At 44.0% G+C, this 60,948-nt stretch overlaps 2 protein-coding genes across 4 annotated transcripts; one reads left to right on the top strand and one right to left on the bottom strand.

Moving 5' to 3' along the window:
• The first annotated feature begins 871 nt into the window (after positions 1-871).
• LOC142502408 (ras and Rab interactor 3-like) lies at positions 872-32,259 on the top strand. Of its 3 annotated transcripts, XM_075613347.1 has the most exons (8): positions 895-964; positions 1,082-1,103; positions 1,593-1,902; positions 2,456-2,759; positions 19,346-20,209; positions 24,624-24,938; positions 29,908-30,036; positions 30,250-32,259. In XM_075613347.1, exons 4-8 carry the CDS (start codon positions 2,495-2,497, stop codon positions 30,447-30,449), a joined length of 1,773 nt encoding a protein of 590 aa, XP_075469462.1. In that variant the 5' UTR covers positions 895-964; positions 1,082-1,103; positions 1,593-1,902; positions 2,456-2,494; the 3' UTR covers positions 30,450-32,259. The 3 variants fall into 3 exon arrangements, with proteins under 3 accessions (XP_075469460.1, XP_075469461.1, XP_075469462.1); XM_075613346.1 differs by lacking the exon at positions 1,593-1,902 and having other exon boundaries at positions 883-964; XM_075613345.1 differs by lacking the exons at positions 1,082-1,103; positions 1,593-1,902 and having other exon boundaries at positions 872-964.
• Positions 30,179-43,299, bottom strand: LOC142502409 (putative G-protein coupled receptor 139). The gene is made up of 2 exons (XM_075613348.1): positions 42,247-43,299; positions 30,179-34,532 (listed from the first exon to the last, which is right to left on the bottom strand). Exons 1-2 carry the CDS (start codon positions 42,368-42,370, stop codon positions 33,577-33,579), a joined length of 1,080 nt encoding a protein of 359 aa, XP_075469463.1. The 5' UTR covers positions 42,371-43,299; the 3' UTR covers positions 30,179-33,576.
• Between the last annotated feature and the right edge of the window lie 17,649 nt (positions 43,300-60,948).

Raw genomic sequence — 60,948 nt, 5'->3', positions numbered from 1 at the left:
TGCAGTTTAATTATTCATTATATTTTGTTTCTGCTCAAGGTTCTGGCCCCATTTTCCCTATCAAAACCACTGCTGATGTGTTTAGGATTGTAACTGAGTTAATATATGAAAAAAAGGCTCTTGCGACCACAGCTCAACCTCACAAAATGTAACAAAGGAAATGAGACGGTGTAACAGCAGTTTGTAAATTCCAGTAATACTGTATGTTCACTTACGTCTGCTACTGTATACTCCACGCCTCCCCTGCAGGTCTCACTTTTAACACTAAAAGGTAAGACTTTACAGATTATTTGCAAACCATTGAGCTATTTCAAACCTACAGCAAGAAATAAAAACAGCAGCAAATGTATCAAAGCGATACAAAAATGACATTGTTTCCTACTGGATTTTCTTCCTTCAGTAACTCTGTTGCTGTGTTTTGCACCCATTTTTCATCTGGGAGATTTTGTGATGTTATTTAGCAATGTCCTGTAGAACCTTCAAAACTATTACTACCCTGCAGGAAAACAGAACCCGATGCCTCAAAGACATTATATAGGATTTATTTTTCATATCAGTTTTCTAGCACCGAGTTACAGAACAAAAAGAGGCCCAAAATGCCTACCGGAAACAACCCTTTATATCAATAATAGGGTGCATTTGGGATATGTTATAGTTTACAGGTCCTGTAACATTGGGGAAACATGAAAGCAGAACTAATGCAAAAAATGCACACGGTTTACCTAGAAAGATAATCACAAAATTACCAGCCAGAGGTGTCGTGGAGCGAGACACTCCTATGGCTGTGAGGTTTTTGCGGAGGAAGTAAGAAAGAAAGGAGGGGGGGGGGGATGGACCTATAAAACTGACCCCTTCCTGTGAAAGGTTTTTAGGAAGTCTCTCTCTAGATTGTCAGCACGCAATGTTCTACGTCTGTAATGTATTTCTCTCTCGGCTTCAACATTTGAGGGGACGGAGATAGAGAGTAAGTCTTAACGTTTTCATACCAAAAATTTCCAGGTTAAAAAAGAAACAGCATCAAAGTTAATGACCTCTTTTCTTATCCACGCCTCATAAATCTTGTGCTGCTCTTTTTTCATAGATTTTGTAGCTGTGAGATTGTGGTATGTATATATGTCTTTATTTATATTGTGCCATTAATGTATATAGCGCTTTACAGCAGTAATACATGTGACAATCATATAAATAACAAATAATACAAACAACACATAATGGGGAGAAGTGCTTCAGACATAAAAGTGACATTTAGGAAAAGGAGTCCCTGCTCTGAAGAGCTTACAATCTAATTGATTGGTAGGAAGAATGTACAGAGACAGGAGGAGGGTGTTCTGGTAAGTGCGTCTGCAAGGGGCCAAGGTTTATGTATGAGGTGTAAATTATCAGCCATGGAGCTACTCATATGTTTCGTTAAGCTGGTGTGTTTTAAGGTGGGTCTTAAAGGTTGGTGGCGAGTTATTGGAAAGGTGGGAGTGGGAGTTGAAGGGAGGCTTGGGTAGAAAACAGCACCATATTTATCTAAGACAAAAACTTCAATACTGTTGCTCTCTATGGGACTGTTTTTTTCTGATAAATCATATGTATTTTTTTTGCAGTTGTCAGGTTTTGAGAAGAAGCCCATACTGCGTCTTCAAATGTCAATGTCTTTAACTGTTTCTGTCGTTTCTTATAATTCATATTATTGCCATATACATGTATAACCACTCCATAAAACTATTTCTATTGCCCACTATAACTTCTACTTGTACTCTATTGTAACGCACACTATAACTCCTCCTACTGCTCTATATAACTTCTCCTATTGCTCCTTATAACCGCTCCCTAAAGCTCCTGCTATTTCTTCATATATTCCGTTACCTCTCCTGCAGCAAAGGACGTGGATACATTGAAGCTAAGAGACTCAAGGTGAAAATACCTTGTTTTGAAAACTGTACTCCACATTAAGGGATTTATACTGTAAACCAAAGTCTCCTGACAGCAGACTTGGGACAAAAGTATTACTAAAAACAAAGCAATTTGGTGGTTTTTTTAAAAATAAGTTTGGATCCAGGAAACTTTGGTAAATGGTCCAGGAGATCCTTCTATATTCTCTTTTAAAGTCTGGCTACACCGCAACTAGAGAAAACTGTAATCCTCCTGTTTTCATGTCAAATCATATTATGTGTTTAATATATTAAAGTCAACTACTCTTAAAATAAATAATAAAAAGTAAATACCCATAAAATAATCATATTAATTGATCCCATGTAATTGACTTCATGGTTTTCCTCAGTGTTCTGCTACACTACAGTATGTTTAGTGTTGTAGCGTTCTGTGTCTACATGTATGTGCTGTCCAACTTTCCCCTCCTATGATGTCATTAATGAGCCTGCCTGTGACACGAACCATTTGTTGACAGCATATCTTTTGAAAAGGCATTTTTGGAACAAGAAGAGTACTTAACATTGTCTTCATTTAGTTTCAGAGTGTAGGACCTACAGAATTCTCCCTATAAACGATGAAACTAGACATGTCACCAAGCAATAAGCAGCAGTTCTGTTCTATTCGAGTGACCTCGATGAATGGGGCTCTTTGTGTCATCAACCCTCTCTATCTGCATGAACATGGCGATAACTGGCTTACCAACATTTCACCTCATCAGGAGGAGAGGAGGAAAAGTGTACCGTGGTGTAAAGATCAAAGCATAGAAAACAAAGACTGGAGTGTGAAGAAGACATTGGAGCATAGACATAAGCCTGAGAAGATCAACCCTGATATTGAAGGTAAATGGGATTTTAATGGGGGGGTAATCGCGCCAGAAATCAATCTTAAAATGAAAATGTCATATGAAAGTGGGACCGATTGTGAGCACTGGAAACAGAAAATAGACAGGAAGGTGCTTACCTCTAAATACAACAGCTGCACCAAGTGGTGGAACTTCAACAATAGAAATGTAGCCCTCAGACCCCATCCCCCCCGTCGCAGATCAGACCCCCTAGGGTGTACGAAGGTCTGGCTACATATGTCAAGGTGGTGCATACCTGCTGGCAACAGGAGGGCCTGAGTATCCCGCGATGGTGTGGGGGAGGACAGGACCAGGTTTCTGGGTTACATGCCTTCATCTGATCTCAGTGGTGCAACGCCTCCATCTCTGTGAAGCCCCAGGGATATGGGGTGGAACCCTTACAGAGAATTCCCACACAGGGATGAGAGATTCCAGTCTCAGTCAGTCTCTTATAAAAGTAGCAGCAGCTCTCTTTATTGTCAGCAGCACACAGCAGAAGCAGCAATCAAAGCAACATGCTGGTATCAGGTAGAGGGTCTTCTCTCCCTCCAGACTGCACACCCTCAGGATGGTCTCTGGGTACTCACTGTGTCCCTGCCTCCACCCTAAGTCGCGGGCGCTCAGGGTGGGGCTAGCTCTTCCCTCACCCCCTAGGCAGGGTGAGAGGCACTGGTCCACCTATTGCTAACTAGGCCCTACTCCACAGGCACCTAGCTAGCTCACACGCTGTGCTGGCAGTACATCCAGACACAGACTCTAACACACACCAACTCCAACTCCCTGTCACTGATAGGAACTGGCAACTAAATTGATACAGCCCTGCCCATCATGATGTCAGCAGACCCCTCCCCTGTGTCTCTTGCCTTCCACACAGGGTCAGGTGGTCTACCTTCACCACTCAAAGCAGGGCTTGATGTGGGGAAAACCCATGTTAACTACTGACAGCCTGCCCTTAGCAGGACTTATACCAGTAGGAGGATAGACATATAGCCCTATTTCTTACCAGGGCTACAGAAATAAAATGTGAATACAAAAAAAGATGTGCATCAACACATAAACAATATGTATAAAAAACTGTCAACCACTCAACCTTCGAAAGAAACAGCTGGGTTCCTCAATAGATACGGATGCACAAGGATGAGAGAGCAGTAGACATCAGTATATGAAAAAATGAAAAACATACAATACCAACATAAAACAGTATCATTATTGGAAGTGTTGAAGGTAGAATACATATATAAACAGATATGCTCACCTGGCAGTACATAAATTGCGTGGCAAATGTAGTAGCAGGTAACAATGTAAATCTTACAGAGGAAAACAGAGAAGGGACTAATTGCACAGCATATAATAACAAAGAAAAGACAAGGCGCACACATAGTGAAATACAGTTTAAAAAGTTAATTTTACTAGAAGATAATAAGTTCTGCGAGCATCAAAGTGTATAAAATCAAGCATTTGATAAGTGGGGTTACCACACAGGGGGACAGCTGGACTTGTCAGGCTTCATCCACTTTCAGGAGAGGGACCGGAGACCCACGATAATCAGACCAGGTAGGGGGGCCCTCTGGATCCGTGGAGGGCACTCACTCCGTTCCTGGATGCTGAGGTGTTAAATCCGCAGTGTGGATATGCACACAGGTCCCAAGAACAAGTGCAGTCGTCTCTGCTATTGCCTTCCACTGCTACACGCCGACAGCACGCCGTTGAGCCTCGCGGGACGCCCGCTGATGACGTCACTGATTGCTCTTTCAGTGCAGAGCCCAGGGCAATGTCTACAGTGTCCACAGTATTAGCGCAAAGCGCCGCACGGCATCCAGGGAGGCACAGAATGAATCAGGCAGGGATGATTGACACAAGGGACAGGGAGGGGGGGATAAAAGATGATAAACTAAAAAATATATAGTTAAGAAATGAGCTGAAACACACTCCAACGCGTTTCGTAACACACAGTTACTTCTTCAGGGTTTAAATGCAACTGGGGAAGTGTACATTTTTATACATCAAGCACCCAATCAGAAATAAGGTATCATATTGCTGCACCAATCAATAGAGGTACAGCTAAAAGCTCATTAAAGATACATGCATATACAGTGTTAATTAAAAGAAACAGAACCTTTACACAATATAAAATACAATATAATAAAACAATAATAAGTAAATACATTAAGCGACTGAGTTTCTGAAATAGAAAAGCTACAATTAGACACATACAGGTGTAAAATCAATAGTAAACAAAGATATAGTCAGATGCTTAAAGAATCAATACAAAGACCAGATGTCTATATCCTCGTTTAACCCCTAAGGGGCCAACGAACCCATTTTATAAATCCAAAAGGTTTCTAGGTAGGAGAGGCTTTTGATTCTATCACCTCCCCTTCTCTCCTTAGAAACCACTTTGATACCTTTAAACGTAAGGTTCGAGGGATCTTTGTTATGACATACTGCACAGTGGCGGGAAAGGCTTTGTTTTTCATACCCGATTTTAATATTTCTGATATGCTCCTGTATACAGATCTTTAAGAATCTTTTCGTGCGACCAATATATTGAAGGCCGCACTCGCAATTAACCAAATAAACAACATGAGTTGAATTGCAATTTATAAAGGAATCAATGGCAAAGCTCTCACCGGTAACGAACGATTTAAATGTTTTCCTCTCAGAGTGTAAGTGCTTACAAACTGAGCAGTTACAACACTGGAAGTTACCAACCGGTCTCTCTCTAATCCATGTAACAGGGGCAGGTCTAGTATGGTTATTACCCACATCGCTGGGTGCCAATGAGTTTTTGAGGTTTTTGGCCCTCCTATATATACATTTTGGGGCAATAGGAAGACGATCACCCAAATATGGGTCATTACATAGAATTAAATACATTACATACATTAAATCGTTCGTTACCGGTGAGAGCTTTGCCATTGATTCCTTTAGAATCCTTTAGTAGAGTGGTAGAGTGGTAGACAAAATCTATGTCCCCCCCCCCCATGGTGCCAGAAGGGATACCCATACATCCGGAAACAGAGGATCCGGTCGAAGGGGACCCCCTAGACACCGTGGTTGGTCTAATTATAGACGACAAGATAATCGCCAAAACTATCAAAATAGATCTAAAGATAGGAAAGAGGAACATAGATATGCTGACCATGCCTCAAATTATACACAGAATAACCATGACAAAGGTAGAGACCACAAACAAAAGTCCCAATCCTCCTCCATTAAGTCGGGTTCAAGAAGAGAAGAGAATAACTCTAAAGAACTATACAGCAATAAACCCACTAGTGATTCCCCGTCTAGCTCCCGTTTTTTAGAATTACTGAGGGGCAGATTCTCCCCGACTCGAGAGAAAAAGGAAAAGAGACAGGAAGTAATAGACAGTCCCGTGGGGAGAACGAAAACAAAAGGCTCATTACCAGACGAGGAACGAGAGCAGGATCCAGGGTCAAAGAGAAGGGACTCAAGTTTAGACCTAGGATCCCTTTAGATAAAGGAATTTTTAATTTATCCACAGTGATTCTTACAGAAGACCAAAAAACTGTATTGAAAAAGGGTTTGAAATTTTCCATGTCCAGTGGCCCTAATGGCTTCCAACTCTACATGGACCTTCACAAATTTGTGAGGAATTTGACCCTTAAAAGACATTTTGTTAAGAATGTAAGCGAAGCTCCACCGTTAATGAACGATGAAGAATGTATAATAGAGACTATAGATCCGACTATGGATAATTCAGAATGCAGGCACACTCCATTCAAAAGGAGGTCTAAATTTTACCCTGCCCAATCCAAGGGGCTCCATATCGATACGTTTTTTTTTTTTTTTTCAACTTATTCTTTATTTGTTTTTTTTGTTTGGTTAAGAAAAGTGGGGAGTGGGATACAAAACACAAAAAGGGGAACATGTTACTTGCGAATCACATACAGTTGTATCAAGTGAATAACACATTCAATGGGGAGACAATAATGACATCACTGTTATTACAGCGTTTAAAGTATTGAATACAGAAAATTAACTCAAAAGACTTAAAAGGGGAAAAAGAAAAAGAAGGAAATGTCATTGCTTTTAGAATATTCATTTCTTTTCTTTTGTTGTCATACCAGCTTAACCTCCATGCATTTGTAGAGTATCCGAAACTGGATACTGGATACCCTCCAGGCTCTCCTCTGCATTTTATACAATTACGATTCCTATCACACCAGGGTTGTCTCAATAGTGAAGCTCTTGTTATTATTGTTATGTATTTTTCTTTATTTAATTTCCCTAGCTAGTGTGTTTTTTCCTCACCTATTTTTTTATTTTCAGGACTGGAGAGTAGCCCTCGGAAGATATCTATTTCCTATATAGATTCTCCACGGTTCCCAGACGTCTATGTATTTCTGTATTGTGTCGTTTTGTATCCCCGTCAGTTTTTCCATAAGACAGATCCTCCATAATCTCGCTTTTACAGCGTGTATGGCCGGCTGCTGTTCCTGTTTCCAGTCTTTGGCTATTTCGCATCTGGCAGCTGTTTATATGTGTGTCAGGAGTTTGTCGTCAGTTTTTTCTATGTTTTCAATTGGTCTGCATAGCAGTACTTTCCAGGGGTCTAGGGGGAAGTCATACCCAAGAATTGTCTGCGCCATATCATGTGTGGCCCTCCATAGCTTTGTAACCTTCGGGCACGTCCACCACATATGTATAAACGATCCCTGCTGGCCACACCCCCTTGTACACACTGGGGACATGTTTCTAAAAAATTTGGACAATCGTAGTGGGGTGTAGTACCATTGGTGGAGCATTTTATATGCATTTTCTTTTATTAATACACATGTGGAGCTCTTTGCTATTCCTTCAAATATGTTATCCCACTGCTCTTGATCTAGTTCTCCCAGCTCTTATTCCCACCTCGCCCTCCATTTGGGCTTTATCTCCAATTCCTGATTACCTTCTGCAAGTATGCTGTAAACTTTAGAGATTAGGCCCTTTTTGTCCTCCCCCATGAGGCACAAATCCTCAAATATTGTGAAGTCGCTATACGGACCTGTCTTCTGTATGTGATCCCTCAATTGAAGATACCTAAAAAAGGCAGAATCAGGGAGGCCATAGTCTCTCTTTACTACTTCAAACGTCTTAATAGCGTTGTTTGCCCAAAGATCTTTTACCCTTATGATATCTGCCTTGCACCAGTCTTTAAACGCTGTTGGTTCCGTGCCCGGGGTAAAGCTAATATTGTCAAATAGTGGGGTCATCTGAGATTTGTAGGTGGATAGCCCATGTTTAAGTTTCAATGAATCCCACATGGCTAGCGAGTGTGTGATATATTCCAGGGGCACCATCAGTGCTGGTCTTTCTTTCTTTGTTAACCACAGTATCATGTCTATGGATGACCCAGATATCACATCGGACTCAATTTCCACCCACTATTTCTTCTGTTTATGTGCATGCCAGTGAACCAGTTGGCTTATATGCGCCGCTTGATAATATTGCCACAAGTGTGGCAGAGCTAGCCCTCCTGACTGTTTGGATCTATATAATGTGGGCAGCTTTATTCTCGCTTTTTTGCTATTCCATATGAATTTTGTGATAGCTTTCTGCAGCTCATGCATGTCCCTGGCTCTGACCTGTACTGGAAGGGTGTGGAAAAGGTACAATATTCTTGGCAATAAGTTCATTTTGATGGCATTTATTCTACCCAACCATGATATATGATATCTGGACCATTCTTCTAATTCTTTTTTCAGAGTTTTTATTAGTGATGGGTAGTTGGTCTCATATATAGTGTCGGGTGTGTTAGTCAACCATATTCCCAAGTACTTTATGGCCTGTGTCTTCCACGCGAAATCAAAGTTTATTTTTATTAGCTTTATTTGTTCCTGAGGGAGATTTATATTTAGGGCTTCGGATTTTTCGTTGTTTATTTTAAACCCCGATAGTTTCTGGAACTCTGACAAGTTACTAAATAAGTTTGGGAGTGAGGTGAAGGGTTTTGAAATGGTTAGCAATATGTCATCGGCGAACAATGCTAGTTTGTATTCTTTTTGTTTGACCTTAATCCCCCCGATATCTGGGTTCGCCCTGATTTGGGCTGCTAACGGTTCTATCGCCAATGCGAACAATAGGGGTGACAAGGGGCAGCCTTGTCTTGTGCCATTCCTTATGTTGATTTTCTCAGTCTGCATATTAATATAGGATACTTTAGCTGTGGGTTCTCCATATAGTGATGTAACAGCATTCAAAAATTTGCCTTTTACCCCAAATGCTCGAAGTGTCTCAAACATATATCCCCAATCAATATGATCAAAAGCCTTTTCGGCATCTAGAGATAGTAGCATCGAAGGCGTTTTATTGTGTTTGGCTATCTGGATTAAGTCAATCGTTCTTCGTGTATTATCCCTGGCCTGACGACCTCGTATGAATCCAGCCTGATCTGCGTCTATCAGTTGCGGAAGATACGTATTCAATCTTGTGGCTAGTATTTTGGAATATATTTTGAGATCGTTATTGATCAAGGATATCGGTCTGTAGCTTTTGCATTGGGTGAGGTCTTTTCCCTCTTTATGTATTAATATTATTTTTGATTCCAGCATCGTTTGAGGAAACTGCTCTCCCTCAAGAGTTTTGTTAAATATCTTTAGTAATTGGGGAACTAATATGTGGGCTAATTTTTTATAGTAAATATTGGATAGACCATCTGGTTCCGGGGCCTTGGAGTTCTTCAACCCCGTTATTGTTTCTAATACCTCTGTCGACGTAATTGGCTGGGATAGTGTTGTTATATCCTGTTCTGTGAGTTTAGGCAAATTTATTTTTCAGAGAAATGCTCTCTGTTTTTTCTTGGTGGTGTTCCCTTTATCTACTTTATCTCCATTGTATAGCTCTTTGTAATATGTGGTGAATTTATTGGCTATTGTCTGTGGATTTGTTGTGCATACCCCATCTTTTCTTCTAATGCTATGTATTCTAGATTGCATTCTATCCTTCCTCAGTCTTGTGGCCAGCATTGTGTCAGCCTTATTGGCCTTCTCGTAGAATTTTTGTTTTGTCCAAGCTATGGCCTTTTCTGCTTTATCAGTAAGTAGTAGATTTAGTTTCCCTCTGAGGTCCCGCTATTCAGTCTCCATGGCTATGCTATGATTTACTTTATGTGCCTCCTCTAGGGTCTTTATCTTTTCTTGCAGGCTTGTTGCTTGTTTCTGTCTCTCCTCTTTCTATGTGATGCGATGCTGATAAGTTTTCCTCTCACCACAGCCTTATGGGCCTCCCAAAGGATATAGGGTGAGTTCACGCTACCTTCGTTTATGTGGAAGTAGTTGGAAGCCTCGTCACTGATCTCAACTATGACTTCTGGCATCTTTAATAGAGACTCGTTTAGTCTCCATGTCCCTTTACTTGTTTTTTTGTGTATGTCGTCAATGTGCACTTCAACGGACCATGATCTGACCAAGTAATAGGGTGTATTGTAGCCTTTGTAATTTTTGAGATCAGTAAGGAGTCTACAAATATGTAGTCTATCCTTGTGTATACTTTGTGGGGGGCTGAGTAGAAAGAGAAGTCCCTTTTCTGCGGATTCATCTCCTTCCATGCATCCCTTAAATCAAACTCTTTAAGTCCCTCTCTTAGGGTTTTTCTCTCCCCCTTTCGGGCAGCCATTGTCTTAGCTAGGGCAGGTTTAGATCTGTCTTGTTTTTCATTTAAGGCTATATTAAAATCTCCCGCCATGACCAGGCGTCCCCGGGAGGTTGTGCCCAGCAGTCGAAACAATTTTGTGAAAAATATTCTCTTATTTTCATTTGGTGCGTACACATTAACTAGGGTTATTTGTGTATCTTCTATGCTCCCCGTGATTATTAGGTATCGTCCTTCTGGGTCCCTTCTTACCCTGTCTACCTTAAATGGAGAGTTCCTTGCTAGGAGTATGGCCACCCCTCTTTTCTTTTCGTCCTTTGCCGAAGCTGTGTAGATCTGGGGATATAGTTTGTCCCAATAGGTGGGGGTGGAGCCAGCAGTGAAGTGCGTTTCTTGTAGGAATATTATGTCCCCTGATAGTCTTTTATATTCTGTCGTGGCTACTGCTGCGGCCGAGTTTATTCGAGCATTTGCCCGTTCTCGGCCGCAGCAGTAACCTGGCGCGCGCCGGAGGGTGCCGGGCGCGCGCCGAAGCAGCGGAGGAGCGCCCTCCGATCGGGGCGCTCTCCCTCCCGCTGCCGGGTCCGCCGGGTCCCCCGGAACCCCCTGCCGCCGTCCCCCACATCGCGGGACACCAGGGCTCCCTTGGGGAGCCCTGGACGTGCGTGCAGGGGGCGCAGGCACCCGATGACGCGTGACCGCGCATCGGTGATGCGCGGCACGCTGAGGGAGTGCGGCTAGCACGCCGGGGCATCCCCTGGCTTGCGGTGCTAGCCGTGCTCGGATAAAACGTGTCGGTAGTGTAGCTTCCTTTTTACTACATTGTTCAATCCCTTGGTGTTATGCGATATTAGTGTTAGTGTCATTTGTTTTTACCTGGGTGTGAGGTCTTCTTCTCTAGTGGCTTCGTTTTCTGGTTTCCCTTGAGGGTCGGCCTGGAGGGTATCCCTGCACCTCGTACAGTAATGACAACATTCAAACATGTAAACATCAAAAATAAAACAACATATATAGGATAATCCAGGTGACTAACATAGCCTGGATTTGTGTGTTCACTGGACGTGAACGAACTTTCTCTGCGATTGCGCAGTAGCGCTAATCCCACACCCATAACCTTGGGTGTGTACGGGCCGTACTGCGGCCCCAGGCGGCGGGCCCGCTCAACAAATCAACTTTTTTTTTTATCAGTTAACATTTCTATCCCGTTTTGTTTATTCTTTATTTAGTATAGTAGACTTTCCTAGCCAAGTGTGTACCTCTATACTATTGTGACTAGCTTTAGATAGAGAAAGCATGATTCAACAGCCGGGATCATACATTTCCCCTATCTTGTCTACATCTCCTCCCTCATACATTTTTTCTGTTTCATTTATTTATTTTTGCATAACTACATGTATTCTGCGTACTGTCACCAGTACTTCTACTTCTACCTTACGGATTACCCGCTCAGCCATGGGGGAGGGAATGATGTTGGTCCTTTCTTATTTCTTATCTGGATCTATATAACACATCTCAGTCTATCATTTGGACATAGGTCCTTATGTCGGGATTTACGGGTCTTCTCCACTTTAGCAGGTTTTGCATAGACCTAAAATTTAAGATTTCTGGGGTTCCTTTGGATTTCTTCTATGTGGAGTGGCTCCTCTGCCCACTTCTTTCCATACGGGTCTGACGGGAGGCGGCCTGTGTTCTTCGCTGGACATGGAGTCTGGTGGTTGCAATCCCAGTCTTTCTAGGAAGTCCACTCCCTCCTCTGGATCCCTCATGTAAGCTTGCATTCCATTCCTGGTGGCAATGAGGCGGAATGGGAACCCCACTTGTATCGAATTTTGTTGTCTCTCAGGACTTTTGTGATATGTCTCAGAGCCATCCTCTTCAACAGCGTTGATGGGGCTAGGTCGTTGTACACGTCTATCGTCACATCTCCCCATTTCAGCCCTCCTTTTTCCCGTGCCAGGTTAAAGATCGCCTCTTTAGTTTTAAAGTAGTGCATCCTCACCACTAGATCTCGAGCTCTATCTCCGGCTTGTGGTCGCGGTCTGAGAGCTCTATGCACCCTGTCCAGGATCAGTAATGCTGGGGGCGTTTCCGAGAGAAGGGTCTGTAGCCATTCAGTTGTTGCTCTCTCCAGATCTGTGACCGTCTCTGGAATGTTTTTGAACCTGAGGTTGTTCCTTCTTGCCCTATTTTCTTGATCCTCCTGTTTTTCCTCCACGGCAGCCATTCTGGCTCTTAGGGCCAGGATCTCTGTATCCATAGTGGTCTGGTTGTTAATGGTTTCATCCACTTTATGTTCCAGCGTATCTGTGCGTTCTCCTATAGAGCTGACCTCTGTTCTGAGGTCTTTGAGAGCGCTTTGGAGCTCTTGGTGGAGTAAGGTTTTTAGGCTTGCATATAAGTTCTCAATGTCTTTTTTGGTTGATGTTTGTTCACATACCTCAGGTTCATGTTCAGTGTCTGACTGAGTGGGAGATGGCGCTCTGCTGTCTGCCCTGCCCGCTTTACTTTTCTCTTTTGTCTTGAAGAAGTCTTGCGGAGTTGTTTTTTTTGGAGCCATTCTGGGGCGTACTATATCCAACGCCTCCAGTCTATGCGTTTCCTACTTCTTTTGATTTGTTAGATGCTTTGGTATGTCCGCCGCCTCATGGAGCCCGCTTCAGGCGGCCATTGTGGGCTGCGCTACGTGCGCACCACCGAGGAACATTTTAGTGTTAGTTACACTTATTTTGGTAGTTCTCACTTACGTTGCTCAGGGACGTACCCCACCGGCTATAGCCGTGCAGGTGGGATTTAGTTATTAGCTTTGGTTTCTTTATCTGTCGGTTTTTCTTTATTTTTTAAGCGTAGGTAGCCATGCATTGGGGGGCTCCAACATCAAGGGAGGCTTTTCTGCACAGTGGTTGTATATTTTTTTATTTTTTATTGTGAAGATTAGGGATGGGGAGAGAGTGTGTTGGAAAACAACTCAGAGCCCTGTTTTTCAGTTTTTCAGTGGTTGCATATGCTTGTGTGTTACCCAGGCTGGTTGGTTTTTGTGTTCTAGTGTTTTTTATTTATTTATGTGCCTGGGGGGAGATATACCTTTAAATCAAACCTGCGGTGGCCATCTTGGATTTCGCCGACACGCAGGCTGGAACGCATAGATCCAGGCAGCTCCGAAGGCAGCACAGGGAGGCAGGGGGGAACAGCGGGAAGGCGCGCTGGGCGGATTATCTGCCGGCCGGGAGAGGTGAGTGCTGCGTGCAGCTACAGCGCCATGGCAGCCATGTTAGTTTGCCTCCAGTCGCACCCGAGCCCCCCGCCACCACCGCAGGCCCCACCGATAGCCTCAGTCCCCAGCAGGGACGCCCGAAGGTGGGGGGGGGGCGCAGGACCACGGAGCAGGACCACGGAGCAGGAAGGCGCGCTCTGACGGACCGCTAGCCGGGGGAAGGTATGCCCGGTACTCGGCTCTCTCTCCCTCACAGAGCAATGGCAGCCATTTTAGAAGCCATGTCCCGCTGATAGTCTGCTGGCTACTCCCTCACTTCTGCCTCCAGTGTGCGCAGGGGGCGTTAGGCTCAGGCGGGGGACAGGCTCCAGCACTCGTGAGGAAGGGCGATCAGGCCCAGGGGGACCGAGGCTCAGGTGTGGGTACAGCTCACAGCACCCGTGAGACCCCTAGGTGGAAGGGCGCCGAGTGACAGGGGTGTGCAGCGCTCGGGAATAGGGAGACAGACTTGGCAGTTGACAGCTCTTCTACAACCGAGAGACCCGTGGGAGGAAGGGTGTCCAGGAAGAGAGATTTTCCTAATTTGGGTTGACAGGAGTGGGAGGCAGACCAGGTTCCAATTTAATTGTTGAAGGGGGGTCGGGGGGGGGGACAGATCCACGAGTCAACTCGTCTGTTTATTCTCCTGGGCCTCAGGAGGAGAGGGGCAGAATCCAACTCACGTTTTTTCAGCTCTGTTCTTATACCCTTCTTCGCTGTGATAAAGTCAGATATGTTGTACTTGGCATCTGTGTGTGGATGTCTGATTTTATGGTTTAATTGAGTGCCTGTTTATCCGTATGATGCTGCAAGGCCTCGTGTCTCTTCGGCCTACAGTAGGTCTACATGCAGCCACACCATCTAGGCCCCATAAGTGGGTAATTTCCTCAAATATAGTCCGATTTGTATTAATCTCAGTTTGTAGTGATCCTCAGCTCTACCACACTCTATATCTGTGTCTTTTTTGGTAATTAGAGCAGCGATGCCCTGTGATGGATAAAGCTTGTGGTTTTGCTATCCAGGAGCTTAAGCACTACACGTCCATCTTGCCTGAGCTCCAAGCCACGCCCCCTCGATACGTTTTTTAATATGGTAAATAACGATTTTACTAAATTGGTGAAAACACATAAACCGGGTGATATTAAACATAATATAAGTATCCAGGAAAATCTAGCTCTTCAGTGTCTAAAAGATAATCAAGATCTTATCATTAGACAGGCGGATAAGGGGGGCGGTGTTGTCCTCCAGAATCGTAAAGAATACGAGCTGGAGGCTCACCGCCTCCTTTATGACGCCTCTTTTTATAGGTTACTTAAAAAAGATCCAACCTGTGAATTTACCACTCTTTTGAAAGAACTATTGAGTGAAGCAATGACTAAAACTGTGATTACACAGGCCGAGTTTGATTTCCTGTTTACTGCATCCCCCAGAATCCCAATTTTTTATCATTTGCCCAAGATCCATAAATCCATTACTAATGCACCTGGCCGTCCCATAATTTGGGGAATTGATTCCCTTACTGCGAATCTTTCGCAGTATGTGGATTTTTTCTTACAGGTTTATGTAAGCCTTTTGCCCTCGTACTTAAAAGATACATCTTCTGTCATACAGACCTTCCAGGATTTTGAGTGGAAGAGCACCTATAAATGGATTTTCTGTGATATGCAGGCGCTCTACACTCATATTCTCCATGACAAGGGACTTAAAGCAGTTACATTTTTCCTGGAAGCAGACACTACCATACATTGCCTCAATACTGAATTTATTTTAAAATCCATTGAATTCATCCTGACCCACAATTATTTATGTTTCTCAAGGAGTTTTTCTTGCAGGTTTGCGGAACTGCAATGGGCACAAGGTTCTCCCCCAGTTTCGCAAACCTGTATATGGGTCAGTGGGAGTGGCAAAGCATTTGGAACAACAACCCCTTCAGACACCATATCATCATTTGGCGTCGCTATATCGACGGCATTCTCTGTGTCTGGGAGGGGGATGATGTGTCCATTTGCTCTTTCCTCACCTACTTGAACACCAATGATAAGAATTTGGTGTTCACACATGTGTCAGATTCCACGAGTATTAACTTTCTGGATTTAAAACTGACTGCATTGGACAATGGGAATGTATCCACTAAGGTTTTCTTTAAAGAAATTGATGCTAACAACCTGCTAATGGCAACTAGCAATCATAAAAAATCGTGGATCACGAATATTCCCAGAGGACAATTCATCAGAATTAAACGTAATTGTAGTGGGGAGCAAGACTTCGAGGAGCAAGACTTCGAGGAGCAAGACTTCGAGGAGCAATCCAAACTATTATTCAACAAATTCCTTGAAAGAGGGTATTCTAGTGTGAGCCTATGTAGAGATCTTGATTTAGTACGTGGTATGGACAGACAAACAATGCTGGTTCCTAAAAGTAAGGTACAAAGTAATGATCAACATTCAGCATCCGCTGCACACCCTGTGCCTATTTGTGAGTGCTCACAGCACTACCCGCTGTGGCAATGCCAAACCTGCACTCTCACACGCCTAAGGGTCCCTGTCTCGGGCCGTCCCTTACTAATTACCCCCTACCTAACAGGGATTTGGGGCCTGCCTGGGACTTGGGGAAACCTTACCTGGTGCAGGAGCCACTCGCTCCGTGCACCCTTCCTTCCCCTTCCTCCTCCTCAGCCTGACTGCCTGTCGCAAAGCCCGCGAACTCTATCTATTCTCCCGGGCTGAGAATCCTCCAGCCCTATTGGCCGCTATGAGGCACCTGGTGCCTGTCTCCCTATGCCTCCTGGGAGTTGTAGTTCCCAGGAGGCTGCTACAGCATTGGGGCCGCGTGCTCGCTTCTCCTGCGCATGCGCAAACGCCTGATGGCCGCCGCAACCTCACTCTCCCCTGTCCTGCCCTCGCGCGACTTCTCCCTAGCCGCCGAGTCCCCCCTGCGCATGCTCACGCAATGTGTCATGGCGGCCCCCGCTAGCCGGGTGCGCTGCCTGACCTCCAGGGATGCCGAGCGCTCCCTGCACTGGCCCCCACCCTCGCGAAGTGCCGGCGGGTCCTTCGCTGCCTCCGGCGGCACCCGCGACCACTCGGCACACGCGGAGGGGGGTCATTGAGTCAGCAACAACCTCGGGGTTACATGAAGTTGGTGCTCGATAAATAAATCAGAAAAAGAAAATATCAATAATTAGGATAGTTTAGGATAGTATCACCTATTAATGTAGATCTTCGGATTTTGCAAATTTATACCATATGCTTTTTTAACTGATGCCTGAAATGATCTCTCTTTGTACCATTGTACTTTGTTATGTTGAATTTGTAAACCAGTTTTGCACCATCTCTTTCACTTATTTATTTAGTGTGTTTGTATTAGCCAATAGACACAGGCCTATAGCTATATTAATGTGGGTAGATGCAGACATGAAATTACTCCTGACGAAGCTGGAGCACAGAAGGAAAGAGAAACTGTACATAATACCGCGCTCCTCCCTATAGAAGTTTGCTGTTGGTAAAAAGATAGGCCTTACTGTACATATAGAAAAACAAAAAGAACGATTCCTGCACTCCTACCAATTAGGCTAAAATAAAATAATAATCTCATGAAAAGGGTTATTTTGTTAAACCCTTTGGCCATGGACTGGTGAAAAAATGCGTGAAAGCCCTGAATGTTTATTTAACCCCTTCAGGGCTTTCACACATTTTTTCACCAGTCCATGGGACAACTATTAAATATATTTAGTGTAGGTACTTGCATACGGTTATGCCTTGTCGTGGCATGCAGGCTTATAAATGCTTTGGCCAAAGGGTTTAACAAAATAACCCTTTTTCATGAGATTATTATTTTATTTTAGCCTAATTGGTAGGAGTGCAGGAATCGTTCTTTTACAGAAGGAAAGAGAGGCTGACCAGACTGGGAGAAGTATCGAGGGAACCGTGCTGAAAGCTGATTTTTTATTCTGGGCGGCCTCATACGGAGGCAACACACGCCAGAAAGCCTGCTACCACCTACACTTCGGTTCAGTGTCGGAGAGGAGAGAGTTCTCTAAAGAAACTGTAATGCGTAGCTCACCACAAACGAGGCGCGACCGCAGGGCTGAGGTAGGGATTGGTACAGAATGCTGACCACAACCGAGAGGGCGCGTCTAGAGTGTAGGATAGTCTTGCAGGCCGGATCAGGGTAATAGAAGACAGCGTAAACGAGGTACTTGCCGGGTCTAGGAGTATAGAGTAGCAGATCGTTGGGGTACGTAGCCGGAGTCAGGATTGGAGAGCGTAGAGTTGTCGAAGAGCCAAAGCCATGGTCAGTGCAGGAGAAAGCAGCATCGTCGTATTCAAAGCCAAAGGTCAGCGCAGGAGAGTATCACAAGGTAAGTTCCAGGCAGCCAGGTACAGGCAGACAGGCACAGAGTAGTGAGTAAAAGCGTCACACAAACAGGAGTGATGCTCGGCAATGACTGAGAGTTCTGAGAACATATTTAAAGGACCTCCCACCAATGGGAGGCAACCAGGAAGTGGGGCTGCGGTTCCGCATAGGCTGCTTGATCATGCAGGTGTGTCCTATTGCACAGCCAATTGCGACCGCATTAGAGTGAAAGTTCGTGCCGCACGCAACCCGTGCAACACGTAGGCGACCTGGTCAAGTGTCGTCATCTCGTGCCACGACACCTGCACTAGTACGGGGACCAGAGGCAGGGCCCGCGGGAACAGAGGCAGAACGAGGATCACAACCGCGCCGCATAGTCCTGATGTCAGGACGGGGGCGGGACCAAGGGGCGGAGACCGCAGACCGACGGGGAGACCGTGCACCGCGCGCCAAGGCCGGAGGAACAGGAACATGCCCTGCGCCCAGAGACAGAAGAGGCCGACGGGGCCCGCGCAGTACCCGCGCGCCGCGTGTAAGTACCACCGCTAGGTTGCCACTCTTGAGTGCCATGGGGATCAGATGGGCGAGTAAGGGGATAAGGGGGCAGAAGCACCAGAACGGCGAATCCTCACAAACTGTTATATGTCCTGAATGACAGCACGCTTGTAAGTCTTCATTCAGGGGGTTCTGCTTTTATATTAAATTTATATATTATATTTATATATTATATTATATTAAAAGTATTGTATGCTGTGCAATTAGTCCCTTCTCTGTTTTCCTCTGTAAGATTTACATTGTTACCTGCTACTACATTTGCCACGCAATTTATGTGCTTTGACATACTCACTGCCAGGTGAGTATATCTGTTTACTGTATATATGTATTCTACCTTCAACACTTCCAACAACGATACTGTTTCATGTTTTTCATATACCAATTGTAAGCACTACCCAAAATGTATTTGCAAACCTGCAGACTTTTAGATAATTATACTTGTAAGTATTGACTGATTGTGGCTGCTATTTGCTTTCCCAGATTCCCCTGGTTTTCATGCCCTTACTTCTTGGATCAAATTAGGGTAACTTACTGTAATACGACTGATATTAAAAGCTTAACCTAGATCTATTCGCCATGCTATTCTATTTGGGATTTTTAAGGAGCATTTTCTTGCACTTAGAAGAGTTTGAGGAGGAGGCAACTGTTTTTTACCACCTTTTAAGGGGTCAGACCAAACTGATCCATTGACTGTGACGTTTAATGTATTAATAGCAAAGGGGTTCAATATGACAGTAAAGTTATTAAGGTAATATAGTGTAAGGTAAAGTATTAATGTCAGCTGAAGTGTTCTTAACCTCTGTTGTAACTTGTCACCTTCACAGATATGGAAGTAAATCATCTTAATGAGACAGAAAGGCAACTAGATGGACTGACTAGATGTGAAAGACTGGAAATAGATAAATACCACAAGGTCCCGCTACATCAGGAGGAGACCCCAAGAAGAAGCCAAAGAAGTAATGTGGAGGTAATCTCTAGAGGGTTTAATAAAGTTAAGGAGCACTCAGACACCCAGGGAGAAATCATTGATATCTCAAGGAAATCTAAAGTGGAGATACTGAGAAGATCCAAGAGAGAGACTGGAGTGAGATCAAAAGAATCACAAGAGGGAAACAAGGAGGTACAAGAAAGTCATGCGCGTGATAATGAGATGTTAGATCAGCCAAATGAGAAGAGACAGTCCCTATTTCCACACAGAGTATCTTGGATAGAGGTTGAACACTTAGCGGAGTGGACCCTAAAGAAATCAAACTCAGAAACCTCTCTAATCTCCTCTGACAGCTTTCTCCTCCCTCCTCTTCTGGAGTTGGACTCAGTGTCCAACAGCAGCGTCGAGGAAGAAGGGGACTGCCACTCATTGATCCAGAAGAGGAAGCACTCTCACGGGCTCGGAAACAAGGTCCGTCATAGCCTTCAGACTGTCAGCAGCATGCTAACAGGGCTCGTCTCCCCAGAGAAATATCTCGGGAACAGGATCCAGCAGCTTGCAGAAGACCCAGCCTCTTATATTGGTGGTACTATTCAACCCTTCATTTGCCACATGTTGAATGGGTCTGGCAACCACCAGTCAAGCATTGAGATGCTGCAGAGCATACGTAAACAACTCACCAATCTTAAGATCCATCTGCTCAAGAGCAATGAGGTCTGCGAAATTCTGCAGCACCATGAAATAGATGACTTCAAAATAGGTATGGAAGATGAAGACAGACAAACTAAACCTAACCCTAACACATTAACCCCAACACTGAGACACTAACTTTAGCACCAACACATTGACCCCAACCCTAACCTAACATTGAGACACCAGTCCTTACATACTAACCATAACCCTGACATTCTAACCTTAAGCCTGACAACCTAACCCTAACCATGACACACTAATGCTAACTTTGATACACTAACCCTAAACACTAACACGTTAACTGTACCACTAACACAGTGTTATAAGACTTATAAAGAGCAGTTATATTGAGCAATACAGTAGGAAGTGTTTGTAATGAGTGCTCACCACAAACAGGACAGGACCGCGAGGCTAAGGTGGGGATAGTAATATACACCGATCTACAACCGCGTAACCATGTCCGGAGTGCAGAGTGGTGGTCATGTAGCCGGGTCAGGGTAGGAGAGGTCAGAATGGTTGTGATACTCGCCGTGGTCTGGGGTTGGAGAAGTTGGATGATCGTTGTGCGTAGCCGGGGGTCCAGGAGTAGAGAAGGTGGGAGTCCAAATACAAGCCGAGGTCAGGGGTCAGAGAAGGCAGCGGCCCGGGTACAAGCTGAGGTCAAAGGAAACATGTGCGAGGGGCATCACCCAATGTGTCACGGGATACATCACGGGGGCGGGACCAAGGACCAATCCTCACAGTATTATAGGGAGTTCTTCATAGATTCAATTATATTGTACACAGCTTTTGAATGCTCATTAGTTGTACTCTTGAAAAAGAAACCATGAAGTTTTGAAGCTCTGTAAACTATCTAATCTCTGAATCATTTAATCAATGAAGAACTTCAATGCTGGTCTGCTAAAAGAACAAAAGAAAAAGGCAAACACAAAGTGCTAAACCTAATAAACAGTGAAATACTAAAATTGAAATTAAATGATCGCAATTATCTGTGGGACCAGTCTACCTGTTTTGAGGCAGGAAACCTACTGTATGTGGGAATGGCAGCATGGGGACCTTGAAAGGTTCTTCTCCCAAAACAAAAGTACATAACAATATTAAAGTCCTCTTTGGCACGAAAAAACCTCTTGGATATGGAATAGTCAGAACAATCCTTGAGTTTGATAGATCTTTGAGCTGATTCCAGCAAGATGTTGATTAATGGTACTGTCCAACTGTTGACTTTATGCTGAAATGTAGGGAAAAGCCCACCTGTGGAGTTGTGCACTGGGCTTGTCTATAAGTGGTATTATCCACTATGTTCAGTCAAATGTAGCTCCATGATGCCCCATAAATGAAAGAGACGTGAATAGTATAAAAACTTTAACAAATTTAATAAGCATTTCCAACCAAATGCAAACTTATAATTTGGCTGTTTGGTAGGTGCCTTTATAATATGCCGTCTGCAGCTTGCACAGACTCTGGCGGTCAGCGTCGGCATCTCCAGCTGGAGTAGGAAGACTGTCTAGTGTCGTGGCTGCACGGGAGACACAGCGTCCCTCCTTGATGATGTCACTGGTTATCCTCGACCACAGCCTCTGTCTGCACTCTGCTACGTCAGTTAGCTCCACCCAACACATTTCGAGAACACCCATAGTCACTTCCTCATGGTTATTGGCTGCTCTCTTTGTGGTTCAGGTTTAAATAGTCTGCTTAAGTACAATATCACTTAACTATTTAAAGGCCAGAACGATTTGTGGGCGGAAATACAATTGACCTGGACTGGCGTACTGCACTAAGCAAGAGACAGCGTTCCTACTCCAGCTGGAAACCCCGACGCTGACCGCCAGAGCCTGTGCAAGCGGCGGACAGCATTTTATAAAGGCACCTCTTTATACTCTTTATGCCTCTTTCATTTATGGGGCTTCATGGAGCTACAATTGAGTGAACAGCAGTTAATACCACTTAAAGACGAGCCCTGTACATAACTCCGCAGATGGAATTTCCCCTACATTTCAGCATAAAGTCAACACCATCACAATACCATTAATCAACATCTTCTTGGAATCAGCTCAAATGTTTTTCAAACTCAAGGAATGTTCTAAGGAATATAAGACTGCCTGGCGCTTACCCAGAGGATATTACAGCACCACCTGCTGGTGGTAGAGTATAAGATGCAGGAATCAAAACCCAATGGTACAATAAAAAACTTGGTGCACTAAAACATAAAGTGCCAGTGGGAAATAAATAAATTAATAACCGCAATGGGTTGAAAATCAATAGAGATAATGACCACTCAACCTCACTGAAGAAAAAGCCAAGCTCCTCTCAGGATACAGGTACGTGGGGAAAGAGGGAGTGTGTCATGGACAGGTGAGTCACTGATTGCCAGCAGCTTCTTGGTGCTTCTCTGCAGCTCCACTCGTAGCCGTAGGGTAGAGTGAGGGGAGGGGGGGGGGGAAGAGAAAAAGAGGGGGGACTAATGGTGCAGTATGCTAAAAACAAACTTTAATACACCACACACAAATAAAAATGTCCCCCCTGAGTGGGTACTCACAATCTGGTACTGACACTCAGGGCACATAAAGGTTTCTTTGATACAGCATCTGCTGCCTGGTGTGAGTCCACAATGCCTGCGTCCTCCGTCTGTGGTCCCCGAAAGCGGGCGCTGGGGTTGTCACATGGCTGACTGCACGCGCCTGACATAACTAATGTCCGGTTTGGAGAGTCCTCCTTCCTCCTTCTCCACTCAACGCATTTTGCAAGTTGGGGTCTTACTTCTTCAGGAGTGTCATACACTCCTGACGAAGCAAGACCCCAACTTGCGAAATGCGTTGAGTGGAGGAGGACTCTCCAAACCGGACATTAGTGACGTCAGGCGCGTGCAGTCAGCCATGTGACAACCCCAACGGCCGCTTAAGGGGACCACAGATGGAGGACGCAGGCATTGTGGACTCACACCAGGCAGCAGATGCTGTATCAAAGAAACCTTTATGTGCCCTGAGTGTCAGTACCAGATTGTGAGTACCCACTCAGGGGGGACCTTTTTATTTGTGTGTGGTGTACTAAAGTTTGTTTTTAACATACTGCACCATTAGTCCCCCCTCTTTTCTCTTCCTCCCCTCCCTCTACCCTACCAACGGCTATGAGTGGTGCTGCTGAGATTGGACACCACCAAGAAGCTGCTGGCAACCAGTGACTCACCTGTCCACGACACACTCTCTCAAGGAATGTTCTGACTGTTCTTATCCAATATGTTTTTTTTTTATGCCACGGAGGACTTTAATATGGTCTGTTAAAAGGTCTCACGACATACATCAAATCTGCTTTTCTCCAGGACCAATATGCTACCGAGAATATTTTTTCACAAAACCAGTGTGCAGAACATGGGTTTTTGCAGGCAAAGCCCCACTTTCTACTTCCCCCTTATCTTAATTGGCTCTAACAAGGACAGGTTTGACTAAAGGTTGAGTACACACTTGATTGACAAGTGTGCCCCCCCTCCCCCACAATATTCTGATGACCTGCTTAAAAGAAAATTCTTCCTATTTCCAAATAAACAAAAACAGCCAGCAACTTTGCCAAACAGCATAAAGCAACAGTAACTTTGCTTTAAGTCGGGTTACATTTGTTTAAGGTAGATGTTAGTTTTTATAAAATACAATTGATTATGCCTTTAATTTATGCATGGGGGTAAAATCTTTCCCAGCAAGGGTGAGACTGTTTCACATCAGATGTTATAGGGACCCGAGTGGGTTAGACTTGCTATGCAGTACTGTACTTATAATAATAGATGTTAGTTCCCAGAATGAATGTGTTTCTGTGGTTTTCCAATGCAATTTGGGGCTTCCGCTCACAGTGATGTCACCTTCCTGATCGTGTGTTGTGGTCACACAATTTTAGAATATATTTCTTCTCTGCACACACACAGTACTGGCAGTGACCTTATCCTGCAGCTTCATTTCCTATAAGCCGTAGCAATGCTAGCAGGCTCGGTCTAAAAGGTTCTGCCTACGCAAATACAAGATAGAAGGGTAACGTTGAGAGACACAGAATTTGCTGTATCTCATGTGAGCATCTTAAAACTCCTTCCTATTGTCATTGCTCGAATTGCAAGCTGACAAATATGGCGCAAAACTTGGAGCAAAGAAGTGTATACATTGACGTGAAGAGACACAAGATGCAATTCGCGTAAATCACCCCCATTGAATCAATAAGAGTTTAGCTGCTCATATGAACAAGTCTGGTTTTATGGAAGTAGAGTCAGCAACCCATGTAGGGGCACAGCAAGGATGTCAACCTCAAATGGTTATAATTGGTGATATTTCACCAAAAAGTAGAATTTTAATAGAAAAGTGCCACTTTGTATTTACAGTCTTTGGGATGCTGATGCTAAAAACTGGCCCCAAATAATTAAGACTCAATGATGAGATGACAGATCTGGGACATAGGCTTTTTGCCTTAACTGGTCTAAATATTTTACCCACCTTTGCTCTCCTCAGCTGCCATCATCGAGACTTCTCTGTACAAGTGTGTGTTGAAGCCTCTCCGAGATATTATTCACTCCCAGTTACTCAACATTCACAGCAAGGATGGGTCCCTGGCCAAGCTACTAGCCAACCAGCAGAAGATGAAGGCCAAGAGCCTGTCCGAACCGGAGCTACGTGCAGGGTTGCCAGGGTCCAGCACCATGGAGAAGATCCAACAGAAGTTCTCAATTATGCATGTGGCCTACTCCCCAGAGAAGATGATCAGACTCTTGCTGAAGGTCTGCAAACTCATATATGAGTCAATGGAGGCCTCTAGTGAAAAAAAAGGTACTTCATTCTCGTCTGCAACTATATATATATATATATATATATATATATATATATATATATATATATATATATATATATATATATGTATATATATATATAGCGCAATCCTAAATAGCTATAAAAAATCAGGATAATTTATTAAGGGCAAAAAAAGCTTGGTTGCTGGACAAACAGGTAAAAACAAACAGTATAAGCAATAAATCACAGTGAATGAAAACAAAAAAGGATAAAAGAATGGAGGAAAAAATATAAATCAAAAAAATGTGTCCAAAATATGTCCAATAGATCTATTGTGAAGGAGTAGCACTGTAGATGATATAACACTTAAATGCATAGCAATGAATGTAGCAACAAATGGGGAGTAGGAGGACCTTGGTGTAGATCAATGTGGATAAACAAAGTAGCAGTAACAGGCTGATAGATGTGTCCTGTATAGTGGATTCCAGATGTAAAGGATAAAGGCAGAGGGGGGTAAATGAACGGTCTCACCAGGTAGTGTATCTGCGATGGACCCCAGGGGGTCTCCGCTTCCCTCCGTCAACTGCGGCAGTAATTTCAAGATGGAGATGATCACGTGACGCTGATCCGGGTATCACTAGAGACACAGTCCTGCCTCCTGTATACCCCCCCTCCCGACAGCCAAATTTCTTCAATCAGAGAGGTAATGTGGCAAGTAGAGTGATCACTGATGTAACCACTAGATGCCAGACTCAACATGAACTGCAGCCTTCCACTTTGTTTCTCTGGTGTATGTTTGACTACTGTTCTCCACTCCTCACTCCTCACTCGTTGCTCGGCCCTCCTCCCACAATCAGCTTTTGGAGACAGTGACGTAACCTACGCGTTTCGTCAGCTGTTGCACTGACTTCTTCAAGGGTGTGACCTAAGGAGTTGGGAATGAGCCTTTATAGGGCTAGTTAAAACCTGATAGGTTAATTGAGAGGGAGACACACATATATATATATATATATATATATATATATATATATATATATATATATATATATACAGTGGTTGACAAATCACCAAAAAATCTATTCGCCACACAAAAAAATCTACTCGCCACCTAGTACCAAACGTGTGCTGCTTGGGCCAATATTTACTCGCCCGGGGGTTAAATCCACTCGCCCGGGGCGAGCAAATGTATAGGTTTGTCGAACACTGTATATATATATATATATATATATATATATATATATACACACATAGATACATACATACATATATATATATATATACATATATACACATATATATACATATATACACATATATATATATATATATATATATATATATATATATATATATATATATATATATATATATATATATATATATATATATATATATATATAATACTGAGTTAAGTTATGGTGAGTAAAAAAAGTGACAAAAACCCTCCACAGCAAAGCAAATATGCAAATGTAAATACAACTGTATGCTCATCTGCATGTCTTAGGCAGGGTTGCAGACCTGCATAAGACATGCAGATGAGCATACAGTTGTATTTACATTTATATATATATATATATATATATATATATATATATATATATACAGTGGTTGACAAATCACCAAAAAATCTACTCGCCACACAAAAAAATCTACTCGCCACCTAGTACCAAACGTGTGCTGCTTGGGCCAATATTTACTCGCCCGGGGGTTAAATCCACTCGCCCGGGACGAGCAAATGTATAGGTTTGTCGAACACTGTATATATATATATATATATATATATCCATATAATTTCAACAGAAGTATAATATAAAGATAACCAATATAAAATACTGGAAATAAACAAAAATAAACTACAAGAAACTTAATATTATTTAAACTATAACCAATATTATATTAAAATAATCTAAATTTGAACCAATATCAAAATATAAATATACTGTATGTATTAAATAAAAAAAAAATATTACATTTGAAAATAACAAAAATAATAAAAATATATATATGTAGATATAGAAAAAACATATATAAAAATAATTGATTATAATTTAAAAATAAAAACACAAATTATTTGTTTTTTAAACTAAATTACGTTCCCTACCCACTTTAGGGTTTACCAAACCATCAGGCTACACATGTAAGTGTTATATCATCTACAGTGCTACTCCTTCACAATAGATCTATTGGAAATATTTTGGACACATTTTTTGGATTTATATTTTTTCCTCCATTCTTTTATCCTTTTTTGTTTTCATTCACTGTGATTTATTGCTTATACGGTGTTTGTTTTTACCTGTTTGTCCAGCAACCAAACTTTTTTTTGCCTTAATAAATTATCCTGATGTTTTATAGCTATTTAGGATTGCGCTTTTTTTCCCAAATTTTCTAGGATAGGCATATCCTCATTAGAGCTGCATCTTAGTGGCCTATTTCCCGTTAATCAGTACCTGAGATTATATTAATTGATCACATATATTTTAATCTCTTTGTGCTAGCCCTAGCGCTGATTTGTTTTTGTTTTCATATATATTTATATATATATATATATATATATATATATATATATATATATATACCATAATACTGAGTTAAGTTATGGTGAGTAAAAAAAGTGACAAAACCCCTCCACAGGAAAGCAAATATGCAAATACAACTGTATGCTCATCTGCATGTCTTAGGCAGGTCTGCAACCCCACCTTTCACCATTATCACCCAGCATACAGCACTTCCACTGCAGCAAGGGATTCTGGGAAATGACATGCAAATGAGCACACAGGGCACTGCGTGCTCATTTGAATGTCATTTCCCAGAATCCCTTGCTGCAGTGGAAGTGCTGTATGCTGGGTGATAATGGTGAAAGGTGGGGTTGCAGACCTGCCTAAGACATGCAGATGAGCATACAGTTGTATTTGCATATATATATATATATACAGTATATATATATATATATATATATAACAATCATTAAGGTTGTGTAATACGAGCTTGAGACAAAAGGTGGCACTGTGTGCTCATTTGCATGTAATTTCCCAGGATCCCTTGCTGCAGTGGAAACGCTGTGTGCTGGGCAATAATGGGGAAAGACAGGGTTGCAGACCTGTCTAAGACATGCAAATTAACACAGTAATATTTACAGTTGCTATATATATATATATATATATATATATATATATATATATATATATATATGAAAAGGGGGAAGAGAGAGCGCACACCCATAGCGTTAAAAAGTAAATTTAATGAGGGGAAGGGAAGGAGGGGGTAAAAATCGCACTTACAAAGGTACAATAAAATCAAGCATATCGTGATATATAATCACCACCATCCGGTTAATCTCTGCAGCATCTTGGGGTAATTCCTATCTTGCAGTACCAGGATAAACGTCCCAATCAATGTCCAGGGTAAGTGATCTCCTAAAGACCTGTATTGGAGTCCTGGAAAGTAGCTCCGAGAATGGCAAGCCTCTGCAGCAATCGCGCGGATCAGTCAGTCCCAGCGCGCGGTGATGACGTCAGTGTCCATGCGTCTGACGTAATGACGCTCCCTCATTACGTCAGACGCATGGACACTGACGTCATCACCGCGCGCTGGGACTGACTGATCCGCGCGATTGCTGCAGAGGCTTGCCATTCTCGGAGCTACTTTCCAGGACTCCAATACAGGTCTTTAGGAGATCACTTACCCTGGACATTGATTGGGACGTTTATCCTGGTACTGCAAGATAGGAATTACCCCAAGATGCTGCAGAGATTAACCGGATGGTGGTGATTATATATCACGATATGCTTGATTTTATTGTACCTTTGTAAGTGCGATTTTTACCCCCTCCTTCCCTTCCCCTCATTAAATTTACTTTTTTACGCTATGGGTGTACGCTCTCTCTTCCCCCTTTTCTTTTAGATTCCCTGTGGATGTGGTTTGTCCACTTTGAGAGCAGCCGGAGACCCTCTACACCAGAACCAACATCATCTATTGGACTTTTTTGAGGACTGGTTTTTACACTCTTTTTCTATTTGGATTATATATATATTGCAATATCATTGTCATTTATTCTTATGGTTTACAGGTTTTATTATTATTTTTATTTTTCATTTTTATTTTTTGTGTTAGATAATATTAACATATTGTTCATTGTACTAGTTTATACAGTGTTGAATTATTACAGCCAGTTCTATTGTATACACCTAATACCATAAGCAGAGGAGCAGCTTTTTTCTTTTGTTTGATATATATATATATATATATATATATATATATATATATATATATATATATATATATATGTGTGTGTGTGTGTGTGTGTGTGTTATTAGGGTCAATGTACATCCTCTTATGGTGTTAAAAGACTGCCCACCCACTTGTCACATAAACTGTTATTCCAGTCACCTGAGGTATCTCCTCCTTGTCTGTATCCTAATATTATATATATATCTATATATATATATCTATATATATATATATATATATATATATATATATATAGATATATATATTAAATGGAAATATTACTGTATGCTCATTTGCATGTCTTAGACAGGTCGGCAACCCCGCCTTTCACCATTATCACCCAGCACACAGCGCTTCCACTGCAGCAAGGGATACTGGGAAATGACATGCAAATGAGCACACAGTGCCACATTTTGCTTCCAAACCATATAACATGGTCCCCTGTAAGCTTTTGCTTGCTGCATTTCACAGCTTTGAGCACAGCCTGGGTAAAGATGCAAAGCCAGTAAACCCACCCAAAGACAGCCATGTAATATATATATATATAATAAAAAATGAATAGACAATACCGTTCTGTGGCCAACAAAATGCTTTTATTTGTGCAAGCTTTTGAGATACACTGATCTCTTCTTTCTTTCAATGTTACATTGAATAAAGCAGGCAAAGGGTTTACTCAAAAACCGTATATATATATATATATATATATATATATATATATATATATATATATATTTATGTACACATAGTGATGGTTTTGGTAACCTGCTAATCTTTCTCCCAGAAGCCTTTGGCGCTGATGACTTCCTGCCAGCTCTGATCCACGTTCTGATTGGCTGTGATCTCTCATCTGTGCAGTTGGATGTGGAGTATATAATGGAGCTTGTGGATCCTTCTCAACTCCAGGGAGAAGGTGAGGAATCTCCTGCCTCCTGGTGCCACTAGGAGTTTGATAACAAAGCAAATATAAACGTAATAAATATGTCACTGTCATTTACTTACTCTGTTCCAATGTGTGACTAACCCTTTAACCTATTAAAAATTAGGTCACTGTGGTCCTTTATGGGAATGAACTTGAAGTAAACCAATGTAACCTTAATATACACGCTGATTTGTGTTGTTTCAGGGGGTTACTATCTGACTACGCTGTTCGGAGCCCTATATCACATAAGCAGCTTTAATACAGTATCAAGGCAGCTCAGCGTGGAGGCCCAGAACTCGATCCGCCAATGGAAACACAGAAGGACAATTCACCATAAGCATGCCATGCAAAACAGTGCCACCCTGATCAAAAGAAAACAAAGAACTCTGACCCAAAATGTCTAACTTTGGAGACGCAGTAGACACAACAGGGCACATTTATATGTCTATTTCATATTGTGCAAACTTCCATTGACATTAATAGGACATTGAAAATGTTGTATTAACATAGTGATATATTTTAGAGCAAATCACGAGGGAGTCTTCCAGAGATATCAACCACTAAAGGTTTTGAGGTCCAGGAGATGTCCTGATGTTAGAAATCAGTGTGACTCACAAAAAAAATCTGTGAGAGTTCTGGTCTTCATATGTACCTGGTTCATATGGTCTTTCTACAAACCAAAAATTAGACAAATTGTAAAAAATCACATTCAAACACTTTATTCCTTTCACCCTACAAATCAGTAATTTAATTTTGCCTTAAAACAGCAATATATATACAGTATGTCGTTTTTTAATATTAGACAAGCTGAGGGGGCCTAGGAGTTGATCTGGTGTCCCCGGACCTCCAAGGACCCTTGATTTTCTTTGATATTTTGTTTATGCCAGTTTCTGACAAAAACAACAAATATGGCTGCTGGGTCACCAATAGAGAGCTATGCCATCTCACATCCTTATCATGTGAGCCAGAGAGAGGCTACTTTACCCTGAAACAACAGCTACAGTAGCTTCTGCATTGTACTTGGGCTAAAGGGGGTATATTTTATGCAGATTTGATACATGATGCAACAACAAAAGAGCTATTGATAGGATATAAGGAGCAGTAATTTGCTTGTTAAAGGTACAATCCCACATAACCGCCCAAATAACAACCTTTTGTAGACACATTAACAATTGGATTGGCTTTCTTAAACAGATCTATCTGTGCTAAAAGCAAACAATTGGCTGTTTTGTTTTTCTTAAAATTAATTGCAAATTGCATACTTTAGGGAACTGTCCAACAAGTGTTTTTTTTTTTTTAACATGCCGTTCTTATCAGAGTCAATAAAGATAAGGTGAGGGAAATGGGCTTGTGTAAATGTTTGTTGAACACACAGGGACATCAAACAAAGTTGGACAGCCAGAGGAAATCAAAGCCCTCCCAAGTCTCATCTCACCATGTTTACCAAACTTTAAATAATGATTTTAAATGACTGCACTATAGGGGTTACATTTTGGTAATAAAAGTATCAATCGCCCAGATGTGACCCCTTAAACATGTCATTGTCATCAGCACACTTTGGTCCTACGAGGTATTGCCCCTTTAAGACAACATTTGCTCTGTTATTTAACTGCCAGTCATGTATGGAGAAAACAGTATTTTATCCATCTTATCAGTGGAAATCGACTTCCCTAGAAAGATTTAATCAATCCTATAGTAATGTGTTTCTGCCTTACTTATTGTATTCAGCAAGTAGAGAGATGTTGATGTAAAGCACAGCCACGAATTCCAAATCAGCATGGGACCGGAACAAATGATACAGGTGAACACTCCAGGTGATACAGGTGAACTTGCTGTCATCCAGTATTATTCACACATATTGTGGAGGATTTCTAACCAATTTGGATGCATCACATCGCTCTCTTCCTTACTTATTGTATTGTATGAAAAAAATAGTTTGCTTCTATATTCCAAAATTAGATTGTAAGCTCTTTGGGACAATGACTTAAAATCTATATGTACTGTACAGCACTGTAATAACAGAAAAAATATTATTTATAATGATTTATCCAAGAATAAAAATCCCATTAAACGCAATGTGATTTTCCTTCCTTACAGAGAACTGGTGCTGTTTTCCATACCATGTTTTCTGCAGAGACAGATGAATAACCATTTGAATGTTTGACATTTTGACTTCATTCCTAAATAATATTTGAATGTTATTTTCAACACAAACTTGATGAAATCAATTAAAAATAAGATATGGGGCCTCATGCAGAGAGCATCGTTATTTCAAAACTCGCCATTTTTTGTTCATTTTCCCTCAGAAAACGGCATAAAATGGCGAGTTGCGAAAAACGCGCCATTTTTTTATTTCTATGTTTAAAACTCGCCTCGCGGCTGGCGAGAACCTCAATCATTTTTAAAACTCTCCGAATGCAGAGAGGTGCGAACGGCAAGTAGCGGCTGTTCGCGCCAAAAAAAGGCGCGATTCTCGCATTTTTGCCGCGCCACGAAAATATGGCAAGATGGCGCTCGCCGCCTATAGTAAAGGGGAAAAAAAAGGCGCGAATTTGTTTTTACACGTTTCTGAAGCGCGCATCTCGCCAATTTAAACTCGCCACACGCATCCATGTTAAACATAGCAGAATTCGCACTTTTCTGCATATGGAGAATAAAACTCTCCAAAAAAGCTACTTTTTATGAAATTCGCCATTTTTAAAATTCTATCCTCTCTGCATGAGGCCCTTGGTTTCCAATTGTATCTTTTTATAAAATCCTTACTTACACATTCATTAGTTTTTTTGGCTAATAAGTAACTGTCTCTTATCTCCTTTTGTTATTTCAAGTCTGTTGTTGCAAAGGCAATTTTAATTTGATGAGCACATTTTATATCGCCCACATTATTAACTTTTTATGACCCATGTTCATTACAGTTATTGGAAATTGGCAATTGACTGAGATGTTCGTTTACACCATGTTCCTTATTCTATATCACATAGACCTTCTAAAATTATGCTAGTGATTTATTGATTTTGTGGAAGATATGAATTAAAGGGTCAGAATGACTACAGGACCCAAATGACAGTAACATGTTTAAAGTGTTAGTTCCACATAAGGCCAAAGCCGCCTATTAACAGCGACACATTTCATGAGTTAAAGAGTCAATCCTAAATAATGATAGTGATATGTATGCAAAAATACGTATTCTAGTTTTATTCTAGACCTGGATGCAATAAGCATTTTTATTTTTAAAACCTGTCACTGTCATTAGATCCCTGTGGTTTACATGGAGTCAACCCTTTCATCCATTAAACATGTCACTGTTATTAGTGAGCCATTAAACACATAATCAAATAAACATGTCGCTCTTATTACTGTCATCGGGACCTTCAAAATGATTTATTTTAAACAGCAGGAAAAACATTTTATGTTAATTAAAACATAAAGGATTGTGCTTTCTTAATGCCTCCTATTGGACAGAAGTTACATATTAATTTTGCAATACATTTCTTAATATCATTATTGTGGAAGATTTGTTATTGCACCATCTTAACCGTGAGAATCTTTGCCGTAGGAGATCTGAAAGATAACAGCAATATTTTTCTTCCTTTGCTTGTCGTTTTTGCACGGGTTAATTGCTTTCACCACGCTAAGTAATTCCTTGCGAAACCTGGATTGTGTACAAGCATAGAGATACATGTTTATAGCAGCATTAGTGAGGTCAAGCATCGTACCGATGTCTGCAGCAATGTTAATGCTCTTGCTATAGTCTTTCCTATCTATTTTGTAATGCAATGTCTTGATGATGATTTGGGTAACAAAACGTGTGATGCAGAGATAAGCAAAGGTAATTGAAACGGTGACCAGGAGCACCACGGACTTCAGCTTCTGCCTCTTTAAACGTGTGAAGGATGAAAAACTCTTGCAATTCCGTTGTAATTCACTGTGTACTTTATTACTGCGGCAGATTTGCCGTAAAATCAAACCATTGAGCGTAAAGATGATTATGTATGGTATAATGTAGACAAGTGTGGTTTGAAACCACACCAGCCCTTCAATATAGATGCTCGGCAGCTGAGTATTATACGTGCAGATAAATCTTTCAGTTCCGTTCAGTTGCTGGGACTCGTTTGACCAAAAGTATGGTATTGAGATTAAGTGGCTACAGATAAAAACAGATGCTATGACATATACGGTGCATTTTTTACTACACATCTTGGGTTTTAGCTGGTGAGTTTTGATTGCAATAAAGCGTTCAATTGTGAAACATACCACCAGCCAGATAGAAGAGTTGTAAGCTCCGTAGCTGAACACATCACGGATCATACACCAAGGGGTCCTGCACCAGAACGGCTCTGCAGTATAGTACTGAAGGATCATTTCAACAATGATGATATGGAGGAGGACCAGAGTATCAGCGACAGAGATCGCCATCATGTAGCAACGGCAAGATGGAGACAGTGCGCAGTCCCTTGTCCAGAAGATCATGAAAGTTATGACATTTGCTATAAAATAAGACACAAAGGTTCATTAAACCAAAGAAAGAAATGCAATAGTTCTAGTAGAAAAATATTACTTCTACTTTTTTAGTTTAGACACCAGGAGAAGCACTACAGTTTTATGTACATATTGGAGTACCACTACTGTTATTTACAACCCCACAACTACCACTGAGTTTTTATTAACAAGCCAAGCATACCTCTACTTTTTATTTTACAGTAGAAATCAAATCGTAACGATACTTTCTAATTTACAGGAGTAACCAGGAGTAATGCAATTTTTTTATTTGAACACATAGGGGCCTATTGTAGTATCTCCAAAGTGTGACAACAGCTTCTAAAGTGTCCTTGAGAAGCGAGTTGGCATGCTTTGCTATTCTGTAAGCCCTTCTCACATGTCCAAACCATGCTCTGAAATTCGAATCGGTTTGTCAAAAAAGCCTGAAACTCGCATTTTTTGCCCACAACTGCTATTCCATTAGTTTCATTATGCAAACCGCTTCTAAAAACTAGCATTTTTTTTAGCACCACCTAAAGGGTGGTGAGATAGGTACGGCAAGTTACATCCAGATCCTAAAATATGGGTTTGGCTGAGAGAGCAAATAAGTAAGACTACGTGTGACGGGTAGCTAGGCAATCAAATAAAGTTTTAAGCCCGTTTGGTTACCCCTGATCCGTGTGTTTGGTTCATAGAGTGTCAGTTCTTGAGCCCAGGGTTTGTACATGCATAACTTGTAATGTGCGGCAATAAAATATGTTATGTGTTTTTACCTTCCCAGGAGTGCCAGCAAGCAGAGACTGTTGTGGTGAGTTTCAAGGGGGGGGGGGGCGGGGGGCTGCGGAGAAAGTGTTCTCAGAATGTGCCTAGCAAGTAAGGGTCCGGGGTTGCTGGTTCCCATTAAAATGTACCCAGGAATCAGGTCTAATTCCTGGATACATGTAGGCACATGTCCCAGAATATCTCCCCTTGAAAAAGCTTTCGCGACTTACCACTAGGGGTTCCCTGCTTCAGCACACACCAGAAAGGTAAAAGGGGCATAGGGATGTGAGGCGTCCCTGAACCAGTCAAGGGGTCTCTAGGTTAATGGTGATACCCAGTAAATGCCCAGGTAACCCAAAACCTATATAGGGGTTCATGGGTTGGTTCCCTGTTTCAGCTTAGACCAGAAAGGTAAGAGGGTCATAGGGATGTGAGGTGTCCCTGAAACAGTCAAGGGGTCCCTAGGTTAATGGGGATACCCAGAAAATGCCCAGGTCACCCAGAACCGGTTTAGGGGTTCTGTGGTGCTCCAACCTTACATATAAGGTTGTGAGGGGATTCTTACAATCCGTACTAAGTCTAGGCAATAGTGTGTGGGGAATATGGCTAGTGAAAAATAAAGTGCAGCTTTTTATTCGATTTCCCATACCAGAAAGACTTAGGTTTTTAAAGTATATATTTTATTAACAAAGTGCGTTAAGTACATGTATACTTTGTGAAAAATAAAATGAGGCACAGGGATGAGACGTGTTCCTGTAGATGCGGGGATCCCTAGATAACATAGGGGTACCCCAGTTAGTGCCAAGGTGTCCCAGAACCTGTATTGGGTTTGTGGGCTATGGAAGTCCCCTGTAAAGTATAGAAAAACCTGACCTATTTAGGGACTTTTGGGGTTCCCTGTATCGTAGAAACTCCAGATTTTGGGATTGTACATTTTAGGTGGGATATTGCGGTGAAAATGTATTCCTTTTGTTTGCAGGAGTGTGGGGGGCCCAGCTACTGGTGGTTCCATGATTATCCCCGGCGTGCAGGCACTATTTGTGGGTTCGCGGGGTGAATTACATTGGTGCTGCACCGTTGTGACGGTAAGGGGGTAACCAGGCTCACTAATAAAGGTGAAGCCCTCTTGGTTGCCCCTGAGTCACGTGGTGGGGTCCTAGAGTGTCAGCTCTTGGACCTGGCTGTCGTGTATGGACTACTATGCATTGTATGAAAATATGTGACAATAAAGAATTGTTGTGTTTTTGCCTTTCCAGGAGTGCCAGCAAGCAGAGATTACTAGGCTATGAGGTTCAGGGTGGGTTTTGCGAAGAAAGTCTTTTCAGATTGTGGCTATGTAGCGGGGTGCCAGCGTTACTGGATACCCCAAACAGGTAGCCAGGAATCAGGTCAGATTCTCGGATACCTTGAAGCACAATGCTCCGGTCAAAATCCTACCCTGAAAACGTTCTTGCAGCTCACCACCAGGAGTCCTTGCTTCAGCACAGACCAGAGAGATAAAAAAGGGCATAGGGATTTGTCTATCCCAAGTATAGTCAGGAGTCCCTGGTTTAGGGGGAGTCCCCCACGGTATATGTCCAAACCCCCGGACCCGGTATAGAGGTTCGGGGTATCTACAACTATGTATAAGGTTGCGAGAGTGAAATTATTTCTAAGTCCAGCTTCGGTACAATTGAAGCAACCCTGAAAATTAATCTAAGCGTTATTTGAAGCAACTTTTATAAAAACTTTTTATAGGAAGGTCTAGGAGCTCTGAAAATGAACGTGTGTGTCTTTTTAGTAGATCCTAGGGGATGAGGGACTTAGAAGAATTTTGTATGATTTTTATGAACATGGTGTATAACAGAATATATGTATATGCCCTGTATATGAACTGGGAATTTCCAAGTCTGTGGTTCCGAGAGACCAGATAGCCCCCAGGCTTGGTGCCACTGTGTCTGGTCGGGTCCCGGACTTGAAAGTCTCAGAGATGCCAAGATGTTAGGGTGGGCGGAGTACCAGAGTTACACTCAAGTACCCACGTCCTGACATTAATAAGGGCTATCCGGCAACCATTTGCCCAGCCCTAGAATCTGAGGAAAACATACAGGACCCCTATAAGCTCATATTGAACCCCCAAAATAACCACAATATATATATGCGTATAACTGTCAAAGAGAAGTGCTACTGAGCATGGCAATATATATTTAAAACCAGAGACAGAACATGAAACACAGACAGAGCCCAGTGCTACATCCAATGACACAGATACACGGTACAGTGCCTAAATATTTATATATTGAATAAAATGGTCTTTTAATTTAACTCTTTGGCCAAAGTAAGGACCCTTGAGACGTGGTTTGCCTTGGAGGGGGTCAAGGGCTTACAACACTTTGGCCAAAGTGTTAAACTAAAAGAACATTTTATTAAAAAGATATCTATATCTATATATATATTTAGGCACTGTACCGTGTATCTGTGTCATTGGATGTAGCACTGGGCTCTGTCTGTGTTTCATGTTCTGTCTCTGGTTTTAAATAACTAGAACCTGAGGAGCCTGGCATAACGGTGGGGTTCAATATGCTAAGTGGCTGAGGTACCAGGTTGGCGCATGCCCCTTAGCATGCCCCTTAGCAGAATTGAAATCAGTGCCCGGCCGGTTTCAGAGTACCTGCAAATCTGTGATAGGCTGGTAGGAAAATTCCCACGTGCCTTAGCGGTTTGTGAATGGGACTGAAAATCCTATAAGAAAACTAGCAGCCAATCAGGTCAAGAGATTCTAAGCACCAAGAGAGCAGCAGCAGATTTGAATTGACCTGAGAGAAATAGACGTGAGCCGGCTTCAGAAATTTCAAGGCGAGAAATTTTCTAAGTCCCACTTTTCGGGGCCAAGTTCTCCGAATAGATCGTAGCGGTTGCGGCTGGAACTACAAGTCAAAAAGAGTACCAGGACGATAGTACCAGGACGTTTGGTACTATCTTCCGGTCAAGGGATTTTGGCATCTCCGGAGCAGATCCCCCAGTAAGTGTGTTTCCCTCTGTATAATTGTACACTGTGTGTACGTCTGTTTCAATTAAATAAATTACAATTTGTTTTATTCCTTGGTTTTGCTCAATGAATGATCCCGGTTTAAAGGTGTAATTGTCTGGTCTCCCGTGTCAACCGTGTCCCCCAGAATCCTGGTTTTCGAGTCCAGATATCTCCAACCAATTTCCCACACGTATATAAGGTTTCCCAAGTTTTATACTTTATTAAAGTATGATTCAGAGGGTTTTATACTGTACGTATAAAAATCCATGCAGTCAGCCTAAGCATTTGCATTGGAGACATGATGTCTGCCTAGCCATCTGGCCTCAAAGGGAATCCAGGATGTGAAGAGGTGTCGGGCCATTTGGTAGAAATGAGGGGCAGAGGAAAAGGCCTCAACAGCCATTTGGGTTCTTTCAGACTGCGGAGCCTTCCCTGCAGATATCCATGCACCTTTCTCTGACATCATCAGCCAGATGAGCCCTGCTCTGATTGGCTGCTGAGAATGTTCTCACGCTTCTGGGGTAGTGTTCTGTGAATGAAACTCAGAGGTATTATCAACCCCTGCACATATGAGATTTTGAGTTCTCCAAGATTCTAAGCACCAAGTTCCAGTGAGTTAAAAAATTCCAGCTCTGGAGAGTGGAGAGGGGTGGCGTCTGGAACTGCAGGCTGATTTCAGTTCCAGTACGTGCAGGCTAAATCTCAGTCAGGTGAAAATCCTTAGGTAGTATTTCATGCACCTAGGAGAGTATAGTTTTGTATCCCAGTTCCCAAGTAAGTGTGAGGATTCACCATTCCGGCGGTTCTGTCCCCTTAACCCTCACCTGTCCACCCGGATCTAGTGGCACTCAAAGAGGGAATGTCAGTGGTGGTTCACATGCGTGGCGCGCGGGCAGTGCGCAGGCTCCTTCTGTCTCTGCGGTTCCGGTGTCCAGGGTGCGCGCTCCCCCCGGCAGCATCGACGCGCAACACATGCGCAGTACGCACTCTCCCCAGCATCCTGTGGTCTCCGCCCCCCGACTCCGCCCCCACTCTGACGTCGGAGGTACGCGGCACAGCGGTCGCACATGCTCCTCCCTTCTCGGGTCCCGCCTCCGGTCCCCGCACTGACGCGGGTGCCGTGGAGCGCACGAGTGGCGCGTGACCGGGTTGTCAGCATGATGCGTGGGTTACGTGCGCGCGCACGCTCTCTAGAGGTCCCACCCCTACTCCTAATCGGCTGCACAATAGGACGCACCTGCACGATCCAGCAGCCTATCAGTGAGGGCACCTCCACTTCCTGGTTGCCTCCCATTGGAGGGAGGTCCTATTTATACCCTGTCTGAACTCTCATTCATTGCCGAGCATAACTCCTGTTCTGTGACGCTGCATCTCACTGCATCCTGCCTTGTCTGCCTCTATCTTGCTGCCTGACCCTGCCTTGGACGTGGAACTTTGTGATACTCTCCTGCACTGACCCGGCTTAGAAATACGACGATCCTGCTCTCTCCTGCACTGACCATGGCTTTGGCTTTACGAAGACTCTACTTTTTCCAATCCTGACCCCGGCTACGTACCCCAACGATCCGCTACTCTCCACTCCTAGATCCGGCAAGTACCACCTTTACGCTGTCCTCTATAACCCTGACCCGGCTTGCAAGACTATCATACACTCTAGACGCACCCTCGCGGTTGTGGTCGGCGTTCTATACCAATCCCTACCTCAGCCCTGCGGTCGCGCCTCGTTTGTGGTGAGCTACGTGTTACAGTAAGTGTGTCTTTTCTTATGTAGTTTGTGTAACATTGTGTGTTTGCCTTTTCCTGTGAATACAGTTACAATTTATTTAATTAACTTCTTGTTTCTCAATGTATTATCTAGATAAAAAGGTGTAAATGGCCGTGACACTACGTGTTGGAGTTAACACCACCATTCAGCGTCTAAAGCAAGTACAAATCAGGCGAATTGGCTGTTAAACCATGCGATTTGTCACTTTTTTTTTAAAGCGGTTTAGAAGAAGTGATTTGAAATAGAGATTACCATTTTTTCTCACATTTCATTCTGCTTCTTGTGAATATGCTGAACCATGCGGTTTGACAATGACAACTTCCGAGCTTCTAGAATAAGCCCCTTCGCGTATGCCAGTTTCTCCGTTACAAACCCAGATTGCTACTTTCTCATTTACTAACCTGGAGTAGCACTACTTTTTATTTGCAAACCCAAACTACTGTATACTACTTCTATATTTGAAAAACAAGAGAAATACTACTTCTTTATTTACAACATGAGAACAACAGGGGGAGGGGTAGGGAGTGATCACAAAACCATACTAATTGGGTGAAATAAATAGATAAATGAATTGGTAATTGTGTAGTGGGTGCAAACTGTGAACTGATAAAGTGAATCAGAAAAAGGAGGAGGGAACACAGGGTGATTGTGGCCCTCAAAGAATTCACCTAAATGCACACCACTATGTATATAAAAATTAACTTTTAATAAGTGATTACTTAAAACATATATTACCGTAGAATGGTAGGTATAAATTAGCCAGCGAGACTATAGTTGTCCCTGAGGAAGCTCCTTTGCTGGAGGGAAACGCGCGTTGGACGCGCAATGTTGCCAGTCTCCTACTTGGAGCTGTTTTAATGTAGTGGTTAATGGTTCCTGGGTCAGTGTGCACAGTTCCTGACACTTGGCTAATTTTAGTCCTGTGTTTACATGCCAGTGTGTCTCTGCCTCCACCTCCTACCTAGTGCACTATGCACCTTCGCAGTACATATGCCTGAGACTCATCATCTTTGGCTGCTGTGAGTGTTAGTCCCTCACTCATGTTTTATGCACCTATTAAACTTATCCTACGATTTAGAGAGGTGTATAATACTATATCACAGGATTAGGAGGGCTGGCTACATATTCACCCATTTTATATAGTCTCGCTGGCTAATTTATACCTACCATCTGGCCTGCTAGCTGACCCAGAGGGGTTCACACCCTGACTTTTAGCATCATATGCCACCCATATCCCACCTTCATTAGCAGGGTATTGGGATAGCAAGCAATATTTATGTGTTGGCATATATGCTTGGTATCTTTGGTTTAATTTATTTTTAATTCACGTTACACCATTCTACGGTAATATATGTTTTAAGTAATCACTTATTAAAAGTTAATTTTTATATACATAGTGGTGTGCATTTAGGTGAATTCTTTGAGGGCCACAATCACCCTGTGTTCCCTCCTCCTTTTTCTGATTTATTTACAACATGACTTGATTTCTAAGAAAAGGAGACCTGAGGAAGAAAGTAAAACTCTTCAAACATTGTCCTTAAATATCAATTGTTAGTCCAAATAAAAAAGTTTTTCACCTAATACTAAAGTATTAGTTTATTTTGCACTTAGAAAAGGAGAACATGGATTATTTTTAATATAACTCCATCTATTGCCATATAACAACTCCCAATAGCTCTCCCCTAATTCCTTCTATTGCTCCTTATCACTCATACAGTATTACCCAATATAAACGCTGCCCATACTGTAACTCCTCTAATGACTCCATATAAATGCTCCCTATACCGCCTTTTCTTGCTCCATATAACCGCTCCCTATACATGTAACTTCTCTTATTGCTCCATATAATCGCTCCCAATAAATCCTGCTGATTGGCATCACCCAAATCCATAGCTGACACACACAGGGGCAAAATAGGAACAAAAATGCTTGATACATTAATGCTAAGTGATTCAGGAGGAAAAGTCCTTTTATGAGGTGATTTATCAGTTTCTCCTGCTGCAAAACCTTTGCAAAATACAGAACTATATTTATAATAGTAAAATCCAATTGGATTTCAGCCCCCTCCTCCCCCAGTTGTGCTCACATTGATACACAAAGTAGTAATATAATTACAAAACTGCCTAAATAAAAGAATCAAGTTTTAACATAAAAGTGCATAAAACAAACAAAAATATCTACTTACATGGAATTCCAATGGTAGCCAGAAGTGGATAGAATATTTTCTGTAACCTTATCATCCAGTGTTCGTCATTCATTATGAAGCAACAATGGAATCCAATTAAAACATGGACAATACAGATATACATAACATATTTTAAGTAATTTTCTTGTGTATGAATCAGCGTTCAAAAAAAATAAAAATGATTCCCACGAAGCATATGTACTATTCAATGCTAGCACTTTGGTGACAATGAATTTGCAATACATTCAAATTTGTATCAGTTACTGTATATGTTATGGCTATCGCATCTTTAATCAAATCCCCAACTTATTATGGCAAACACTAAAATGCTACAATAAAAAAATAGTTAATTTTTAACCAACCCTACCACATGAAGGCGCATACATAAAACAGTTTTAAAATAGCATACTGATCAGAATAGGATGACAGAGAGATAATCAGATTTTTTGCTGTATTTAATAAAATGCCATACTTCATTTAAACATGCAATCCTCCTTGGATCAAAACAAAAGCAATTTTTTTACATAATAAGATTTATAAAACAAATGACATCCTTATAGTAAACACGAACATGTTTCCTTTGAACATTAACATTTTTTTTCTTTTCAGAGAAAGCAGAATACTTTCGTTTTCTAATCACTTCCTTGTCACAAGACTGAGAAACAGATTGTAAAGGAGAAGAGGAGGATACTTTTATATGCGGAAGGTCCTGCTCAATAAAGTGACCTCACATAAGGGAGGAGCTCAAGTAACATTTATTCAGGTGAAAATAATTGTAAAATCCTTCCAAGCATCAAACACCCAGATTTCTCAGTTTAATTAATACTGTCACACAGATTAATTCATACAAAAAAAGTTGGGGGAGCGGGGGATGCAACACCAGAGGAGAGAGAAGAAAAATGGACATACAGTAGAACAGCACTGTATGACAGTCGGGGTTTAGTAGTGTAGAACCTCCAATATTAATACTCACAAATGTAAGGCTAAGGCCCCGCTGCCTCAGACCACGCGCCCGCACTGCAGACAGGCGGCGCGTGGAGAGGCAATTGGAGCTTTATCCGGTCCAAAAGGGACCATTTTTGCGATCTGGGGGGGGTGAGGGGGGGCGTGGCCAAAATGGGTGGGGGCGTGGCCATGAGGTGGGGGGGGGTGCGGCCATGACGTGAGGGGGCGGGACCGCCCGTCAGCCATTCAGAGCCTCAACTCCTCACACACAGGCACACACTCAGGCACACACACAGACAGGCACACACGCACTCAGGCACACACAGACAGGCACTCAGGCACACACATACACACACAGACAGGCACTTACGCACTCAGGCACACACATACACACACACACACACACACACACAGACAGGCACTCATGCTGCTTTCCCGCTACACTCTCCACCCCGCTCCCGAAACCTCCCCTGCTCATTGGCTCACAGCCACACCACGTGATGCGTCGCCGCTTGGGATTACAATTCTCTTGAATCCCCTGGCGGCCGACGCGTCACAGCGTGTAGTGAGCTGTGCAGTGAGGGGGGACTGGGACCGGCGCGGGAGGATTCCCCTGCTGGTGGGGAAAGCTCGTGCTGCGCAGCGGGTCCCAGCCCTAAGAGTTATATGGGCATATCCAAAACTGTGGCAAAATCTAGTAAACGTGGGTGAATGTAACACTCAGTTCAGCAGGACCCAGGGGAAAGAAAAAACCTGGATAGTTCAGATGGTGTAACGCGTATCTCACCACAAACGAAGCGCGACCGCGGTGCTGAGGTAGGGAATTGAGTAACGCCAACCCACAGCCACGTGGGCGCGCCTAGAGTGTAGATTGGTCGTCCAAGCCAGGTCAGGATTGGAGATGTAAGAGTAGTGAGGGTACTTGCCAAGTTCAGGATAGGAGAGTAACGGATCGTCGGGGTAAGTAGCCAGGTTCAGGATAGGAGAGTAACGGATCGTCGGATCCTTAGCCACGGTCAGGACTGGAGACTGGTCGTACAAAGTTGGATCAGAAGTAGAGAGGTGCGGTGTCCAATGTACAAGCAGGGTCAGGCAACAAGAGGTTAACAGGTAAGGCCTCAGGAACTAGAATGCAGCAAGGCACGGCATCACACTAGACTATGCTCAGTAAGGAAAGTCAGAACAAGGAAGGTATATAAAGGGAGATTCTCCAATAGAGAGCCAGAAGAGAACCAGGAAGCGGAATCCTATTGGCTGCTGGTGCACACAGGTGTGCCCTATGATGCAGCCTAAGGAACGGGGGCGGGACCAATCGTGCGCCGACCTACGCACGTCACGGAGGTCAGGGAGCGGATCCTGGAGCGCACGTCACTCCCATGCCGGTCCTGTCTGTCAACAGAGCGGGGGCAGAGCTTAGGTCGCGTGTCAGGAGGGAGGCTGGACGAGCGCACCCTACGCCCGCGGGAGCGGGGGCAGAGTCAGGGCCAACAGATCGAGAGTCAGACCGCACAAGATCTGCGCGCGCGTGTAACTGGACCAAGTGACTGCGCATCCTGGACGTCCATCGCAGAAGGGCCTTTAAGGTGTGGAGATGGTCAACGTCCGCCAGGATGGCAATTCCTTACAGTACCCCCATCTAGGAGCAACCTTCGGGCGACTCCATGATGGTTTGTCTGGAAATTTCGTGTGAAACATACGAAGTAGTCTGGCTGCGTGAACCCGATGACTCGGAATCCGGGACCTTTCCTCTGGGCCGAAACCTCTCCAATGCACCAGATAATGCAGTGATCCTCTGGAGATTTTGGAATCCAGAATGGATTGTATCTCATATTCAGTTTGGCCTTGGACCATAAGAGGAGAAGTAAAAGGAACAGGAACGGAGTATGCGTTCTGAACCACGAGTTTGAGAAGAGAAACGTGAAATACAGAGGGGATCCTCATGGGAGGAGGAAGAGCGAGTCGATACGCAACCGGATTGATCCTCTCGGAGACAAAGAAGGGTCCAAGAAATCTGGGTGCGAATTTCATCGATGGGACCTTCAACCTGATATTCCTGGATGAGAGCTAGACCTTATCGCCAGGTTTGAGGTCCAGAGCAGGTCTGCGGTGGCGGTCTGTCTGAGTCTTTTGCCTATTGACTGCTTGCCTGATGTTGACCTGAATCCTTTTCCAAAGATCTTGTAATTTTCTGATCCTGTCATCTGCCGCTGGGACCCCTGAGGAAGGTAGAGTCAGAGGAAGAGTAGATGGGTTTAATCCGTAATTCACAAAGAAAGGAGACTCTAAGGTTGAACCACTATGTGCATTGTTGTGGACGAATATTGCCCAGGGTAAGAGTTCAGCCCAGTCACCTTGGGAATCCGATACATAACAGCGTAAATATTCTTCAAGAGACTGATTGGTCCTCTCCGTCTGACCGTTAGTCTGTGGGTCGTATCCAGAGGAGAAATGGAGAGCGATACCCAGCTGAAGGCAAAACGAGCGCCAGAACCCGGGAAATGAAATGAGAACCTCTGTCAGATACTATTACCATAGGTACTCCATGTAAGCAAAAAATCTCCCTGATGAAGATATCAGCTAATTTGGGAGAATTGGGGAGACCCTTGAGGGGTATGAAGTGATAGAGTAGGAGATAGTTATCACAGCTCTACCTTAATATTCATTAGTATATAAAGGATATGGCGGTGCATGGGGAATAATAGATATGTTTATCAAATGACCAAGAATGATCACAAAAAGGTTCCCACTAGTTTGCACACAGCCTAAATAACATGGGCAGTATATAATTGAATAATTTTGTCCCAGCATACATATAATGCAGAACCCAGGAGGGATAAAAATACAAAAATAATAAAATTGTATTAATTGCTTATAACTCTTCTAGGTGAAAAAAATATGTATATACTGTATATATACACCAATAAAATAATTTAAAAACCACTGAAGTATGCCTGTTTTGTGAACCATACATATGAATATATGCATGTATATGACCTTATTATAGTGAATGCATAATCTCGTATTCAAATACCCTATAATCTGTGACAAGAATATGTCACCGATATAAAAATGTTGATATCTACAAGTGGATAAGGTAAGTATACGTTTGTTCACAATATGAGCAAGAACAAACCAGTATATAGTCTGTAATTAGATGACCCTTCACAGTGGGCTAAACGTGGTCTAATGGTCTGTTAAATATATACACTTACTCCCTATAAATAGGGTTTATACATACAAATAATAGTATCATATACTGCACCGACACACTTTATTCGAGCAAATACCCGGTATGTACCTGGCAGATACCTGGAATGCGCCACTCCTCACCTCTGACAAGCCCCGTTGCATTTGCCTTCCCAGCCTGGGTTCATGCCTGGCTGATGGGTGGCTGATCTGTTAAATGAGGATGATTAGGATTTAATAGGCTGCAATGCTTCGCGTGTCTACCAGATGGCATAAATTCATGAATTGTAATGCAGTGTATATATATATACTGTGCAGTATTGCAGCCAGCGGGAATAAAATGCTTCAATCCCTGCCTGAAAAATAACTCAATGTACTCGGGCAGAAAACAGTCACAAACCTCAATACACCCGGGTATACCCGAATTCGTGGGACTAGCCAAGCTCGAATAAAGTGTGTCGCCAGTGTATATAACAATTTCTTTAAAGTATGTATCTACCCAAATGTATCCATGGGTTACAGATCATACAACATAATGTTCCCAAACTGTGACAAATAGTAGCAAAAACAGATGCGATTGTAACCATCACATACCACATGTGTACTTTCGTTTGTGCAGGCTGAAGCTATATCCAACAAGTACAGTAATTATAACAGTCATACAAGGGGTTAATTCCCTCGTTGCATACACAGCACTATGTTATGTGCATTCTTATGATGTGATATAATAGCTGAGTATTAGTGAGGTTAACCCCTGCGTGTAATAGGATTAATACAACCGTATATCAGCGTCTGTGCAGGGTCTAGATCTTGCCCGGCATACTGCATACTGCTCCGAACCAGCTGACGTCATCAGTGAGTGCGTCGCCAAACAACCCGACGATCGTTTCGCGCCATTAACCGGCGCTTCTTCAAGGGGGAGGAGTGTACATGCACTCCCGTTAATGGAGCTTTTATACCTCTCCTGGGGGCGGGATTAGGAGCGTCTATATTACGTATTAGTGTCCCTATTAGTTGGGTCCCGTATGTCCTGAATGTAATCAGAGTAATTGCACATAGCACTCAATCTAATGCTATGTTATTGTTTATAGTGAATAATACATGCCTATGACAGGCGTTTCTCCACACTAGAGTGAGATCCCAGTGATTGGTCAGTATTTATAAATACCAAATACACCTGCACAAAATACCGGAATCAGAATAGTGACATTTCGAAAGTACCAGCAGAGTAGGGATAGTATAAATACAGGGCAGGTAATAAGGGTAACAGATGTACCTTAGTGATGCACTTTAGTGATTCACTACAATAGTTATTCAGTCCTAATTATGTAAAGGTGTAGGAATGAGAACTTACTATCTGGACCGTCCCTAAGGTCAATACGGTCCCTCTAAATATTACCGTATTTAATCTATCTTCTGGTTCCGCCCAGCCTCTCCATTGGTTGATGGTTTCTTAAATAGCTGCCTTGCTCACTCACACATTGCTGAGCATAATCCTATGTATCCTGGAACCAGGGTCACGTGTGATGTGTGAATAGCTCCAGTTAGCTTTAACTCAGCCCCCTTTCCAAAGCACACTATGGAGAATAGGAGGTTGCTAGGGCAACCAACACTGACTAGGGCTGTGTAAACAACATATGTATCGATAATGTTGCTGAGTGCGCGCGCACCCAATCCTCTTGGTCGTCCTCCCATGACGCTAGCTCCGCCTCCCATCGGCTGCAAGCGATTTCCACTACTCACCTGCCTGACTCCAACTCTGGGCACCTGAACCTATCCCTGGGCTTGCTCAGACAGGCCTCCGCTCCACCTCTTGCTCTCATTGGTCCTCCTGCATATATAACCCGTCTGCCCTCTCCTTCCTCGCTCTGCATAGTTCTTCTGTGGCTTCGGTTGTTCGGTCGTCTATGCCTGGCTCTCTTCTGTATTACAGCTCTAGTTCCTGTCCCTGCCCCCATTGGATACCCTTGGATTTGATCTTGGCTCTCGTTGACTTCGTGTACCTCGCTACTCCCTGGACTCAGCATTGGACCTTACTATGCTGCTCTCTCCTGCCCTTGACCTACGGCTCTCAGATCTCTACCCTCGGACTTCTGGCACCCCGGACACAGCAAGTATCAAGTTAACCCTTTCTCACCAGGCCCGGCAACGCATCATACCACACTCCGGGCACGCCCTCACTGCAGTGGGTGCATGTTATACCCTTACCCATCTCAGTATTGGGGACTGGCCAAGTCTGCGGACATTCAGGCATTACAGTTGCCTTTCACATGCAGCTAGCTGCTGGGACAGGGAAAATAACATGCAGCCAAACTAGGAAGACATGAATCCTATGAGCTGCAAAGGGAGACAGAAAAATATGAAATCCTGTTCCAGGACACTCCCCGTCTGGTATCTGGAGATACCACTATATGAAAAAATATGTGGAACATATGTGAATACATAACAGTACATACTGCTGCGGCCAGCTTCAACCTAACAAATGCTCGTAATTCTCCCGTAATTTTCCCGTAATTGGCCGCGCGCAAGCCGTGAGCGTATCTTCCCCTCCCCTCTACCGCCTCTGCCCGCCTCTGCTTCGCGCAGCGCTTCCCCTTACCCCACTTACCTTTCACCCTTCGGGGATGCCGGGGGAACTCGGGGATGCCGGGGGAACACTCGGGAATGCCAGGGGAACTCGGGGATGCCTGCCTTGTGTGACCGGTGCCATGGTGACGCGCGGCACGCGCCGGAAACCAGCCGCGTCTGCCCGAACATTGTAATCACATTGCGGTGGCGGCCGCTGAAGACTCAGCTCGGCTGCCACTGTAACATAACAATGCAGTGTTCATATCCACATAACGAGTTGATACCGGCCGATACCACTGGCTTCAAATCCTTTAGCCAAAGTCTTTTAGTAAGGGATGCCAGGTGGATGCATAGCTCCAGGTTAACTGGTTGCACCACAATGTCTTTGTGCAAAAGTCTCTGGCACTGTTTTCTTCTAAACTTATGGGGAACAGTCCCTTTGTCTCTGTAGTTTTCTCAACAGAGGGCATCACCTTGTGGACGTGCCAGTCGTGGTAGTCTGTCACTCTATCACCTGGCATTTGGCAGAAGGAGATGGCCTTTGACTCCTTGCGGAAGCGGATCAACACTCATGGAAGACTGGTTGTCAAGTCTGGTCAAGTGAAGAGGGCGTCGCTCAGGGAGACTCCCTGGGGCTGAGCGCTGGAGCTGAACACTACCCGGATTTGATTGCGTTTCTGGGGGTGGTGGACACCAGATGATAGGAGGTACCAGCATTCTTCAGCTTCATTCAGTGAGCCCGCTGGTTCTACGTATCCGCCAAGTAATATCCTTTGCATAAAGTCCACAAGGTGTTTCTTGGTCTCCGGATTCGTTTGTAGGTTACGACGGAGCGAAGTGAGCCTAGACATGGCGTTGTCTCTGTTTGGGAGGCGTCCTCTTGGTGAACGGAATGGTAGTGGGGTCACCCAACTGCCCGATCTGTCTTTGAAGAGCTCCTTGACCGTTAACCTCAGGAATTCGCTATCTTCCATCGATGGTGTTTGCTTGTCGTCATCCCTTGTTGTCTGGAACGCTGTGCACCCTAGGTCATCGGTACATTTCTCTTGCATGAGAACATCTCCACGTATTTTGGTGATACGCCTTTGTGTCTCTTTGTTAACTTCCCTCAGGGGGATGTTTTTCTCCCTGGACATGACGAAGAATAGTCTCTTTTGCCCTTGTAAATCCCTTTGTGAAATGTCTCTGCGACTGTCTCTTTTTAGACGTGTGTGTCACGGTAGCTTGTGACAGGCTGTAATTTACACCAAAAATATATATAAATATATATATATACATGGGTTTGAACTGGGACGAGACTTAGATATGATAAAATGTAATTTATTCCTTGATAAAGGTGAACACACAAAAAATGTACAAATAACAGCAAAATATAGGCACTTACTTAAAGATTAGGACAGAAAGCCATCAGGATTACAGACTGGGCCATTTCTTCCATATTTTAGCTGACATCACAGCAAGACAGGCAAAGTTATGAAGCACATGCAGGACATGGAAACATGAAGCCTTTGCATGCAGGCATCAAGACATTACATGGAGACAATGAAGACTTTGCATGGAGACATGAAGACAAAGGATAGAGGGTGGACAGCTAGTTTATAAACCTTTTGTCCCTCTATCTGTAACATTAAGTACCTGTGATTGGTTTTCAATTACCTCCAGCCAATCTTTAACATGGGAACACATTTCAACACATGCCCCCTGCTAGCTGGCACAGGCGCAGTAGAACTCTGGGGTCTCATTTCTGTAGCCCCACATATGCAAATGGAATGCCAGCCGGTCTACCCATTTGGAGTTCTGGCAGGAAAACCTTTGTTGGAAGGTGTTAAATGGAACAATTAAAAACTGCTCTGGTCTGAGCCTTCTCCGCCCACAGGTAAACAGTGGGGGTGACAAAACCCTTTGAACAATACTTAAGTCCTAGACATTGGGTCACCTCTAGGGCCATCTGCTATCCTGGTATGCAAAGGAATTTCCTCTGAGTCCTTTCCATACCTTGGGATACAGTATCAAACATAAAACATAAATGTATTAAAATATCCGGTTCCGTTGGGTCTAGCAGGTCCAAACTTCCCAGTTCTCAAGGCCGGAACTGGGACACCATATGGTCCAAAAAGCGACTTGCTACGACCTTCGGAGCCGGAGATACACAAATGCACATTAAATCATTTTTCATTTTAATACAAAAATCTCCGCTAAAAAGAAATCTCAGCTTTTCACTAAATCCCCATTGAAAACAACGGGCTTCTCCGCCATAGACTTTCAATGGTAAATCGCCGCCATTGAAGTCAATGGGAAAATTCCCGAACTTTCAAGGGGGTCCATACTCCGTCGGGTTGGTAAAAGCGGGTCGAGGATGGTTCTGCAGCGATGCCTGAGCAGTGGCTACAGATACCCCAAACCCTGATCCGCTGGGCCCTCTGGAACCGGAGCTATGGAATACCAAAATTCAGCATTTTCCACGTAGTCATTTTTCGGAGCCGTTTCTGCCGCCGCCGGCAAAGCCTATGGCGCGACCCGCTCTATCTGGTTCGACCCTTATCGGGGGTCCAGGATTCGGGAACCCGGTTGTGGTCGAGTGGGGGGAAGCCTAGGAACTAGGGGCAAAAATAATTTTATTTCTAGGTGCCCTAGAACTGTTTATTCCCACGCCAATTGACGTTGAACTTGACTCAAGTGATTTTAACTCTTTTAAAGGACATTGTATCCGCTTTGCGGTTTGCGGTCTGGACGGCAGCCAACTCGTTCTTCGAAAGGGTACCTCGAGGAATCTCCATTGAAGTCAATGGGCCCATTGACTTTCAATGGGAAACCGCCGCTCTCCCTCTCGGACGCCACCTGCTGGTCTTTACAGGAAACAGGACTAAAACAGCACAATTCTCCATTGCAATGCATTGAGCCCTAATGGCGGACAATGGGGACCTGCAAAATGGTGCCTGAAAAGGCGGGAAAACTACACAAAGAGCTATAATCATTAAAGAATTATTAACCCTTGTGCTCCCTGATGGATTCTAGTGTGTGTGTGATGCAGACACTGATGTTACAATAACACAGGGGAAACAGGGAAATACACATTTACAGGTTATAACAGGGGTTAACTCACATTTCTGGACCTCAGCCCAGTTAACCCCTTGTATCCCTGGTGAGGTTAGAAGGTGGCCAATTGGGGTTTAACCCCTTTAATCCTGGGCCAAATCCTCTCCATCGTCACAGTGTGAAAGAACAGTCTTTTTGCCCCTGCACTTTCAACTGCAGGGTGCAATCTTTTGTGGCTATGCCAGCCGTGGCGGCTGGCTGCTTTGCCACTTGATCTTCTGCGGGAAGGAATGACTGTTTGTCTTAGCTGTGCCATTGCTCTTAGGAAGACTGTCCGATTATTTCTTTTTCTTTGGACGATCCTTTTGTCGTCACCTTCAGGAGGTTACTTTCTTCCTTCAGTGGAGTCGATTTGTCATCCTTAGCTGTCTGGAATACTGGACATCCTAGGCCATTGTCACATTCCCTTTATGGAAATGTGATTTTGTTGATCTCAGGGGTATGACCTTGTCTCTTCTCCTCCCTTGGCCTTCCTGTCACTTGGATATGGCCAAGACATGGGTTGGAGAGGGATGTGTGTCTTGTTTCTGTTATAACTGTTCTGTGGGCGTCAACATAGTCTGGCTCGGGCCCTTTGTCAATGCACACATTGCCCACTATTACCCATCCTAGGTCAAGTCTTTGGGCAAATGGGGCGTTGTGGGGTCTGTTCCGCTGTTTACGGACTTTGTGTACCCTCAGCATGTCCCTGCCGAGCAGCAGCAAAATCTTGGCACCTTGTTCTACCGGCGGGATGTAGTTGGCTATTCCTCTGAGGTGTGGGGGATGTCATGCCACATCTGGTGGGGGAATCCCATCCCTGTTTGCCACCATGTGGTTGCACTCGATGAGTGTGGGGAGAGCTATCTTCACTCTGTTGTCCACTGAACGTATGATTTAGCCATTTGCTCTTCTCCCTGTTGTCTCAGTTAACCCTGCACAGGTTCTGAGGGTGTAGGGTGAGGCATTGTCTTGTGCAATGAATAAGCTGAAGACTTCCGTCTTCGCCAATGATGTTACTTTGATCGTCGATGATTGCATACATCTGAATAGCCCTCTCATATTGTTCCTGTGGGTACACTGTAACAAGGCATATTTTGGAGCAGGACCTTTTGTCACATACTTTTCCGCAATCATCGGTGCACTGAGACGTGACAGATGTTGGCTCTCCTTTTCCTTCCTCCCCGCCATGCTCTGCTATGGAGGATGCGTTGTTGAATTGTTGAGTTGGTGGATGTAGCGGTGTAATGTGCTTGTCACTTTTGCACATTACACATTTGATGGCCTCTTTACAGTCTTTGGCTTGATGGGTTGTGGAATCTCAGCATCTGAAGCAAACTCTGAATTCTCAGAGTAACTTCTTGCGTTCTTCTAGGGACTTCATCCTGAACCCAAAGCACCTGTTAAGTGGGTGTGGCTTCTTGTGTATGGGATATTTCCTGTTTGGGTCCTTTGGTTTCTTGTTTTCAGCGACCGACTGGTCGGGACTTGTTTGGGTCGTGGGGGACACGTCCGTTCTGTGGACCGAGATAGGTGTTCTAGCATTCCCGTATCTCACCGCTGGCCTTTCATTCCTCAGGATGCTTGCACTGTGTATGGTCTGCGCACCTAAGATGAAACTGGGATCGTTTCTTGTCCTTGCTGCTTCGCGAATGAAGCTCAAGAAGAATGAGAAGGGAGGGAAGGCGACTTGCTTCTCCCTTTTGTATTTGGAGCCTTGTGACGTCCATCTTTCTTGGAGGTTGTAGGGTAGCTTCTCCAAGATGGGTCTCACTCCGCGAGCTGAGTCAAGGACGTTGAGACCTGTCAGAGATTGGTCTGTTCTTGCAAACTCCAGCTCCTGCAGCAGATCTCCAAGCTCTCGTAACTTCGAGTAGTCCTTGGCTGTGATTCTAGGAAAGTCATCGACTCTCTTGAAGAGTGCGTCTTCAACTGCTTCGGGCTGCCATAGCACTCTTCTAGCCTATCCCATACTAAGTCGAGACCTACTTGGGGGTGGTTCACATTTGCTGCCCTAAGACTCTTCGCATGTTCTATGGATTCTTTCCCCAGCCATTTGGTTAGCAGGCTGAGTTCTTCCCTTCGCGGAGAAGCCCAGACTCTTGATTGCGTCTTTGAATGTGAACTTCCATATTCGGTAGTTCTCAGGACGGTCATCAAAGTTGGTAAGTCCTGTTTGCACCATGTCACGCCGGATCATATACTTGCCCATGTCTGTTAGGCCTGAGGCATCGGTGTGTTGGTTGCGCTCCGAGATATTTGCCGGGAGGGTCCTTGCGGTCGCCTCTTCCTTGGCGCAGATATGTTATGACTGCTGGTCGGTGTGAGGGGCTGTGTTTTCCCTTGTGGGTGTACCTGGATTGCGAGCCTGTTGTAGTGCATCCGTGAGCGCGCTGGCGTGTGGATCCCTGTTGCCGCTGTGGCTATCCCACTATCCCAGGTAGTGTGTACCCTTGAAGGAACAGCGTCTTCTCCACGTGGACCTAGCAAGTCTTCAGCATCTGTGATGTCACACTCGTCATGTTGAGATGGCGTGCTGGTGTTTACGCTGAAGAGGATCCTTACGCAGTCTTCAGTGCGTTGGGTCGGATCCTCTGAGGCTATCTGACTCTACGGTTGCTCCCCGCCATCCTGTCTCGCGGCCGCTTCTAGGACTTCGGCTTGGGCTATGGTGGCAGCAGCAGCTTCCCTCTTAATTCAGGGCCTCTAGCTTGACGTCCAACTCTGTTTTTTTACGCGCAGCGGCCACGGCGGCAGTGGCTGTCTGCTCCTCTTCTATGCAGGCCCTTTCTAGTTTCATGGCTGTGTCTTTCTCAGCGTATGCGGCCCTTGCCCTTGCGGCCTCTGCGTTGGCTCGCGCCTCGGTGGCCTTTGCGCTTGCGCTGAGCACATTAGATTGCACGGATTTTGCTGACCTTGATGAATGTCTAGATGTGCTGGAGCGCTGTGATGCAGTTTCCAGCAAAAGGTCTTTTCTCTGGTCTTCGACTTTAGTGAGTGGTCTGCACGAAGCCATCGCGCTCCAGGTCAGTTGCCTCCTTCTGGTCACATTCGCTGAGGCTTTCTTCCGTGTTGATTCTTTTCAGGTAGACGAGATATGTTTGTGAAAGCATTTGGTAGCGTTTGTGACTTGACCTCAATTAGACTATAGCTTGCCTAATCTGTTTCTCCTGATCGCTAGTACTTGCAATGTTACATATTTCACGACCAGTGTCCTCCCAGGCCTTCTCTAACCTTTCGCGGTGTGCGTCTATGTCAGATTCATACTTTTCGCGCGCTTTATGTGTCAGTGTGACTGTCCGTTTAGGCCTTGCGCCTGCCTGTGCCGTTTGCAGTTATGCAGCGGTCTCTGTGTCTGAGTGGTCACTCTCCTGCGTGGTGTCTGGTGAGGATCTGAGTTCTGCCATGCTGCAGGTGTATGTAGGCCTTTAGCCAGTGCATGTGGCCTGTTACCTGCGTCAGTGATGGATGACTGTCTCAGATAGTGCCGGTAGGTGTCCTGCAGCGGTAAGCGTCGGGGTAGCTGTACTTACAGGTGTCCGGTGGCTCTGACCCGTGTCGTGATGGTTGTCTGGTGGCGTGGCCCTTGGTGGCGCTAGCCGTGGGAACGTACGCAGGGGTAGGTGGGATGGGAGCTCCTCACTCTGTAGCTGTGCAGAGGGTGGACTCAAACAGAAAGGGCAATCAAAATTCTGTGTGTGATGCACTGTCTGCAGTGCTGCTGCCTTTTGTTTAAAGGTGCCTGCTTTGCTGTGCTGGTGTCCAGAGACTGCTCTGTATAAGCCGTGTAAGCTGCTTGCTTGTACTGCTGTAGAAACTGTGTTCTGTATCTTAGCATAGAGGTTGTGAGTAGCAGCTTCTGTGTGTTGCCCCAAAGCACACGGTCTTCCTTTTACTATCCTGGAACCAGGGTCACGTGTGATGTGTGAATAGCTCCAGTTAGCTTTAACTTAGCCCCCTTTTCAAAGCACACCAAGCCCTGCTATATTTTCTTCACTTTATTGGGAAAGCATAAAACATGTACAGGCACTTGTGGATGGTATGGTGTGGTGAGAGAGTGCTTCTCTATAGGTGCTTTGTAGTTATGGGCAGGTAAAAAGGAAATGGCCTTGCCAAGAGGAGGGTAGCATAGAAGGATACTCACTCTGCCAGAGTCAGGAATGAAAAGGAAGTGTGGGGGGATCTGGGTAACAGGAATAGTCTCAGGGACAGACTGTGAACAGAGACAAGGGGGGTTGGAATAGCCCACTCTCATTTTAGGAGAATATGAGGTTGCTAGGGCAACCAACACTGACTAGGGCTATGTAAACAACATATTGTATTGTATTGTATGTCTTTATTTATATAGCGCCATTAATGTACATAGCGCTTCACAGCAGTAATACATGTGGTAATCCAATAAATAACAGATAATATAAATAACAGATCATGGGAATAAGTGCTTTAGACATTAAGGAAGATGAGTCCCTGCTCCGAGGAGCTTACAGTCTAATTGGTAGGTAGGGAGAACGTACAGAGACAGTAGGAGGGAGTTCTGGTAAGTGCATCTGCAGGGGGCCAAGCTTTATGTGCCATGTGTTCAGAATAGCCACAGTCCTATTCATATGCTTCTTTAAGCAAGTGTGTCTTAAGGTGGGTCTTAAAGGTGGATAGAGAGGGTGCTAGTCGGGTACTGAGGGGAAGGGCATTCCAGAGGTGAGGGGCAGTCAATGAAAAAGGTTTAAGGCGGGAGAGGGCTTTAGATACAAAGGGGGTAGAAAGAAGACATCCTTGAGAAGAACGCAAGAGTCTGGATGGTGCATAACGAGAAATTAGGGCTGAGATGTAAGGAGGGGCAGAAGAGTGTAAAGCTTTAAAAGTGAGGAGAAGAATGGAGTGTGAGATGCGGGATTTGATCGGAAGCCAGGAGAGGGATTTCATGAGGGGAGATGCTGAGACAGATCTAGGAAAGAGTAGAGTGATTCTGGCAGCAGCGTTAAGGATAGATTGTAGGGGAGACAGGTGAGAGGCAGGAAGGCCGGACAGCAGGAGGTTACAGTAATCAAGACGGGAGAGAATGAGGGCCTGAGTCAGAGTTTTAGCAGTCGAGCAACAGAGGAAAGGGCGTATCTTTGTTATATTGCGGAGGAAAAAGCGACAGGTTTTAGAAATGTTTTGAATGTGAGGGGCAAATGTGAGAGAGGAGTCGAGTGTGACCCCAAGGCAGCGTGCTTGGGCTACTGGGTGAATGATCGTAGTTCCAACAGTAATGTGGAAGGAGGTAGTAGGGCCAGGTTTGGGAGGAAGTATGAGGAGCTCTGTTTTAGCCATGTTGAGTTTAAGGCGGCGGAGGGCCATCCAGGATGATATAGCAGAGAGACATTCAGAAACTTTGGTTTGTACAGTAGGTGTAAGGTCGGGTGTTGAGAAATATATTTGTGTGTCGTCAGCATAGAGGTGATAATTAAACCCAAAAGATGTTATTAGGTCACCTAGAGAGAGTGTATACAGAGAAAAGAGAAGAGGTCCCAGGACAGAGCCCTGGGGTACCCCCACAGAGAGATCAATAGAGGATGAGGAGGTATTAGCAGAAGAGACACTGAAAGTACGATGGGAGAGGTAGGATGAGATCCAGGATAGAGCTTTGTTCCGAATGCCAAGAGTATGGAGAATGTGAAGGAGAAGAGGGTGGTCCACGGTGTCAAATGCTGCAGAGAGGTCGAGTAATATGAGCAGAGTGTAATGACCTCTGTCTTTGGCAGCATGGAGGTCGTCAGTTATTTTAGTGAGGGCTGTTTCCGTGGAGTGAGCAGTGCGGAAGCCAGATTGTAGAGGGTCTAGGAGAGAATAGGTGTTGAGAAAATGGAGCAAGCGAGCGAATACAAGACGTTCAAGGAGTTTAGAGGCAAAAGGCAGGAGGGAGACAGGCCGATAGTTAGAAAGACAGGTAGGGTCAAGCTTGCTGTTTTTGAGTAATGGTATGACTGTTGCATGTTTGAAGGAGGATGGAAAGGTTCCAGAGCAGAGGGAGGAGTTAAAAATGTGCGTGAGCGTAGGGATTATAGTAGGAGCAAGAGGTTTTAGGAGATGGGAGGGAATGGGGTCAAGAGGGCAAGTGGTAGAGGGAGAAGAGGCGATCCACAGCGACACATCCTCCTCTGAGACAGTGGAAAAAGAGTCAAGGAAGGCAGGAGGAGAGTTAGGAAGAGGTGTAGGATGGGAGGAAGAAACAGAGGGGATGTTCTGACGTATGGATTCCACCTTTTCCTTAAAATAGTCAGCAAAGTCCTGAGCGGAGATGGAGGAAGGAGAGGCAGCGGAGGGTGGTTTGAGTAGAGTATCAAAGACAGAGAACAGTCGGCGTGGGTTAGACTTGTGCATGTTGATTAGTGAAGAAAAGTAGGCTTGTTTAGCTTGCGAGAGGGCAGAGTTGAAACAGGATAGCATAAATTTGTAGTGAAGGAAGTCTGCGAGAGTATGAGATTTCCTCCAGAGGCGTTCAGAGGAACGAGTGGAGGAACGCAGCATGCGCGTGTGGGAATTTAACCAGGATCTAGGGTTAAAAGGGCGAGTGCGGCAGAGAGAAAGCGGGGCATGTAGATCAAGAGAGGAGGACAAGGCAGAGTTGTAGTTCCTGACCAGTTTGTCAGGGTCTGTAGCAGATCTGAGAGAGGAGAGGGAGGAGTGTAACGTGGACTCAAAGTCAGGTAAGTGAATAGAGCGCAGGTTTCTGCAGAACCGGGGTGTAGATGGAGGTGGAGAAGTTGAGAAGCGAGATAGAGAGAATGAGATGAGGTGATGGTCAGAGAGAGGAAAAGGGGAAATGGAGAAATCAGAGAGAGAGAAATTTTTAGTGAAAACCAGGTCTAAGTAGTGGCCATCCTTGTGGGTGCTGGCTGCAGTCCACTGTTGAAGGCCAAAAGAAGAGGTTAGAGAAAGAAAGCGGGAAGCCCAAGGGAGAGAGGGGTCATCAATGTGGCAATTGAAGTCCCCAAGGAGAAGAACAGGGGAGTCTGAGGAGAGGAAGAAAGAGAGCCAGGATTCAAAGTGAGAGAGAAAGGCAGAAGGGGGATGAGTAGAGGTAGGTGGGCGATACACATGACCGCCACATGAACAGGGAGAGGAGAGAAGATCTGGACAGTGTGAACCTCAAAGGAGGGAAAGGCAAGAGAGGGGGGAATAGGAATAGTTCGGTAACGGCAGAGAGAGGAGAGCAGGAGCCCCACACCTCCACCCCTGCCATCAAGGCGCGGAGTGTGGGAGAAGGAAAGGCCACCATAAGAGAGGGCAGCTTCCAGAGCAGAGTCAGACTGAGTGAGCCAGGTCTCAGTTATAGCAAAGAGAAGCAGGGAGTGAGAGAGAAAGAAGTCATGCACAGAGAGGCACTTGTTAGAGAGGGAGCGAGCATTCCAAAGGGCACAGGAGAAAGGGAGAGAGGAGGGAGGGTGGCAGGGGATGGGTATGAGGTTGGAGGGGTTAACACCAGAAGGAGTAGAAGTTGTATGTGGGAGGCGAGGACGAGAGCAAGTAGAAATAAGGCAGGGACCAGGATTGGGAGAGATATCCCCAGAAGCAAGGAGGAGAAGCATGGATAGAAAGAGGATGTGTGAGGATGATTTGTAGGGGTGTGTTTTAGTGCAGGAGGTATAGCTGTGTGGTGACAGAGGACGCAGGTAAGAAAGGAGTTCATGTGAACTGAGAAGTGGGGAAGAAAGGAGAGATGGAGATATATGAATAGAGTTAGAGACATAAGGAGACTGGTGGAAGGAAGTGCATAATTTGAAAATAAGTGCGGTTGCAGCAAATATAAAAAATAAAGGCGGCATCACAGCAATAGTTAAGTGTTGAGATGTGCAGTCTTAGATAGATGTATGACATATGTATCGATAATGTTGCCTTTCACATGCAGCCAGCTGCTGGGACAGGGAAAATAACAGGCAGACAAACTAGGGAGACATGAATCCTATGAGCTGTAAAGGGAGACAGAAAAATATGAAATCCTGCTCCAGGACACTATGGGATGCTGTACCTTGCTGCATCCTGCCTTGTTCCTTGTTGCATCCTGCCTTGTGCCTCCCGTCTTGCTTCCTTGTTGCCTGACCCCTGCTACGTATTGGACTCTGCATCTCTCTACTCCTGACCTGGTTTACGCACGGCCATTCTCCACTCTCCGCTCCTGACCTTGGCAAAGTACTCCAACGATCCGCTACTCTCCAATCCTGACCTGACAAGTAAAAATGACTACTCTACCTTCTACACTCCTAATCCGGCTTGCAAGACCAATCTAAACTTTAAGCACGCCCTCGTGGTAGTGGGTTGGCGTTTATACAATTCCCTAACTCAGCCTCACGGTCGCGTCTGGTTTGTGGTGAGCTATGCGTTACAGCCCCTTTACAAAGCATTAGTAAGACCACACCTTGAATATGGAGTACAATTTTGGGCACCAATCCTAAGAAAAGACATTATGGAACTAGAGAGAGTGCCGAGAAGAGCCACCAAATTAATAAAGGGGATGGACAATCTAAGTTATGAGGAGAGGCTAGCTAAGTTAGATTTATTTACATTAGAAAAGAGGCGTCTAAGAGGGGATATGATAACTATATACAAATATATTCGGGGACAGTACAAGGAGATTTCAAATGAACTATTCATCCCAAGGGCAGTACAAAAGACTCGAGGGCATCCCTTTAGGTTAGAGGAAAGGAGATTTCACCAGCAACAAAGGAAAGGGTTCTTTACAGTAGGGGCAGTTAAAATGTGGAATTCATTACCCATGGACACTGTGATGGCAGATACAATAGATTTGTTTAAAAAAAAGGTTGGACATCTTTTTAGAAAGGATAGGTATACAGGGATATACCAAATAAGTATACATGGGAAGGATGTTGATCCAGGGATTAATCCGATTGCCAATTCTTGGAGTCAGGAAGGAATGTATTTTTCCCCTTA

Source organism: Ascaphus truei, chromosome 9 (genome assembly GCF_040206685.1).
Source record: "Ascaphus truei isolate aAscTru1 chromosome 9, aAscTru1.hap1, whole genome shotgun sequence".
Lineage (NCBI taxonomy): Eukaryota > Metazoa > Chordata > Amphibia > Anura > Ascaphidae > Ascaphus > Ascaphus truei.
Note: the sequence above shows the minus strand (reverse complement) of the source record. Positions and strands in the feature narration are given on the sequence as shown.

Bases quoted from the DNA above. Each gene is read 5' to 3' on its own strand.
- LOC142502408 (XM_075613345.1), top strand. From the start codon at position 2,495: ATGAAACTAGACATGTCACCAAGCAATAAGCAGCAGTTCTGTTCTATT. The intron at 2,760-19,345 runs GTAAATGGGATT...TCACCTTCACAG, and splicing joins GATCAACCCTGATATTGAAG to ATATGGAAGTAAATCATCTT. The intron at 20,210-24,623 runs GTATGGAAGATG...TGCTCTCCTCAG, and splicing joins AATAGATGACTTCAAAATAG to CTGCCATCATCGAGACTTCT.
- LOC142502409 (XM_075613348.1), bottom strand. From the start codon at position 42,370: ATGTATATCTGTATTGTCCATGTTTTAATTGGATTCCATTGTTGCTTC. The intron at 34,533-42,246 runs GTAAGTAGATAT...CTTATTTTATAG, and splicing joins GGCTACCATTGGAATTCCAT to CAAATGTCATAACTTTCATG.